This window comes from Coregonus clupeaformis, chromosome 20 (assembly GCF_020615455.1).
Source record: "Coregonus clupeaformis isolate EN_2021a chromosome 20, ASM2061545v1, whole genome shotgun sequence".
In the NCBI taxonomy this organism is placed as follows: Eukaryota; Metazoa; Chordata; class Actinopteri; order Salmoniformes; family Salmonidae; genus Coregonus; species Coregonus clupeaformis.
In genome coordinates, this window is record NC_059211.1 from 3,759,619 (window position 1) to 3,831,707 (window position 72,089).

General features: G+C 43.5%; 3 protein-coding genes across 4 annotated transcripts in view; all 3 read right to left on the reverse strand.

The window, feature by feature from the left end:
* Window positions 1-5,843, reverse strand: part of LOC121532605 (B-cell receptor CD22) — a 10,749-nt gene extending 4,906 nt beyond the window's left edge. Inside the window, exons 1-8 of the mRNA XM_045205739.1 lie at window positions 5,834-5,843; window positions 5,395-5,673; window positions 4,957-5,217; window positions 2,021-2,284; window positions 1,487-1,768; window positions 1,035-1,310; window positions 192-461; window positions 1-73 (exon numbers count right to left, since the gene is read on the reverse strand). The exon at window positions 1-73 is cut by the window's left edge and continues 191 nt beyond it. Of these exons, the coding sequence (XP_045061674.1) occupies window positions 1-73; window positions 192-461; window positions 1,035-1,310; window positions 1,487-1,768; window positions 2,021-2,284; window positions 4,957-5,217; window positions 5,395-5,673; window positions 5,834-5,843 (1,715 nt within the window). The remainder of the gene's footprint in view (window positions 74-191; window positions 462-1,034; window positions 1,311-1,486; window positions 1,769-2,020; window positions 2,285-4,956; window positions 5,218-5,394; window positions 5,674-5,833) is intronic.
* Window positions 5,844-8,021: 2,178 nt separating this feature from the next.
* On the reverse strand, window positions 8,022-12,774 carry LOC123481424. The gene is made up of 5 exons (XM_045205262.1): window positions 12,656-12,774; window positions 10,444-10,788; window positions 10,101-10,316; window positions 9,621-9,941; window positions 8,022-8,562 (listed from the first exon to the last, which is right to left on the reverse strand). Exons 1-5 carry the CDS (start codon window positions 12,708-12,710, stop codon window positions 8,312-8,314), a joined length of 1,188 nt encoding a protein of 395 aa, XP_045061197.1. The 5' UTR covers window positions 12,711-12,774; the 3' UTR covers window positions 8,022-8,311.
* An 11,471-nt stretch (window positions 12,775-24,245) lies between these two features.
* Window positions 24,246-33,323, reverse strand: LOC121533286 (B-cell receptor CD22). Of its 2 annotated transcripts, XM_041839100.2 has the most exons (11): window positions 33,247-33,323; window positions 28,705-28,782; window positions 28,111-28,455; window positions 27,702-27,926; window positions 27,230-27,499; window positions 26,735-26,995; window positions 26,338-26,601; window positions 26,068-26,158; window positions 25,909-25,963; window positions 25,590-25,825; window positions 24,246-24,372 (listed from the first exon to the last, which is right to left on the reverse strand). In XM_041839100.2, the coding sequence occupies exons 2-11, from the start codon at window positions 28,757-28,759 to the stop codon at window positions 24,291-24,293; spliced, it is 1,884 nt and encodes a 627-aa protein (XP_041695034.1). In that variant the 5' UTR covers window positions 28,760-28,782; window positions 33,247-33,323; the 3' UTR covers window positions 24,246-24,290. The 2 variants fall into 2 exon arrangements, with proteins under 2 accessions (XP_041695034.1, XP_045061196.1); XM_045205261.1 differs by lacking the exon at window positions 26,735-26,995.
* Between the last annotated feature and the right edge of the window lie 38,766 nt (window positions 33,324-72,089).

Sequence of the window (72,089 nt, forward strand, 5' to 3'; positions counted from 1 at the left end):
GTCAGAGTCACTGAACTGCCCTCCACTATTTCACCAGAGGGACTGACTGACACTGAGGTGTTCTTTGGTTTATCTGATAGAAAGATTAATGTCCCAAAGTGGTAATGTCACAAAACATTCATTTTGAGTTTATAAAATATATATGTCAAACAACATACGAGTACAAAATGGAGAGGATATTCAATACTTACACAAAACCTTAACAGGAACAAGCTTTGATCTTTTGCATCCAACTTCATTCACTGCCACACAGTAGTATTCTCCTCTGTCCTCAGAGCTGATGTTAGTGATGCTGTAACTCCATCCAGAATGTCTCATTGAGGTTTCAGCTCCAATCCTCTTGTACCAGATGTAAATCTGCACTTGTGGGTTGGCATCACTGCTGCAGGTCAGAGTCACTGAACTGCCCTCCACTATTTCACCAGAGGGACTGACTGACACTGAGGTGTTCTTTGGGCCATCTAGTAAAGGAATATTTTTAAGACATTAAGGGCTAGATTCTATGAGATCTGCAATAGCCGACACCCGCATAGCGGTCGTAGGGCGTCGTAGGTGGAACTGCATTAGAGCTGTCAAATCCACTTGTAAATCCTGGCACTATACCTAAAGAGGAAATTGCCATTGGCTGCATGGAGTCATTTTAAGGGAAATCCCATGCAGTCTTGTTTACAAGTTCGAACACTGGAATGTGAGATTAGGCTGATAGAATCATCATTATTTTATTTAATGATTTTCAATTTGAGCGTCATTATTTCTATATTGCCTTCACTTTCTCGTTCTGAACTTGTAATGTGAGTGGGATGGGTATGCTTGGTGTTAATGATCAAGAGCAGCTGCTCACCAATTTGACAGCTACAACACAGTTACACCTCCAACACTGCCAAAACATCAGCTATGTGAGTGTCGGCTGTTGATTGGATCTAGGCCTAACATTTGCCTTATGCTATTCTTTAGGACCAATGGCGTTCAAATGGTTGATACATTTTAGATGTTAGTTTCTCCAATATTCCAACACTGATCTGTACCTTACTCACATTTCACATTAATGTTGATTGATTCAGACCTCCCCATCTTAATCCCATTCCAGGCCTCACAGTAGTACTCTCCAGTGTCAGATGATTTGATTTGATTGAAGACCTGCTGTGGTCCTGTGTTCACATAGGAGAACTGATAGTGACCTCCATTCTTCTTGTACCAGGTATAACGTTTCACAGGTGGGTTGGCATCACTGCTGCAGGTCAGAGTCACTGAACTACCTTCCACAATTTCACCAGAGGGACTGACTGACACTGAGGTGTTATTTGGGCCATCTGGTGTAAAATAAACATTTGTTAAGTCAGATAACTATCCAAAAGATTATTCACTTACACAAAACAGTAAAATAAAGAGATTTGGGCTATGATACGGTTTAGGATTAATGCAGTTCAAATGATTGATTTCATTAAACTGATTCCAACATTCCAACACTGAGCTGTACTTTACTCACACTTCACATCCACGTTGATGGTCGTAGACCTGTCTGTCCCCATCTTATTCTGTGCCTCACAGTAGTACTCTCCAGTGTCAGATGACTTGATTTGATTGAAGACATGATGTGGTCCTGTGTTCTGATTGGAGATACTCTGATAGGGGTCTCCATTCTTCCTGTACCACCAGGTAAAACTCTGGACAGGTGGGTTGGCATCACTGCTGCAGGTCAGAGTCACTGAACTGCCCTCCACTATTCCACCAGAGGGACTGACTGACACCGAGGTGCTCTTTGGGCCATCTGGTAAGGGACCATTATCAAGACAAACATTTTGGTTATATTCTGATAGTATATATTATCTTGGCTTTCTGAAGACATTAGATTTAGTGAATAAAGTAAACCAGTAGATTGTACAGGTCAGTTTGAAATAATTACATTCACATTGTGAAAATACATATTCAGAGATGTGGATGTTGTATAGTAAAATGTTTCTTGATTGATCTTAATTTTAGCAATTAACAAGTATGAGGAAAAAGTTAAAGATGTATTTACACTGAACGTCCACAAACACAGAGGAAGAGTTGAGATGTCCATATTTATTCTCAGCCTCACAGTAGTATTCTCTTCTGTCCTCAGAGCTGATGTTGGTGATGCTGTAACTCTGTCCTGATGCTTTTGGTGAGGTTACGTTCTTCATGTACCAGGTGTATTTGTTCACAGGTGGGTTGGCATCACTGCTGCAGGTCAGAGTCACTGAACTGCCCTCCACTATTTCACCAGAGAGACTGACTGACACTGAGGTGCTTTTGGGGGCATCTGGAAAGGGATCATGTGTAGAGGGCGTTATCATGTGACAATAGTGCAATCAATACCTTGCACCAGTAATCTGAAGAATCAAAGACAGCATGACATTGACAGGTCAGAGCATTGTCATAAAAATAATATACTTCAAAACATTAACTACTCAACACATTAAAAGAAACACATTTGGAAATCGACAAATCATTTCTGTATGGACCTCGCTTTGTGCACGGGGGCATTGTCATGCTGAAACAGGAAAGGGCCTTCCCAAAACTGTTGCCACAAAGTTGGAAGCACAGAATCGTCTAGAATGTTGTTTTATGCTGTAGAGTTAAGATTCCCTTCACCGGAACTAAGGGGCCTAGCCCGAAACATGAAAAACAGCCCCAGACCATTATTCCTCCTCCACCAAACTTTACAGTTGGCACTATGCATTCGGGCAAGTAGTGTTCTCCTGGCATCCGCCAAACCCAGATTCATCCGTCGGACTGGCAGATGGTGAAGCATGATTCATCACTCCAGAGAACGCGTTTCCACTGCTCCAGAGTCCAATGGTGGCGAGCTTTACACCACTCCAGCCAACGCTTGGCTTGCGCATGGTGATCTTAGGCTTGTTTGCAGCAGCTGGAAACCAATTTCATGAAGCTCCCGACACAGTTCTTGTGCTGAAGTTGCTTCCAGAGGCAGTTTGGAAGGGTGTCCACATACTTTTGTATACATAGTGTATGTAGGGTTAAATTGACTAAGCAACAGGATAGAAAATAAACAGTAGCAGCAGCGTATGTGATTATTCAGAAGAGTGCAAAAAGGGTCAATGCTGATAGTCCGGGAAGCTATTTGGTTAACTACAGTATTTAGGAGTCTCATGGCTTGGGGGTAGAAACTATTCAGGGTCCTGTTGGTTTCAGACTTGGTGCATCGGTACCACTTGCCATGTGGTAGAAATGAGAACCTTCTATCACATGGGTGACTGGAGTCTTTGATAATTTTTAGGGCCTTTCTCAGTCACTGCCTGGTATAGAGGTCCTGGATGGCAGGGACCTTGCGGTTGGATGCCAAGCAGTTACCAAACCAAGCAGTGATGCTGCCAGTCAAGATGCTCTCAATGCTGCAGCTGTAGAACTTTTGGAGGATCTGAGGGTCCATGCCAAATCTTTTCAGTTGTTGTGCCTTCTTTATGACTGTGTTAGTGTGTGTGGAACATGTTAGAAACTTGAAGCTCTTGACCCGCTCAACAGCCCTGTTGATGTAGAAGGGGGTGTGCTCTGCCCTCCGTTTCCTGTAGTCCACGTTCAGATCATTTGTCGTGCTCACGTTGAGGGAGAGGATGCTGTAGCGATTGCGTCAGCTGTGGATCTGTTGGACTGGTAATCGAATTGGAGTGGGTCCAGTGCGTCTAGGATGATGGTGTTGATGTGAGCCATGACCAGCCTTTCAAAGCATTTTATGGCTACAGATGTGAGTGCTACAGGGCAATAATCATTTAGACAGGTTATCTTGGGGTTCTTGGGCACAGGGACTATGGTGGTCTGCTTGAAACAAGTAGGTATTACAGACTGGGTCAGGGAGACGTTGAAAATGTCAGTGAAGGCCCGGCAGCCTTGTGAATATTAACCTGTTTAAAAGTCTTACTCACATCAGCTACAGAGAGCGAGATCACATGGTCATCCGGAACAGCTGGTACTCTCATGTATGGTTCAGTATTGCTTGCATCGAAGCAAGCATAGAAGGCATTTAGCTCGTCTGGTAGGTTCACGTCACTAGGCAGCTCGCGGCTGGGTTTCCATTTGTAATCCTTGATAGTTTGCAAACCCTGCCACATCCGACGAGCGTCAGAGCCGGCGTAGTAGGATTCGATCTTTGTCCTCGACTGACACTTTGCCTGTTTGATGGCTCGTTCAGAGGTTGTAGCGGGATTCTTAGAAGCATCCGGATTAGTGTCCCGCTCCTTGAAAGTGGCAGCTCTAGCCTTTAGCTCAGTACGGATGTTGGTTGTAATCAATGGCTTCTGGTGGGGCTATGTACGTACGGTCGCTGTGGGGATGACGTCGCCAATGCACTTATTAATGAAGCCGGTGACTGATGTGGTAAACTCCTCAATGTTATCGGATGAATCCTGGAACATATTCCAGTCTGTGTTAGTGAAACAGTCCTGTAGCTTAGCATCCACTTCATCAGATCACTTTTGTATTGAGCGCCTTATTGGAACTTCCTGTTTGAGTTTTTGCTTGTAAGCAGGAATCAGGACTATAGAGTTATGGTCAGATTTGACAAAAGGAGGGTGAGGGAGAGCCTTGTATGCATTTCTGTGTGTGAAGTAAAAGTGATCTAGAGTTTTGTCGCCTCTATTTGGACATCACCAGCCATGAAAACTGCCACCTCTGGATTTGCTTTTTCTTGTTAGCTTATGGCCCTATACAGTTTGTTGAGTGTGGTCTTAGTGCCAGCATCGGTTTCTGGTGGTAAATAGACAGCTGCCAAAAATATAGATGAAAGCTCTCTTGGTAAATAGTATGGTCTGCAGCTTGGGGTATTCTAACTCAGGCGAGAAAGACCTCCTTAACATTAGAGATTGCAAACTAGCTGTTATTAACAAATGTACCCACCCCTCCCCCCCTTCGCCTTCACGAGGCCTGAGTCTGTTACTCCAACATTCAAACACTGAGCAACTCACATGTTTTACTCACATTTCACATCGATGTGTAAAGATGGAGACCTGCCTGTACTAATTCCATTCGAGACCCAACAGTAGTACTCTCCAGTGTCAGATGACTTGATTTGGCTGAAAACCTGCTGTGATTCTGTGTTCCCATAGAAGATTCCAATCTTGTACCAGGCATAACTCTGCACTGGTGGGTTGGCATCACTGCTGCAGGTCAGGGTCACTGAACTGCCCTCCACTACTTCACCAGAGGGACTGAATGACACTGAGTTGTTCTTTGGGCCATCTGGTGTAAAATAAACATGAGTTAAGTCAAAGAACTACCCAAAAGATTATTAACTTACACAAAACATTAAAAGGAACCGATTTGGGCTATGCTTTAAGACTAATGCAGTTCAAATGATTGATTTAAATACATTTAAGCTGATTGCAACATTCCAACACTGAGCTGTACTTTACTCACATTTCACATCGATGTCGATAGACTCAGACCTGTCTGTCCCCATCTCATTCCGAGCCTCGCAGTAGTACTCTCCAGTGTCAGATGACTGGATGTGACTGAAGACATGCTGTAGTTCTGTGTTCTCATAGGAGAAAGACTGATAGCGGCCTCCAATCTTCTTGTACCAGGTGTATTTGTCCACAGGTGGGTTGGCATCACTGCTGCAGGACAGAGTCACTGAACTGCCCTCCACTATTTCATCAGAGAGATGGATTGATGCCAGTGTGTTCTTTGGGCCATCTGAATGACAGAAAGAGTGTATCACATGCAGTAAGGACCTAAGTGATGATGTTATTTAGTAAATAATACTAATACTCACATTTGACAGTGAGTCTCTTCAGGAGAGTGGAGATCCTCAAAGCCTTCTACAGCTTCACTAGTTATAGGTACATAATTGTACCCCAGTTCATACCTCAGATTGTACCTTTCTCCACAGGTACAAAAGCATAACAAAGCCATTTGTTCCTTGTAAGTGGCAAAAATGGACCTCTACCATAGACCACTTAAACTAGTACAACACTTCCACTCACAATAATTATCTGAATGCCACGCCCCCACTACGCCATACGTCCAATATAATTATCCAGTTTTTGAGTAAATTGTAGAGTTACCACCCATGACTGTATTTGTGACAGAGACATGGTTGTTGAATTTGTTAATTTTCAGTCCTGAGTTCCTAGGCATCTATTTCCATTAAAATCAAACTCTTTATGACAACAGATTATATATCTCATAAGGCCTTATTTTGAGGCCTAGTTTTACCCTAATACAGTTGCCTGAAATTAGTGGTTTACAGGCCACATCAGGCCTGCAAGTAGGCTTGAAAATATCTAGTAACTTTCCTCAAATGTCCAGATTTTCAACAGATTCTGTTTGTAGGATTCCCTGCTTATTCTCTCCAGTTTCAGGAATCTTCCAACCGGGATTTGTGGAAAAGCTGGGAAAGTTACCAGAATTTTGCAACCCTACCTGCAAGTCACATTGTGCTAGTTTGCAATGTTATTTGTCATTCCTATTGTAATCCAGCCGGAGTTAGGAAATCCAAGAGTTTTAATTTGTATTCACCCGCAACCTGCATTCATAATGACTGTCATGTTAAGGAACATTGTAAGGAGACTACTTAAGCCATTTAAACTGGAACAACCATTTTAGTAACTAGAAAAATGTATGCTAGCATTATGACCATCCTGTGTCACTTTACATGGATTAAGAAAATACACTTTATGACATTGTCAAGAAGCATTATGACCATCATAATCATATAAGCCAGATAGGCCTATCACGAAATGCCCTTATATCAGTCATCTGTCAAACGAGGGTGTCTTGTCCTGCTCCTGAAATCTGCTCCTGCATTCATCCCCGTCATCAGCAAAAGAGCATTGGGGTAGGTGCATGTCTGACATCAATGTGTGCGCATTGTGTTCGCAAATGATTACCACCCCGTAGCACTCACGTCGGTAGCCATGAAGTGCTTTGAAAGGCTGGTCATGTCTCACATCAACACCATCATCCCGGAAACACTAGACCCACTCCAATTCATATACCGCCCCAAAAGCTCCACAGATGATGCATTCTCAATCGCACTCCACACTGCCCTTTCCCACCTGGACAAAAGGAACACCTATGTGAGAATGCTGTTCATTGACTACAGCTCAGCGTTCAACACCATAGTGCCCACAAAGTTCATCACTAAGCTAAGGACCCTGGGACTAAACACCTCCCTCTGCAACTGGATCCTGGACTTCCTGATGGGCCGCCCCAGGTGGTAAGGGTAGGCAACAACACATCTGCCACGCTGATCCTCAACATGGGGGCCCTTCAGGGGTGCGTGCTTAGTCCCATCCTGTACTCACTGTTCACCCACGACTGCATGGCCAAGCATGACTCCAACACCATCATTAAGTTTGCTGACGACACAACGGTGGTAGGCCTGATCATCGACAACGATGAGACAGCCTATAGGGAGGAGGTCAGCGACCTGGCAGTGTGGTGCCAGGACAACAACCTCTCCCTCAACGTGAGATGAGGAGATGATCGTGGACTACAGGAAAAGGAGGGCCGAACACGCCCCCATTCACATTCACAGGGCTGTAGATGAGCGGGTTGAGAGTTTCAAGTTCCTTTGTGTCCACATCACCAACAAACTATCATGGTCCAAACACACCAAGAAAGTCGTGAAGAATGAACGACAACACCTTTTCCCCCTCAAGAGACTGATAAGATTTGGCATGGGCCCCCAGATCCTCAAAAAGTTATACAGCTTCACCATCGAGAGCATCCTGACCGGTGCATCACTGCCTGGTATGGCAACTGCTCGGCATCCGACCGTAAGGTGCTACAGAGGGTATTGCGTACAGCCCAGTACATCACTGGGTCCAAGCTTCCTGCCATCTAACCTGTACCCCCGCACATTGACTCGGTACCGGTACCCCCTGTATATAGCCTCATTATTGTTATTTTATTGTGTTACTTTTTTTATTTTTTACTTTAGTTTATTTAACTCTATTTTCTTAAAACTGAATTGTTGGTTAAGGGCTTGTAAGTAAGCATTTCACGGTAAGGTCTACACCTGTTGTATTTGGTGCATGTGACAAATAACATTTTATTTGAATTACAATTATAATTTAATATGGTCAACAACATATATTTCAATTGAAAATATGGGGTACAAAATGTATCATTAAACTCTTCATCCACACATGTACCCTAAAATGTATCGACCAGTACCATGTGAGATCATTATGTGTACCTCTGAAGGTACATTATGTGCATTTGGATATTTTTGTACCTCAGGGAAAAATACTGTATCCTTAATTTCTAAGAGTGTATGACATTGTCATTTCTATGTAATTTGTCCCTTCTCATTGACCTTAAATGACTAATTGCATTCAAACTCACACACTGCAGGAGAGTGGAGATCCTCATGGCCTTTTACAGCACAGGAGTAACTGTCTGAATAATAACTATTGACAGAGTATTGCCGAGATGTGGGCTCATGTAGACGTTGTCCGTTCTTGTACCAGATGTAGGTGGGGTTGGGGTTGTCAGTCAGAGTACAGGTGGTGCTACAGGTCAGTGTCACACTATGTCCTTCTGATACTGTGTCAGGAGTCACCTTCACCTGCAGGTCTGAATGAAGAGAGAATAAAAACGTAAAAGTACAACCCTCAACATTTCCACCAACTACTACTAGAGATAAAGTAGTTACAGTATATCATAATGTTCTGTAAGTATAGTATTACCAGTATATCATAATGTTCTGTAAGTGTAGTATTACCTGTATATAATAATGTTCTGTAAGTGTAGTATTACCTGTATATAATAATGTTCTGTAAGTGTAGTATTACCAATATATCATATTGTTCTGTAAGTGTAGTATTACCAGTATATCATAATGTTCTGTAAGTGTAGTATTACCAATATATCATAATGTTCTGTAGGTGTAGTATTACCAATATATCATATTGTTCTGTAAGTGTAGTATTACCAGTATATCATATTGTTCTGTAAGTGTAGTATTACCAGTATATCATAATGTTCTGTAAGTATAGTATTACCAGTATATCATAATGTTCTGTAAGTGTAGTATTACCAATATATCATAATGTTCTGTAAGTGTAGTATTACCAATATATCATATTGTTCTGTAAGTGTAGTATTACCAGTATATCATAATGTTCTGTAAGTATAGTATTACCAGTACATCATAATGTTCTGTAAGTGTAGTATTACCAATATATCATAATGTTCTGTAAGTATAGTATTACCAGTATATCATAATGTTCTGTAGGTGTAGTATTACCTGTATATCATAATGTACTGTAAGTGTAGTATTACCAGTATATCATAATGTTCTGTAAGTGTAATATTACCAGTATATCGTAATTATCTGTAAGTGTAGTATTACCAGTATATCATAATGTTCTGTAAGTGTAGTATTACCAGTATAGTATAATGTTCTGTAAGTGTAGTATTACCAGTATATCATCATGATCTGTAAGTGTAGTATTACCAGTATATCATAATGTTCTGTAAGTGTAGTATTACCAGTATATCATCATGATCTGTAAGTGTAGTATTACCAGCATATCATAATGTTATGTAAGTGTAGTATTACCAGTATATAATAATGTTCGGTAAGTGAATTATTACCAGTATATCATAATGTTCTGTAAGTGTAGTATTACCTGTGACAGACAGATTTGTTCCAGGGAAGCTGTACCCCCATCCTGAGATCTGTGTGTTGAATCTGAATTTATACTCAGCTGAGTCGCTCTCTCTCAGATCTGTGATTCTCAGGGTGGAGGGAAGGCTCTCCAGGGCCCGACCTGCATACTCTGGGTCTCTGGCTAGGTCCTCAGGGGCCGACTTATCACTTCTAAACCAGAATGTTGTTTTGATCGGATGATAACTGGAATAATTACAGGATATGTCCACTGTTGACCCCTTCAAAGCACATATTCTCTTGTCGGTGTAAGTCACTCTGTTGCAGCTCTGATCCTGAACACCTGAAACATAATGACAATGATGGAATGATTTGTACAATATATTATGAGCTGCAGTAATCCTGTGTTACAGTTATGTTAGATAACTGTGAGGGCTGTTTAGCAGACAGAATAGTTCTACTTGAAAAGTTCTACTAAATACTGAGTTAAATCCACACTTACACACTGCAGGAGAGTGGAGATCCTCATGGCCTTTTACAGCACAAGAGTAACTGTCTGCAGCTTTAGAGTAGACTGAATAGGGGGAAGTGTTGTCAGTTACTATCTGTCCGTTCTTGTACCAGATGTAGGTGGGGTTACCAGTCAGAATACAGGTGGTGCAAGTCAGTGTCTTCCATGCTGATACAAATGAATAAGGAATCACCTTCACCTGCAGATCTGGAGTAGATCACAGCACATTACAACCATTAGTCATCTGATATCTTCTCTAGTCACATTACATTTATTTATTAAAGACAAAATACTACAATTCCAGAACTAAATTGACAGAAGAATATCACTGTACCTGTGACAGACAGAGTGACTCCAGGGTTGCCAGTATAACTCCCTCCGGTCTGATCTGTTATAAATCTGAACTTGTACGTAGCCGCGTCACTCTCTCTCAGGTCTGTGATTATCAGAGTGCAGTCATTCTTGTTATCTCTATGGTACATCACACGATCTTTGTATTCTGGGTCATCACTCAGACTAACAGGATTCCCCTCAGCATCATTTTTAGTGAACCAGAAGGTTGTTGTGACTGTACCACTGGGATATGTGTAAGAGCAGGACAGCTCCACTGTTGACCCCTTCAAGGTACAGATACTCTGAGGGGTGTAAGTCACACTCCAGCCATCCTGACCCAGTACAACTGAAACACACAGTCACACAACACAATGATATTACATGAAGCAAAGGTCTATTGGCTTACACTGACAGTAGGGTGTATCCACACTTTGTTGCCGTACTGTAGCTGCTGAGTTGAGTGTGAATGGCAACCACACATACAGTGGGGGAAAAAGTATTTAGTCAGCCACCAATTGTGCAAGTTCTCGCACTTAAAAAGATGAGAGAGGCCTGTAATTTTCATCATAGGTACACGTCAACTATGACAGACAAATTGAGAAAAAAAATCCAGAAAATCACATTGCAGGATTTTTAATAAATTTATTTGCAAATTATGGTGGAAAATAAGTATTTGGTCACCTACAAACAAGCAAGATTTCTGGCTCTCACAGACCTGTAACTTCTTCTTTAAGAGGCTCCTCTGTCCTCCACTCGTTACCTGTATTAATGGCACCTGTTTGAACTTGTTATCAGTATAAAAGACACCTGTCCACAACCTCAAACAGTCACACTCCAAACTCCACTATGGCCAAGACCAAAGAGCTGTCAAAGGACACCAGAAACAAAATTGTAGACCTGCACCAGTCTGGGAAGACTGAATCTGCAATAGGTAAGCAGCTTGGTTTGAAGAAATCAACTGTGGGAGCAATTATTAGGAAATGGAAGACATACAAGACCACTGATAATCTCCCTCGATCTGGGGCTCCACGCAAGATCTCACCCCGTGGGGTCAAAATGATCACAAGAACGGTGAGCAAAAATCCTAGAACCACACGGGGGGACCTAGTGAATGACCTGCAGAGAGCTGGGACCAAAGTAACAAAGCCTACCATCAGTAACACACTACGCCGCCAGGGACTCAAATCCTGCAGTGCCAGACGTGTCCCCCTGCTTAAGCCAGTACATGTCCAGGCCCGTCTGAAGTTTGCTAGAGTGCATTTGGATGATCCAGAAGAGGATTGGGAGAATGTCATATGGTCAGATGAAACCAAAATATAACTTTTTGGTAAAAACTCAACTTGTCGTGTTTGGAGGACAAAGAATGCTGAGTTGCATCCAAAGAACACCATAACTACTGTGAAGCATGGGGGTGGAAACATCATGCTTTGGGGCTGTTTTTCTGCAAAGGGACCAGGACGACTGATCCGTGTAAAGGAAAGAATGAATGGGGCCATGTATCGTGAGATTTTTAGTGAAAACCTCCTTCCATCAGCAAGGGCATTGAAGATGAAACGTGGCTGGGTCTTTCAGCATGACGATGATCCCAAACACACCGCCCGGGCAACGAAGGAGTGGCTTCGTAAGAAGCATTTCAAGGTCCTGGAGTGGCCTAGCCAGTCTCCAGATCTCAACCCCATAGAAAATCTTTGGAGGGAGTTGAAAGTCCGTGTTGCCCAGCGACAGCCCCAAAACATCACTGCTCTAGAGGAGATCTGCATGGAGGAATGGGCCAAAATATCATCAACAGTGTGTGAAAACCTTGTGAAGACTTACAGAAAACATTTGACCTGTGTCATTGCCAACAAAGGGTATATAACAAAGTATTGAGAAACTTTTGTTATTGACCAAATACTTATTTTCCACCATAATTTGCAAATAAATTCATTAAAAATCCTACAATGTGATTTTCTGGATTTTTTTTCCTCATTTTGTCTGTCATAGTTGACGTGTACCTATGATGAAAATTACAGTTCTCTCACCTCTCTCAAGTGGGAGAACTTGCACAATTGGTGGCTGACTAAATACTTTTTTTCCCCACTGTAAGCATCACTCAGTGAGGTGTGAAAGACAACTATTTCAGAAAACCTGAAGTGCCTAACATATGATGCCATTGAACATACTAGAATAACATTAAGATAACATTACTAAAACAGTAATGAATGAGGCCATACCTGTCACAGACCAGAGAAAGACCACCAACACACTTCCTGCTGTTCTCAAAGCCATTGTTGCATCTCCCACCCTACAGTCTTAGAAACACACAACAACTCACTCTATAGCTGGTGAATAACCAGCACAAAGTGCCTCAGAGTAGACTAGAAGTGCTGATCTAGGATCAGTTTCGCTTTTAGAAAATTACTATGGACTGGTAGGACTGGTCCTACTCTGAGACACTTTATGAATACAGGCCCTGATGTAACAACCAAAACACAGCTCAAAACAAAACAAAAAGTAAAATTAGTCAATAAGTCGTACCATGTGATTTATGGCTAAAACATAAAATAATAATAATAACAATAACATAAAAACGATATAATATAGCGTACTTACAGAGTGAAGGGGAGAGGTCTTGTACAGTGAGTCAACTTACTGGTGTAGCAGTGCATAGAAACAAGAAGTGTGAGTTCTGTGGTTGATTGGCACATTTTGAAAGTAACCTAGTCAGGGATTTAAGACAACAACATGAATCAACAGCATGTCAAAAAAAGGATGTAGTGTATCTAAATATAAAATGTGACTACCTAGCTAGTTGCATTTATTCATTTGGGCCCAAAAACATTTAAAGAGACAAAATGCAGCCCATTTTCAATGTAGTCTTTTCTTTAAATACAGATCCAAAACAACGTGTTGACTGGGCTGTACATGATTTCTTAACCGTCATTCTACCAACTGGGGTCATTCTGTCCCCAGAGGCATATTTTTGATCATAGCCCAAAGGTGGTTTATTAAATTTTTCCAATTTGTCATGTCTTTGTCTTAATAAATCTAAATCATTGTTTTGTGTCTGTATCAATATGGATCATCTGCAGAGATATAGCTCCCCATGTAGTCACCTAAGACTTTAATTGCCTATATACCTCATATCATGTGTAAAAAAGGCCAGCCCTTTCAATCTGATTGGCATTCAGGCCTGTCAATCACCCGCCCATGCTAACCAATCACCTCAAGTTAGTGCATGTTTACATGCCGTGCATAGAGAAGGATAGAGGGTTCTTGTCACACCCTGATCTGTTTCACCTGTCTTGTGCTTGTCTCCACCCCCCTCCAGGTGTCGCCTATTTTCCCCATTATCCCCTGTGCATATATACTTGTGTTTTCTGTTTGTCTGTTGCCAGTTCGTCTTGTCTCGTCAAGCCTACCAGAGTTTTTCCCATACTCCAGTTTTAGCTCTAGTCCCGGTTTTCTAGTTTTCCCAGTTTTGACCATTCTGCCTGCCCTGACCCTGAGCCTGGCTGCCGCTCTGTACCTTGTGACACTGCCCTGGATTACTGACCTCTGCCTGACCCTGACCCTGAGCCTGGCTGCCGTTCTGTACCTTGTGACACTGCCCTGGATTACTGACCTCTGCCTGCCCTTGACCTGTTGCTTGCCTGCCCCTGTTATTGTAATAAACGTTTGTTACTTTGAACTGTCTGCATCTGGGTCTTATCCTGAGGTCTGATACTTCTAGTGGCCAAAAGGCCCAATTAGCATGGGCAGCGCCATTTTAATGTAGTCAACTGGGTGGGACTTCCAGCTTTATTGGCCCATGTCCAACCGGGTCATCAGAAGGGATCAGCCAATCTTGAAAAATAAAATTGACTACTTCAAAATGGAGATTGCCTCATTGGCGCTGCCCATGCTGTCACAGATTCTATAATGGCACAGATACAAAGATGAGTCCTCTATCTATCTCTATGATGCCATTGCATTAAGAAGAAAGTGTTGTTCTGACGGACTGTTCAGAAATGGAGAAAAAGTTGGCAAAGCAACAGCTGTGCTGGAATGCGAACAATATGGGTGCTACTTCGAGAACACAAACTCTTGCATCTTTCACAGCAACGAGCGAGGGAGTCTGGGGGGTGATTGGAGGAGCAATGGCAGAAGCGGAAGTATCGTGTGATTCTCTTGTCGCGAGTGCAGTTGGTGAGAATGAGTGGACGATGGTGAAGAAGAGTGAAGTGAAAAGGGCTAAAGTTGGAAATGAACAGCAGGTTATGGTTGGAGTACGATTCACCAGCAAATATGTTTTTTTTTGCTGTCTGGAAGATGATGAAGGACAAATTGGGTGAAGTGGAATCTGTCAGAGTGACCAGGAGCGGTATGATGCTGATTTCATGTGTCAAAAGCACAAAATGAGAAAGCTCTGTGGCTCAAACAAGATGTCGACGTATGATGTGGAAAGCTATGATGTTCAGAATAGGGCACCGGTTAAAGATGTAATCTCTGGTGTCTCGTTGGACATAGAGGCAGTATGGTTTAGGGATATCATTCCAGGAGTGGTAGACGAACGTCACTTGAATCGAATGATAGACAGAAAGATGGAGCAAAGCCTATCAGGACAGGAAAAAAAGTGGAAAAAATTTTTAAAAAATAAAAATGAATGTCTTATGGAAAACTTGGGTATGTGAGATATGGAGTGAGACCATATGTACAGAAGTGTTACAATTGTAAAAAGTTTGGACACGTGGCAAGTATTTGTCTAAGGAATAAATATGTAGTAGTTGGAAAGTCTGATGAAGCATGTTGTTATCATTGTGATGGGAATCACGTTCCCGAGTTCCCGGAGTGCCCTGTACGGATGAAGGAGGTCACAGTAGCCATCCAGCAGGTCTCCTATGTGGAGGCAGTGCAAATAGCTGAAGGAGTGAGTAGAGAGGAGATGGTAGTGGATGTCTCACAGTCCATGCAGGATCCTGACACACTAATAGTGAAGAAGGTGGACTTTCTTGTGTTTAAAATGCAAGTGATAAATTGCACTAGTCAAACTAATAAAAAATCAAAGAAGCTAGACATCATTGTGAAGGCGACAATTAGATTTCTGGATCTCCAGGACTTTACAGTCGAAATGTTACAGGGAGTACTGAATGAAGAGGTTCCCCCTCCCAGGTTCCTGAGCCTGTGAAGGGATCTGAATAGTACAGTTTTTGTTTGAAATTCAGGATAGTAACGTGAATTTGGTTTGTGTTTTTTTGTTTTTGGTAATTAGTATGAATTTGTTCATCCAAACATATTTTGTTTTTGGGGTATTTTATAATACCCCGTACAGTAGGTGGCGGCAATACACTTAATGAGTGTAGTCTGCCAATAAACCTCAAAGAAAAAGAAGTCGGACTGTTCACATGCTGTTTCCTAACCCAAGTGTTGTGTGGGTCAATTGGCATGTAAGTGTGACACTCTGGCTCCGGGACTTTTGTATTTGAGCCAGGGTGTATTTTGTTTTGTTGGGTATTTGGGTGTATTTCTATGTTCTTAGTTCTGTCAGTGTTGCAGAGGACTTCACGTATCGGTCTTGGTTTGTTGTTTTGTTCCAGACTTTGAATCAATAAAGTCATGTTTCTTGGACACGCTGCGCCTTGGTCATATTTAGACGACATCGACCCCCGTGACAGAAAAACCCACCATCATAGGACCAAGCAGCGTGTCAAGCGGCAACGGGACCCTGCGCCTAAGGATTCATGGACGCCTATAAAGGATTCATGGACATGGGAGGAGATACTGGCTGGAAAGGGTCCTTGGGCACAACCGGGAGAGTATCGCCGCCCTCGTGAAGAGCTGGAGGCAGCTAAAGCCGAGAGGAGGCGGTATGAGGAGGCAGCACGGAGTCAAGGCTGGAAGCCCGTGGGTACTACCCAAAAATTTCTTGGGGGGGGGCTTAAAGGGAGTGTGGCGAAGTCAGGTAGGAGACCTGCGCCTACTCCCTGGACTTACCGTGGAGAGCGAGAGTAGGGGCAGACACCGTGTTACGCAGTAGAGCGCATGGTGTCTCCTGTACGCAGGCATAGCCCGGTTCGGTACATTCCAGCTCCACGTATCGGCCGGGTTAGAGTGAGCATTGAGCCAGATGTCATGAAGCCGGCCCAACGCATCCGGCTACCAGTGCGTCTTCTCGGGCCGGCGTACATGGCACCAGCCTTACGCATGGTGTTCCCGGTTCGCCCACATAGGCCGGTGCGGGTTATTCCACCTCCCCGTACTGGTCGGGCGACGGGGAGCATCAACCCGGGTAAGGTTGGGCAGGCTCAGTGCTCAAGGGGGCCAGTAAGCCTGCACGGTCCGGTATTTCCGGCGCCACCTCCCCGCTCCAGCTCAGTACCACCAGTGCCTACACCACGCACCAAGCCTCCTGTGTGTTCCCCGAGTCCTGTGCGTCCTGTTGCTGCTCTCCGCACTAGGCCTTATGTGCGTCCCCAGGGTCCAGCATGCCCTGTTCCTTCTCTCCGCACTAGGCCTTATGTGAGTCCCCAGGGTCCAGCATGCCCTGTTGCTTCTCCCCGCACTAGCCCTGAGATGCGTGTCCTCAGCCCGGTACCTCCAGTTCCGGCACCACGCACCAGGCCTACGGTGCGCCTCAGACGGCCAGAGTCTGCCGTCTGCCCAACGGGGCCTGAACTGCCCGTCTGCCCAAAGGCGCTTAAGCCGCCCGTCTGCCATGAGCCTTCAGAGCCGTCCGCCAGACCGGAGCCGCTAGAGCCTTCCGCCAGACAGGATCAGCCAGAGCCTTCCGCCAGACAGGATCAGCCAGAGCCTTCCGCCAGCCATGAGCAGCCAGATCCGTCAGCCAGCCACGAGCAGCCAGATCCGTCAGCCAGCCACGAGCAGCCAGATCCGTCGGCCAGCCATGAGCAGCCAGATCCGTCAGCCAGCCATGAGCAGCCAGATCCGTCAGCCAGCCATGAGCAGCCAGATCCTTCAGCCAGCCATGAGCAGCCAGATCCGTCGGCCAGCCATGAGCAGCCAGATCCGTCAGCCAGCCATGAGCAGCCAGATCCGTCAGCCAGCCATGAGCAGCCAGATCCTTCAGCCAGCCATGAGCCGTCCAGCCAGGATCCGCCAGAGCCGTCCAGCCAGGATCCGCCAGAGCCGTCCAGCCAGGATCCGCCAGAGCCAGCCAGCCAGGATCTGCCATTGAGTCCGGTGCTGTTCCTTAGCCCGGTGCTGCCACTTATCCTGGTGCTGCCCCTTAGTCCGGTACTGCCCCTTAGTCCGGTGCTGCCCCTTAGTCCGGTGCTGCCCTTTAATCCAGTGGGGTTTAGTTGGGGGGTGGTCATGTGGAGGAGGCTACGGAAGCGGATAGTGACTAAGGTGGGGTGGGGACCACGACCAGGGCCAGAACCGCCACCGTGGACAGACGCCCACCCAGACCCTCCCCTAGACTGTATGCTGGTGCGCCCGGGGTTCGCACCTTTAGGGGGGGGTACTGTGACACTCTGGCTCCGGGACTTTTGTATTTGAGCCAGGGTGTATTTTGTTTTGTTGGGTATTTGGGTGTATTTCTATGTTCTTAGTTCTGTCAGTGTTGCAGAGGACTTCACGTATCGGTCTTGGTTTGTTGTTTTGTTCCAGACTTTGAATCAATAAAGTCATGTTTCTTGGACACGCTGCGCCTTGGTCATATTTAGACGACATCGACCCCCGTGACAGTAAGTTTGTGCATTTTCTCTGGGGGATATTTGGTGTGATAACTAATGTTGTTTATACAGTACCTGCCCTGCACTAGGTGTTTGTAGATAAGTAAGATCAGTTGTAGTGTTGTTTGCTATCTCCAGCTAATGCTAGCATTATTTGTGCATAATAATAATATGCCATTTAGCAGACACTTTTATCCAAAGCGACTTACAGTCATGTGTGCATACATTTTTTACATATGGGTTGTCCCGGGGATCGAACCCACTACCCTGGCGTTACAAGCGCCATGCTCTACCAATTGAGCTACAGAGGACCATGTACCCTGTTCATGCTAATAAGTGTTACGGTCATTATTGTTGCTGAAAGTGTGTTTGAGTTATTTTTCTTTCTCTCTGGCGATGTACATACATGTATATAATCCTGCTGTGTGAATATCCAAGTGTTTACATGTTATACTATAGCAGCCATTGTTGGAGCAGCATGCATACAGTGCATTTGGGAAAGTATTCAGACCCCTTGACTTTTTCCACATTTTCTTTAATTACAGCCTTATTATAAAATTGATTAAATACACATTTTTCCTCATCAATCTACACACGATACCGCATAATGACAAAGCAAAAACAGGTTTTTAGACATTTTGCAAATGTCTATATATTTTTTAACAGAAATACCTTATTTACATTAGTATTCAGACCCTCCATCATTCTTAAATGGAAGAAGTTTGGAACCACCAAGCGCAATCGTGGGGCCAAACTGAGCAATCGGGTGAGAAGAGCCAGCAATCAGGGGAGAAGAGCCTTGGTCAGGGAGGTGACCAAGAACCCGAGACATTCTGACAGAGCTCAAGAGTTCCTCTGGGGAGATGGGAGAACCTTCCAGAAGGACAACCATCTCTGCAGCACTCCACCAATAAGGCTTTTATGGTAGAGTGGCCAGACGAAAGCCACTCCTCAGTAAAAGGCACATGACAGCCTTACTATATTTAATCTATTTTAGAATAAGGCTGTAACGTAACAAAATGTGAAAAAAGTCAAGGGGCATGAATACTTTTCGAAAGCACTGTAAGCATACAAATACTGTACATTTCCTGTTGCTGTAGGATTATTTCACTGCTATAGCAAACTGGTTCAAATTAAGATCCTACGTCTGTACATGTCTGTAGTAGTACAACGTGCCACTGTCATATTCTGTTACACTGAATGTGTCCCAAATGGCACCCTAATCCCTATATAGTGCACTACTTTTGACCAGAGCCCTATGGGCCTGGTATGACTGTATGTGTGTGTGTGTGTGTTTGTGTCACGCCCTGGCTCTGGGGACACTGTTATGTTGAGCCAGGGTGTGTAGATTTTTGTGTTGTAGGTCTAGTTGTTTCTTTTCTATGTTGCCAGTGTGGTTCTCAATCAGAGGCAACGAGTGTCAGCTGTGGCTGGTTGTCTCTGATTGGGAACCACATTTAAACAGGCTGTTTTCCCACAATAGTTGTGGGATCTTGTTCTAGTTGGTTTGTGTTAGACCGTTGACTGTCACGTTATCATTTTGTTGTTTTGATCGTGTATCACCTATAATAAATATGTTCGCATTCAACGCTGCGCCTTGGTCCTCCTCTCTTACCGACAATCGTGACAGTTTGTGTTTGTTCATGCGTGTGTGAGTGCATGTGTTTGTCTGTGTGTTTTCCTCATCAATCTACACACAATACCCCATAATTCTATTCCAGGAGATGACTGATATCATGAACTCCATCTACAATAAGTATGTGGACACCTGCTCATCGAACATCTCATTCCAAAATCATGGGCATTAATATGGAATTGGTACCACCTTCGCTGCTATAACAGCCTCCAATCTTCTGGGAAAGCTTTCCACTAGATGTTGGAACGTTGCTGCGGGGACTTGCTTCCATTCAGCCACAAGAGCATTAGTGAGGTTGGGCACTGATGTTGGGCGATTAGGCCTGGCTCGCATTTGGCGTTCCAATTCATCCCAAAGGTGTTCGATTGGGTTGAGGTCAGGGCTCTGTGCAAGCCAGTCAAATTCTTCGACACCGATCTCGACAAACCATTTCTGTATGGACCTCGCTTTGTGCACGGGGGCATTGTCATGCTGAAACAGGAAAGGGCCTTCCCTAAACTGTTGCTATGAAGTTGGAAGCACAGAATATTCTAGAATGTAATTGCATGCTGTAGTGTTAAGATTTCCCTTCATTGGAACTAAGGGGCCTAGCCCGAACCATGAAAAACAGCCCCAGATCATTATTCCTCCTCCACCAAACTTTACAATTGGCACAATGCATTTGGGCAGGTAGCCGCCAAGCCCAGATTCGTCTGTCAGACTGCCGGATGGTGAAGCGTGATTCATCACACCAGAGAAGTCGTTTCCACTGCTCCAGAGTCCAATGGCGGCGAGCTTTACACCGCTCCAGCCAAAAATTGGCATTGCGCATGGTGATCTTAGGCTTGTGTGAGGCTGCTGGGCCATGGAAACCCATTTCATGAAGCTCCCAACTAACAGTTCTTGTTCTGACGTTGCTTCCAGAGGCAGTTTGGAACTCGGTAGTGAGTGTTGCAACCGAGGACAGATGATTTTTATGCGCCACGCGCTTCTGTGAACTTGTGTGGCCTACCACTTAACAGCTGAGCCATTGCTGCTCCTAGACGTTTACACTTCACAATAACAGGACTTACAGTTGACCAGGCAGCTCTAGCATGGCAGAAATTTGATGAACTGACTTGTTGGAAAGGTGGCATGCTATCACAGTGCCACGTTGAAAGTCACTGAGCTCTTCAATACTGTCCATTCCACTTCCAATGTTTGTCCATGGAGGTTGCATGGCTGTGTGCTCAAATGTATACACCTGTCAGCAACGGGTGTGGCTGAAATAGCAGAATCCACTCATTTGAAGGTGTGTCCACATACTTTTGTCCGTGTAGTGTATAAATTCAACCCATCATAAATCTAGTCTCATGCTATAGTGTTTGGCTAGTTAGGCCTCGTTCCAAATGGCACCCTATTCCCTATAAAATGCTCTACTTTTGATCAGAGCACAGATCTCATATTACTGTATTTATTCACTTTTAAATATATCTTTATTAAAATATTGATGTCACAAATGTAACATTTGTACAGTTCTTTTTACTAACATCTAACATTTAATTATTTGTCACATTTGACTGTTTAAAACCTTGCAGTGCTACTTTTTGTCTCTGAGAGTGAGGGGGATATACAGTATCTCGTTTTGCAACATTTGATTGTCTCTCTGAAATGAAATAATCTAGTGATATGTTTCAAACAAATACATGTCTGTCAATGAAAACCCTCCAATCTCATTCATAAGTTATTTAAACAAAAAAAGCTAATTTACCAACGTTTCTTAAAATGGATGTATAGCGTTTTGGAATGAAAGTCTTTATTTAAGAGCCTGCTTCTGTTGTTGTACTGTTGAAACCTTTTCTCCAGCTGCTTCTAACCCGTTGTGCTTTTTGTCCCTTCCTGCCTAGGGTCCAGGATGAGAACATCATGCAGTCCATGCATCTGTTTGACAACGTCATTTTGTGACACTTCCTGTAGGTGTGGCCTAAGGGACTGTGTGCTCATATTTACCCCCACAGCCTCCACCCCTAGCTCCCCACGATCTCCAAACACAGACTCATTGGGGCTGTCATGGGGGGATAAGGTACCTCTCCATGGGATCTCCACCCTCCCATCCACCCCTAGGCCTAGCTCCTCTCTGTCACCCAAAAGAGACATCCTTACCTGGGAAGGTCAGACAACAGTTAGGGGGTAAAGAGCCATGCCATGTTGACCATAGCACTCCTTCTATATTTCATCACATTCTCACTAAACAATTATGTATTCTATTCTCTAACTACTAGATGGACAAAATGGTGGACTGTTATTTTTCAAAGGACAAAAGGCTCAAATCAAGCAATAATCTCACGACTTGGTCTGAACTCTTTAACTGTGAGTATAATTATAAATCGTTGAACATTCCGTAATGATCCATCTCTGTGTTGCGGAATAAAATCCCCTGGCTGACGGAAATACCCTCCCCACTCCAAACATCCATATTGTGTCCTATAGATACGGTAATGAGGTCAATAGAACTCGACCAAGAAAATCGAAATGCCATGGAAACACGTGGGGTAAAGATGGCGTGGGGGAAAGATCCCGAATCTCCTCATTGGCCCCCAGCAAAATTATCCTACATTTAGGCTATGTGTATTTCACTATATGTTGAGGTAGAAATTGGTGTATAATGCTATGGTGTGTGTTTTAAAAATGACAATACATAATATTTCATGTAACTGGATGTGTCTAGGTGCTGGACATTGCTCCTTCTGAAAGTGTCTGTGTATATTTTGTACAGACATGATGATGATGAAGGTGAATAAACCACTATTGCTCTACAAACCAATGGAAATGTATTATTTGTAGTTACTGTGTGTACTGTACAGTACAAGAGGTGTGATTTTGAAAGCTTTCCATTTTCTCTCCACTGAAGATACTGTTATAACAAGGTAAAAACAATGACAATTAAGTTTAATCTTAAAAGTTGCTGAAAAAATTTTTTTCACACTACACACTTCAGTTTTTTTTTTTTTTAATGTTTATAAAAGCGATAAGAAATGTTGCATCAAGTAGTTGCATCAGGACATTGAGGCAATTTTACCATAACTGTCATAAAACAAATAAAAAATGTAAATGAAAATATCAAGCAAACGTATATTGTGTGTATCATCTTACAGTACTTTATAACACAATAGAATAGAACAGAAACCGTATAGAAGAAATGTATTGTTCAAGAAGTCATTCAAAAAATATTTATAATGTTCTTAGCCTTCAAATAAAATCTCACAAGTTTGATTATTTAAAAAATATATATAACATAAATATATATATATATATATATATACAGTGCATATGGATAGTATTCAGACCCCTTGACTTTTTCCACATTTTGTTACGTTACAGCCTTACTCTAAAATTGATTAAATAAAACAATTTCCTCAGTAATCTACACACAATACCCCATAATGACAAAGCGAAAAGAGGTTTTAAGCAAATGTATTACAAAAAAATAACTGAAATACCGTATTTTACAACTTGATTGGAGTCCACCTGTGGTAAATTCAATTGATTGGACATTATTTGGAAAGGCATACACCTGTCTATATAAGGTCCCACAGTTGGCAGTGCATGTCCGAGCAAACCCCAAGCCATGAGGTCGAAGGAATTGTCCATAGAGCTCTGAGACAGGATTGTGTCGAGGCACAGATCTGGGGAAGGGTACCAAAACAAGTGCTCAGCATACGTGGGAACTTCTTCAAGACTGTTGGAAAAGCATTCCTCATGAAGCTGGTTGAGAGAATGCCAAGAGTGTGCAAACCTGTCATCAAGGCAAAGGGTGGCTACTTTGAAGAATCTAAAAGATAAAATATATTTTGATTTGTTTAACACTTTTTTGGTTACTGCATTATTCCAAATATGTTATTTCATAGTTTTGATGTCTTCACTATTTATGTAAAAATCTACATCTACGATGTAAAAATAAAGAAAAACCCTTGAATGAGTAGGTGTGTCCAAACTTTCGACTGGTACTGTATATAGTTAGTAAAATATAACTGGACATCAAAGCTACTTAAGAAATACAAAGCAACATTATTGTCAAAGTTCTTGTGTTCAGATTCTGGGTTTGCTGTAACATATATTTTTTGATATTACTTAAAAGATGTAACTTAGAAAATATTTACCTTAAAAATATTTACAAGGTACCCCCTCTTATTCAGCATTGTTTAAAAGACAAGACTGACCCTAGATCAACACTCCAACTAAGTTTGAATAGAGTAATCTGTTGGTAGAGCACGGTGCATGGGTTCGATTCCCAATGGGGCCACCGGCACGAAAAATGTATTCCCTCATAATTGTATGTCGCTTTTGATAAAAGCGTTTTCTAAATTGCATATCTTAATATATATTTTTATATCACTTAGTTGGACTACAGCTCCAGATATACAGGGGTTTTGTCAAACTTGTTGTGCTCAGGTCTTCTTGGTTCTGGGTTTGTTGTGTTCAGGTCTTCTTGGTTCTGGGTTGTTGTGTTCAGGTCTTCTTGGTTCTGGGTTTGTTGTGTTCAGGTCTTCATGGTTCTGGGTTTGTTGTGTTCATGTCTTCTTGGTTCTGGGTTTGTTGTGTTCAGGTCTTCTTGGTTCTGGGTTTGTTGACTGTACTGTAGATCACAGAGGAGTCCTCCTCAGCCACTTGTGCTGCTGCTCGTCTGAAGAGAGAGAAACAGAAATGAAACAGAATCTACGTTCCAAAAAACCCCATCTTATCCTCTTTATAGTGCACTAGGGCCTAAATGGCTCTGGTCCATAGTAGTGCGCTAAATAGGGAACAGGGTTCCATTTGGAATGCAGTTTGAACAGTTCCTCAAAACCATCACTCTCTCATTATAGACATCATAGTAATTGTGTTGAGATGTCCATTGTTGGGTTCGTAGTGTAAGGAAATCCCATGTGGTCCTCTGTAGCTCAGCTGGTAGAGCACGGCGCTTGTAACACCAGGGTAGTGGGTTCGATCCCCGGGACCACCCATACACAAAAATGTATGCACACATGACTGTAAGTCGCTTTGGATAAAAGCGTCTGCTAAATGGCATATTATATTATTATTATTATTATAAACAATGAGTGGTCACTAGGGCTCAACTGTTCTGCTTATTGATGACCCCATGGTCTTCTCCAATAAGCAGCAGGATATGAATTACCTGAATTACTACCAAATCTTTGTAGGTAATTGGCAATTTTTTTGCGATCTCCCTTATTTTTGAGAAACTATCCCCAACCAGCAATTCACTTCCTCATCCTTGTTGTGCAGTAAGTGGGCTCCAAAAACACCCCAAAACATCCTCTAAGAAACAAAACCTATAAGTAGTCTATAGTGATGCATGTCTTTAAATTTTTTACATATGAAATTGTGTCATTCAGAACTTTATCCTCACGTTATGTTCCATGTTGTTGCGACTCGAATGATGCCTCTGGTCCATTCTAGCAGCAGGCTACACGGAGAATGGAACAAGTTGGACAGGGGAAACTGCACGAGTCACGCAAAATTGAATTTAATGTTGTGGATAAACTTTGGAATGACACAATTTCATGTGTACAACTGCAAAATCTAAAGACATGCATCACTATACTGAGAGCATTTCAGTTTCTAAAAGGACGTATTTGGGTGTTTTTAGAGCATTTGTTCATGGTATTTCAGAGCCTCTGTACTGCACAACGAGGATGAGGAAGTTAATTGCTGGTTGGGTTAAGTTTCTCAAAAACAAGTGAAATCGAGAAAAAAAAGGTATCTATACCCTTCTATAACATGCCATTTACATCAGAAATAGACATTTGGTTATAAATAATATAACTTATCCTTTAATGCAGTGTATTCACAATGTTCTAGTGTTGGTTCTATGTTATTTTAATGAAAGAATATGCTCACCGGGTGGCAGCACTGGGGCTGTTGAATTTCACAGCATCGTACTGGACATCCTTGTCCTGTTTCTGGGGTTGAGGCAGCTGGTCGGTGGAGTACAGAGGCACTTCCTGGTTTTTGGAGCGAGAGAAGTGGACGCTGGTGTAGTGAACGTCATCCTGATAGTCTGTGTCAGCTGTCTGTGCTGCAGTAGGGGTCATGACAAAGCCTGAGATGTTGTCATACACTGGACTAGAGTCTCCCTGATGGGGTGAGAGGACAGACAACATGAGGAGTAGAAATGTTCCACAAAGCAACAGAAATAATCTGATTCTAACAGACTCACCTCTACATTCTCTGATGTGTCTCTTGTGTCAGAGGTGGATTTGGAGGCCTTCTTCCTGGTTTGCACATTAATGAATTAATTTATTATTGAATGAATGAATTAACTAATTAAGTTAGTAAAAAAGTGTTAGAGTGAAATAATATTTAAAAGATCACTCACCTGAACCACATGAAGCCAGAGAGACAGAGGATGAGAACCAGAACAACAACTATGATTCCTACAGATGCAGTCATAACTGAGGTTTGTTTCCCTAAATGAAAATATGGATGATACGAGTACTGGCATGTTATAAACTGAAAATATTTGTTAAGTGATCTAATCTCAACGTATACATAATTTAAAAAAACTAAGTAGGATATGCCAACGTATAATTACTAAAATGAGCTTGAAATGTAATTTTGTACTGAAATATTGAAGATGAAACTTCACCTGGTAAAGTTATCATCAGAGCTGTAGAGTTCCTAGACCCTCTTCCATTCCAGGCCTCACAGTGGTAATGTCCATTGTCCTTAGACTTGAAGTTACTTATGTTGTAGATCTTTCCAAATCCATTTTGAAAAGTCTTATTTTGAAAATACCAGGTGTATTTGTCCACAGGTGGGTTGGCATCACTGCTGCAGGTCAGAGTCACTGAACTGCCCTCCACTATTTCACCAGAGGGACTGACTGACACTGAGGTGTTCTTTGGGCCATCTGGTGAACAATATGTAACAACAGTATTTTAAATAGTGTTTTACATGAGGAGCATCGTGAAACTTAGACTTGTGATTGAAATATTAATTCAAATGTGATCCTCTGATCAAAAGATGAGGTTAGGTGTACTAACACTGAACGTCCACAGACACATAAGAAGAGTTGAGGCGTCCATATTTATTGTCAGCCTCACAGTAGTATTCTCCACTGTCCTCAGAGCTGATGGTTGTGAAATTGTATGTCTTTTCAGATCCTGTCAGTGAAGCTCCATTCTTGTACCAGGTGTATTTGTCCACAGGTGGGTTGGCATCACTGCTGCAGGTCAGAGTCACTGAACTGCCCTCCACTATTTCACCAGAGTGACTGACTGACATTGAGGTGATTTTTGGGCCATCTGGTAAAGGAGAATTTGTCAATGGGTAGGACAGTAGTATATTTACAATAGTAGTATAATGAAATGTCACGTCAAAAATTAAGTATCTGTTAAGTCAGAGAACTATCTAAAACTCTAACTTACACAAAACGTTAACAAATACACATTTGGAGATGCTGTGCTTTAGGACTACTTCATTTAATTACAATTGTTTTGCTACCTTATCATTCAAACACTGAGGTGTACTTTACTCACACTTCACATCCATGTTGATGGTCGTAGACCTGTCTGTCCCCATCTCATTCTGGGCCCTACAGTAGTACTCTCCAGTGTCAGATAACTGGATTTGATTGAAGACATGCTGTGGTCCTGTCATACTCTGATAGCCACCTCCATTCTTCTTGTACCACCAGGTGTAACTCTGCACAGGTGGGTTGGCATCACTGCTGCAGGTCAGAGTCACTGAACTGCCCTCCACTATTTCACCAGAGGGACTGACTGACACTGAGGTGCTCTTTGGTTTATCTGATAGAAAAGATGAATGTCCGGAAGTGATAATGTCACAATACTTTCATAATAATTATAATTATAATAATTTAAAGTAATATAGACAATGAGTAAAAAAAGCCTTTTTGTTCTGTAATGATTGATAAAGTAAGACATGTCTCTTTTGCCTGAGTTCATGATACTTGCTGAGTAGAATACTGTACTATTGTACTGGACTCACACACTGCAGGAGAGCTGAGACCCTCATGGCCTTTTACTGTACAGGAGTAACTGTCTGCATCACTAAAGTAGTCTGAGTACGAGCTGGAAGAGTCCTCCTTTACTTTGTGTCCATTCTTGTACCAGATGTAGGTGGGTTTGGGGTTGTCAGTCAGAGGACAGGTGTTGCTACAGGTCAGTGTCACCCAATTTTGCCAACTTGAAGGAGTCACCTTCACCTGCAGAGCTGGAGTAGATTACGACATTAAAACCCTGGATCACCTGTTCTCTAGTTTAATCACATGATTCAAGACATTCTCAAACACATTTAATTCTTAAATATATGTAATATATACAAATCTAATTTCTAGACCTAAATGTACAGTAGATATTAATTAAACAGACTAGCAGTATAAAGTATGTAACTGTACCTGTGACAGACAGAGTGACTCCAGGATCACCAGTATATCTCCCTCCGGTCTGATCTGTTATAAATCTGAACTTGTACGTAGCTGAGTCACTCTCTCTCAGGTCTGTGATTGTCAGGGTGTGGACATTCTTCTTATCACTACGGTACGTCACACGACCTTTATAGTCTGGGTCATCACTCAGACTCACATAATTCTCCACAGCATACATTTTAGTGAACCCGAAGGTTGTTGTGACTGTACCACTGGGATATCTGTAAGAGCAGGACAGCTGCACTGTTGACCCCTTCAAGGCACAGATACTCTGAGGGGTGTATGTCACACTCCAGCCATACTGACCCAGGACCACTATAACACAGTCACACAACACAATGGTATCAGAATTAAGCCAAGGCCTATTAGCTCACACTTAGAGTAGAGTTGAGTGTGAATGGAAACCACAGATAAGCATCACTCAGTAAGGTGTGAAAGATAACTATTTAAGTGAAGTGGAGACGCCTAACAGAACACACCAGAATAACATTATGATTCTTATCCTTTTAGAAATGTCTGTAGATTGTTAAACAGATCAACTAAAAGATAAGAATGAGACCATACCTGCTACAGACCAGAGAAAGACCACCAACACACTTCCTGCTGTTCTCAAGGCCATTGTTGCGTCTCCCACCCTGCAGTCTTAGAAACGTAAACAACAACTCACTCTATAGCTGGTGAATAACTACACCTGATACATTTAAGTATAAGCTGTAAATGGGGTACAGGGCCTCATTACTGAAAATGAACCAGGCTCATATTGTGTTGTGTTGTATTGTGCTATATGGTTGTCTATGTGAATACTGTCTGTCTATAATTATATTGCACTATGTATGTAATGTGTGTGACGTGTTGCATGTCTGTCTACATCTGTCTATTTAAGATTACATGCTCTATGATGCAAAAACAATTTCCCAATGGATGCAATAAAGACATCAACAACAACACCAACAACAACATTCACTTATTGAACAGATCTGTAGTACTGTAAACACATATTTCTACATTGATTGTTCTGAAGTTGTTTTATTCTCAGAACCCCAAATAAAGGAGGATAAATGTTCAAACCTCTACGGTCCGTCAAGCTGTACAGCAGCCTAAAGACTGACCACCAGGTTCAATGATAGCTCCTATCCCCAAGCTGTGAGGCTAAACAGCAAGTGATTCACAAGCACATGCACAAACACACAAACACACACACACACACACACACACACACACACATATAGCATATGTAGTGAAGGTCCATGGAGTCTGTTTCAAAGTCTAGAGTGCTGGTAGTTATGGATGTAGAAAAGTTAAAACACACATCCTACACATTACGACTCTTCAACGAGTCGGACGCGAAGGATATTCTACAGACACCCGACAAGGCCAAAATCCTCATCATTCGCATGAGAAAGAGACGGAGATATCGTGGACGTAGGTCGGGGTGCCTTGTAAGGATCCGACGGCGGGCGAGAAAACTACCTCTTCCATCAATCCTATTAGCCAATGTTCAATCATTTGAAAATAAATTGGACGACCTAAGATCAACATTATCCTACCAATGGGACATTAAAACGCTAATATCTTATGTTTCACAGAGTCGTGGCTGAACGACGACATGGATAACATACAGCTGGCGGGATATACGCTACATCGGCAGGATAGAACGGCTGACTCCGGTAAGACAAGTCTGTGTATATTTGTAAAAAATAGCTGGTGCACAAAATCAAATACTAAGGATGTCTCAAGGGTTTGCTCGCCTGAGGTAGAGTATCACATGATAAGCCGTAGACCACACTATTTACCTATACTTTTCGTAGCTGTCTATTTACCACCACAAACCGATGCTGGCGCTAAGATTGCACTCAATTGAGCTGTATAAGGCCATAAGTAAACAGGAAAACGCTCATCCAGAGGCAGCGCCCCTAGTGGCAGGGGACTTTAATGCAGGGAAACTTAAATCTGTTTTACCTAATTTCTACCAGCATGTTAAATGTGCAACCAGAGGAAAAAAAAACTCTAGACCACTTTTACTCCACACACAGCGATGCGTACAAAGCTCTCCCTCCATTTGGCAAATCTGACCATAACTCTATCCTCCTGATTCCTGCTTATAAGCAAAAACTAAAGCAGGAAGCACTAGTGACTCGGTTAATAAGGAAGTGGTCAGATGACGCAGATGCTAAGCTACAGGACTGTTTTGCTAGCACAGACTGGAATATGTTCCGGGATTCTTCCGATAGCATTGAGGAGTACACCACATCAGTCACTGGCTTCATCAATAAGTGCATCGATGACGTCATCCCCACAGTGACCGTAAGTACATATCCCAACCAGAAGCCATGGATTATAGGCAACATCCGCACTGAGCTAAAGGGTAGAGCTGCCGCTTTCAAGGAGCAGGACTCTAACCCGGACGTTTATAAGAAATCCCGCTATGCCCTCCGACAAACCATCAAACAGGCAAAGAGTCAATACAGGACTAAGAATGAATCGTACTACAACGCCTCCGACGCTCGTTGGATGTGGCAGGGCTTGAAAACTATTACAGACTACAAAGGGAAGCACATTCGCGAGCTGCACAGTGACACAAGCCTACCAGACAAGCTAAATCACTTCTATGCTCGCTTCGAGGCAAGCAACACTGAAGCATGCATGAGAGCATCAGCTGTTCCAGATTACTATGTGATCACACTCTCCGTAGATTATGTGAGTTTAAGCAGGTCAACATTCACAAGGCCTCAGGGCCAGATGGATTTCCAGGACGTGTACTCCGAGCATGCGCTGACCAACTGGCAAGTGTCTTCACTGACATTTTCAACATGTCCCTGACTGAGCCTGTAATACCAACATGTTTCAAGCAGACCACCATAGTCCCTGTGCCCAAGAACACTAAGATAACCTGCCTAAATGACTACTGACCCATAGTACTCACATCTGTAGCCATGAAGTGCTTTGAAAGGCTGGTCATGGCTCACATCAACACCATTATCCCAGAAACCCTAGACCCACTCCAATTTGCATACTGCCTCAACAGATCCACAGTGATGCAATCTCTATTGCGCTCCACACTGCCCTTTCCCACCTGGACAATAGGAACATCTACGTGAGAATGCTATTCATTGATTACAGCTCAGCGTTCAACACCATAGTGCCCTCAAAGCTCATCACTAAGCTAAGGACCCTGGGACTAAACACCTCCCTCTGCAACTGGATCCTGGACTTCCTGACGGGCCGCCCCAAGGTGGTAAGGGTAGGTAACAACACATTTGCCATGCTGATCCTCAACACAGGGGCCCCTCAGGTGTGCATGCTCAGTCCCCTACTGTACTCCCTGTTCACCCATTACTGCATGGCCAGGCACGACTCCAACACCATCATAAAGTTTGCAGACGACACAACAGTGGTAGGCCTGATCACCGACAACGATGAGATAGCCTATAGGGAGGAGGTCAGAGACCTGGCCGTGTGGTGCCAAGACAACAACCTCTCCCTCAACGTGATCAAGACAAAGGAGATGATTGTGGACTACAGGAAAAAAAAGAGGACTGAACACGCCCCCATTCTCATTGACGGGGCTGTAGTGGAACAGGTTGAGAGCTTCAAGTTCCTTGGTGTCCACATCACCAACAAACTATCATTGTCCAAACACACCAAGACAGTCGTGAAGATGGCACGACAAAGCCTATTCCTCCTCAGGAGACTGAAAAGATTTGGCATGGGTCCTCAGATCCTCAAAAAGTTATACAGCTGCACCATCGAGAGCATCCTGACTGGTTGCATCACCACCTGGTATGGCAACTGCTCGGCCTCCGATCGCAAGGCACTACAGAGGGTAATGCATACGGCCCAGTACATCACTGGGGCCAAGCTTCCTGCCATCCAGGACCTCTATACCAGGGGTTGTCAGAGGAAGGCCCTAAAAATGGTCAAAGCCTCCAGCCACCCTAGTCATAGACTGTTCTCTCTGCTACCGCACGGCAAGCAGTACCGGAGCGCCAAGTCTAGGTCCAAGAGGCTTCTAAACAGCTTCTACTCCCAAGCCTTAAGACTCCTGAACAGCTAATCATGGCTACCCGGACTATTTGCATATTTATTTGGTATAGATGTCAACCCTACTCCCTATCAGTCTGGTCCTAAAGGGCCCTCAGCTAAATCCACTGTGTCACACACATTTTAAATACTTTATTTGAATCCAACAATCAAATTGAACATTTCAAAGGTCCCTGTATGCATGGCTCTCAAGGGTACAGAAATAACCTACTTCTCTAAACAGCTAGGCTGCCCACGACAGCTGAAACAGAGCAGTACCTAGCCAATTGCTTTGCCCTAGTTTTCGTCAGGCCCGCAATCTGGAGGCCACACACTGCAAGCCTGTGTGAGTGGCCAAGACTGACAAATATCAGCGCCACCAGCTAGCACCTCCACCCGAGGCAGCTTCTCTGCAAAGGCCTGCTCCATGTAGCCGTCAAATGAGCAGCCCACTTCGAAAATAAGCACCTCCCCCTAGCCTCCCCCCACAACAACAATATCTGCCATATTTGGCACACAGGAAAACACATCATCTTCAACATCAAACCAGCTTCCCCTTACACAAGAATGTTTATGCATATGTGCTGTTGCTGAGACTACTTGTCTCAACTCGCTGGATATCAGGTCAACAAGGCGGTCATGTCTAGTAATGTACAAATCCCCCGCACACACACACACACACACACGGGTGGGCGCACACACACACCCACAAACACACACACTGCAGTGTTAAAATTTTTGTTCCTACACAGTATAGATGTTAACCCTACTCCCTATCAGTCTGGTCCTAAAGGGCCCTCAGCTAATTCAACTGTGTCATTCACACACACACACACACAGCAGTTACACTGAGCAGGGATTCAAAAGTTTGTTTTTATGTCTTTTTTACCCTGGTTAATCATCTCATCCCTATGTAGATCCACACTCCTACACTGAGACACTTTATGAATACTGGCCCTGATGTAACAACCAAAACACAGCTCAAAACATAACAAGAAGTAAAATGATACATTACCCTCAAGAATATGACTTATGACTAAAAATAAATAACTAAAAACTCTATTTCAAGATATTGTCAATACTTACAAAGTGAAATGAAGGAGAGAGGTCCTGTACAGTGAGTCAACTTACTGGTAGTGTGGAGACTGCTAGTAACTGTCAGTTTCGTGGTTGACACATATTTAAAGTAGTCAAGACACAAGTAGCTGATGCAGAACTGTCCTTTCCTTCCTCTATAAGACATGAACATACATGAGGACCAGAACAGCATGTCAGAAAATGGAGGTTACTGTATTAGAGTGAGCCCTACATTTCTAAAATGGACAAAATGTCCCCCATTTCCACTTTTCTTTAATACAGAACCATGTTAACAGAAATTAAATTAGCATAATAGAAAGATCCCCATACAAATCTGTCAGTTGAAGCTAGAGATATCTGGTTTTTGCATTTAATGCGTCTCAATCCACCGCGTCCGCCTACGTCGCACTTCTGCATCTGCGGTGAAAGGTGACAGAGCTAGAGCGGTGTTTGTCAGACCATGAGACATCCCGAAAATCTGTCTTCCCATAAGATTTTTCTCTACGACCCCCACAAGCGTTTTGGGACTCGTCTGAAGTCGGTACAGTCGATCTGCCAACTTCTGTCTGTAGCATCCGAACAGTTTGGGCTAATATATGGAAAGGTGAGACTCACAAACACGTACGTGTCGGTTGTTTTGCTCTAGGAAGCCCACAGGCCTCACAAGACTCGTCTGAAGGTCCCGGTACCAGTTGAAAAAAAATATGGAAGTATATACAGTATGCAGACTGTTCAGTGCCAAAAATACTGGTTGAAATACATGTAAAAATCTAATTACAAAATCCTGATCTTTCTTATATCTCTCAGAGATAAGGTTTCTTAAAATTCAAAATCAAATAGCTAAATTATCCTTGGTATGACCTTCTTAAAATAAATCCATATAGGAGGCACTCTTCCATCTGGTCTAAAAAATTATATCCTCTAGAAGAAACACTCATCACCTTTGATGGGAGCCATCCTCCTGGGCCTGGGAGGGAGAGAGAGACACACACACACAAACAGTATGAAAACACAAGCACCTGCCTGTGCTCCTTCTGTAATTTGTCTGTCATTTTGTACATTTCAAAAGTTATTATGAAGTTGATTGGTAACACTTTAGAATAACTCATAATTATCCCATTATAAATGCTTATATATGTTTATAAATGATAATTGATGTTTTGACAGACAGACGGATGTTCTTACCCTGAGGAGGCGTACTGGGAGGCTGAGGAGGTGTTGAGGCATCGAGGGTTGGTCCTCTGAGGAGAGGGAGGGGTTCTCTGCATACAGCGGTCTGGGTACCTGATCATCAGCATGGTGCTCTTCAGCTCCACCCCCTGGACAGGAGGACAAACAGCCTGCACAGTCCAAATACATCAAATGGAACCAATAGCATAGTCCCAAAAGTACAATGTAACTAATAGCATTGTCCCAAAAGTACAATGGAACTAATAACAACGTTTTTTCCTTTGCCGCCAGAAAGGAGTTGAATCGTTGTACTTTTCTCTCTGTGTTGGACAATGGTGATACTATTTATGAGTAAGCCTCAAGCTCTACACTGAAGGCTCTTGACTCTGTATCATGCAGAGACATCTAACTGTATTCTCTACAGTGCTGTCAGGTGGACATCATTAGCAACATGCAGGCTCAAACACTGGTACAGTGGGGAAAAAAAGTATTTAGTCAGCCACCAATTGTGCAAGTCCTGTAATTTTCATCATAGGTACATGTCAACTATGACAGACAAAATGAGAAAAAAAAATCCAGAAAATCACATTGTAGGATTTTTTATGAATTTATTTGCAAATTATGGTGGAAAATAAGTATTTGGTCAATAACAAAAGTTTCTCAATACTTTGTTATATACCCTTTGTTGGCAATGACACAGGTCAAACGTTTTCTGTAAGTCTTCACAAGGTTTTCACACACTGTTGCTGGTATTTTGGCCCATTCCTCCATGCAGATCTCCTCTAGAGCAGTGATGTTTTGGGGCTGTCGCTGGGCAACACAGACTTTCAACTCCCTCCAAAGATTTTCTATGGGGTTGAGATCTGGAGACTGGCTAGGCCACTCCAGGACCTTGAAATGCTTCTTACGAAGCCACTCCTTCGTTGCCCGGGCGGTGTGTTTGGGATCATTGTCATGCTGAAAGACCCAGCCACGTTTCATCTTCAATGCCCTTGCTGATGGAAGGAGGTTTTCACTCAAAATCTCACGATACATGGCCCCATTCATTCTTTCCTTTACACGGATCAGTCGTCCTGGTCCCTTTGCAGAAAAACAGCCCCAAAGCATGATGTTTCCACCCCCATGCTTCACAGTAGGTATGGTGTTCTTTGGATGCAACTCAGCATTCTTTGTCCTCCAAACACGACGAGTTGAGTTTTTACCAAAAAGTTTTTTTTGGTTTCATCTGACCATATGACCTTCTCCCAATCCTCTTCTGAATCATCCAAATGCACTCTAGCAAACTTCAGACGGGCCTGGACATGTACTGGCTTAAGCAGGGGGACACGTCTGGCACTGCAGGATTTGAGTCCCTGGCGGCGTAGTGTGTTACTGATGGTAGGCTTTGTTATTTTGGTCCCAGCTCTCTGCAGGTCATTCACTAGGTCCCCCCTTGTGGTTCTGGGATTTTTGCCCCAGATCGAGGGAGATTATCAGTGGTCTTGTATGTCTTCCATTTCCTAATAATTGCTCCCACAGTTGATTTCTTCAAACCAAGCTGCTTACCTATTGCAGATTCAGTCTTCCCAGCCTGGTGCAGGTCTACAATTTTGTTTCTGGTGTCCTTTGACAGCTCTTTGGTCTTGGCCATAATGGAGTTTGGAGTGTGACTGTTTGAGGTTGTGGACAGGTGTCTTTTATACTGATAACAAGTTCAAACAGGTGCCATTAATACAGGTAACGAGTGGAGGACAGAGGAGCCTCTTAAAGAAGAAGTTACAGGTCTGTGAGAGCCAGAAATCTTGCTCGTTTGTAGGTGACCAAATACTTATTTTCCACCATAATTTGCAAATAAATTCATTAAAAATCCTACAATGTGATTTTCTGGAAAAAAAAATCTCAATTTGTCTGTCATAGTTGACGTGTACCTATGATGAAAATTACAGGCCTCTCTCATCTTTTTAAGTGGGAGAAGTTGCACAATTGGTGGCTGACTAAACACTTTTTTTCCCCACTATACATTCTTATTCAGAAGGCCATTTAAGGAAAACTGCCATTTTATCTATCCTCTATTCTAGCACGAAATGAGAACACATACAAGATCAGACCTCAATCTTGTTTTATGCTAACAGTCCCGAAAATTAGAACCAAGCATGGAAAAAGGTCCTTACATTACTCAGCCCCCTGATCTTGGAATTCCCTCCAAGCCAACCTAAAACTCCACGACCTGGTGTCCCTGGAGGAGTTCAAAGGACAAATAGATGAACAGGTTGTTGAGACATGTATCTGTTTCTAGTTGTCACCCCATGTCACTAGTTTGCATTGCCTTATGTAAGGAAGCCTGTTGTTTAACACCACACACATGCCTACACATAACACACACACACACACACACACACACACACACACACACACACACACATACACACACACACACACACACACTGTTTGTCTGCTGTTGTATTTGTGCTGTTGCCAGTGTCTTCTGTCTGTCTACCTTTAGTCATACTTATTTTTGCCCCCGTCCCCACAGGAGGCCTTTAGCCTCGCTGTCATTGTTAATAACAATTTGTTCCTAATTGACTTGCCTGGTTAAATAAAGGTTCATTCTAATCTGACATATGGAATTATTTTAAGATGGTCATACTATAGATCATTTAGCTGTTTGATTTTGCGTCAATCGACTCAAGCGGGGTAAATAAATGTGTTCCTAAAAGTACAATGTAACCAAAATGATAGTCCCAAAAGTACAATGGAACCAAAAGCATATCCGAAAAATACAATGGACGCAAAAGCATAGTCCCAAAAGTACCATCGAACCAATAGCATAGTCCCAAAAGTACAATGGAACCAATAGCATAGTCAGAAAAGTACAATGGAACCAAAATTATAGTCCCAAAAGTACAATGGAACCAATAGCATAGTCCCAAAAGTACAATGGAACCAATAGCATAGTCACAAAAATATAATGGAATCAAAATTGTAGTCACAAAAGTACAAGCAATTTTTGGGATGTCTCATGGTCTCACAAACACAACTCTAGCTCTGCCACCTTTCACTGCAGATGCGGAAGTGCGACATCGGCTGATGAGTTGACTTGAGATGCATCCAATGCCAGAAAATCTCTATCTTAAACTGACGTATTTTGATGGCGATTATTTTTTTCTTTTCTCCAAGGCGAGAGCGGCCATGTTGGCATTCTTGAAGTTGATGAAGGCACAAAATCTCTCATGTAGAACTCTGATACTGTCTATCTCCCCACACCTACAGTACAGAATATAGAATTAGAATGTAGAACTCTGATACTCTCTATCTCCCCACACCTGCAGTACAGAACATAGAATTAGAATGTAGAACTCTGATACTCTCTATTTCCCCACATTTACAGTACAGAACATAGAATTAGAATGTAAAAGAATGATGATTCCCTTTTCCATAAATGTCAAAGGATTAGAATGGTGGACCGACGGCCATTTTGAGTGAACCATTTCACGTGTTAATGTTATGTTACTTGATGATTATCACACCACACCATGTAAGAAACAAAAAAAGTCACAGCAAGAGAAGCCTAAGCAGTGGACATGGAGATATATATAGATATAGAGGTATGAAGAGGTCCCACGTGTGTTTCTCAGTGAGGTCCACGGTGACGTTCCCCACCCAGAGAGAGGGACAGGGGGACCTGAGGACGAGAGGAAAGGAGGGAGGAAACTATGGTCAGAACACATCCATTAAGATGTTAAAATGACACCAATTGCACTGCTGTTATCCAGACCTGGGTTCAAATAGTATTTTAAATCATTCAAATATTTTGAGCGTTTGCTTGAGCCTGCCTGGAGTGCCGGATGTATGTTTTTTGCACTTTTGGGACTGTTCCGTTAGTTCAATTGTGCCAAACAAGTTCAATCATCAAGTACAGCTAGCTTGAGTATATAAAATACACTATTTACACCGAGGTGTGGTTCCAACACCTCTGCCATTGTAGCCTTTTACAAGGCAAATAAATGCCTAAATTGCTAATGCTACCTGGGTAATGCTCTGAGGCTTACCCAGTGTTCCCAGACTGTTGTGTAAATAGCGTGTCAAGGGGGTTGGGTGCTATGACAGTAATAATACTCATTTCCATTGTACTGATAAATAAAGAGCTATTCGAAGGGACTTTTATTTGGAAAATTCCTTAGGAATGATGTTGAATACATGTGCTATGACAGTTGTGGTGAATGATACTGCAACACTAATGAAGGGGTTATGACTGGTTTCATAAAGGTGTAATGTCTACCCCCTTCATATGATGTGGTCCTGAGGGAATATGTGACATTATTCTATCATGTTATCATCATGGCTGACCAAGGGCCTGTTGATGAGAAGCATTATTCTGAATGTTTGATTGTTGCATGCTATTTAGACATGTCATTTATGTCAATCACCAGTAATACATAAAATATGGCTATGGTACACATTTCAGACTGATTAACTGAATAAGGAAAATGAAACGTGTTTGACAGTTTGATGTCTCAATGTGTTACTCAACGGTGTTGGTTTTAAAGAAGTCAGCAAGAACAACCACAGGAAGAGAGGTTTCTTGTGTTGCAATCTTATCTTTGCCTCCTGTGCCTTCACCAAACTCTGTCAAAACTGTTGTAACTGCAGACTTACTCAGAATGTATGAAAATAGATCCATTTTGATCCACTAATGATCAACTAATGATCAAATGTTAACTGTCATTTTCTTGTTAAAAACTCTGGATAAAACAGGACCTTCCTTCAGACTCAGTCAAAATGTTGTAGCCATGTGTCTCATGCTGCGTACATAATGGTACATAAAAACATTGATTTGGGTATGTTATTACATGAACGGTTGAAGTTATATGTTATTCTTCAAAAAAGTTGTTACTCACCTGATAACATAATAACCACCGGAAAGCATAATAACTTATTACATTAAGCAGAAAAAGTTATTACTTTAACCATTCAACATTTTATTACGTTATCCGGCAAGTTATTACATTAACCCCCTAGAGTTGATTGACACACCGGTGTGTCAATCTACAGTGGGGAAAAAAAGTATTTAGTCAGCCACCAATTGTGCAAGTTCTCCCACTTAAAAAGATGAGCGAGGCCTGTAATTTTCATCATAGGTACACGTCAACTATGACAGACAAATTGAGAATTTTTTTTCCAGAAAATCACATTGTAGGATTTTTAATGAATTTATTTGCAAATTATGGTGGAAAATAAGTATTTGGTCACCTACAAACAAGCAAGATTTCTGGCTCTCACAGACCTGTAACTTCTTCTTTAAGAGGCTCCTCTGTCCTCCACTCGTTACCTGTCTTAATGGCACCTGTTTGAACTTGTTATCAGTATAAAAGACACCTGTCCTCAACCTCAAACAGTCACACTCCAAACTCCACTATGGCCAAGACCAAAGAGCTGTCAAAGGACACCAGAAACAAAATTGTAGACCTGCACCAGGCTGGGAAGACTGAATCTGCAATAGGTAAGCAGCTTGGTTTGAAGAAATCAACTGTGGGAGCAATTATTAGGAAATGGAAGACATACAAGACCACTGATAATCTCCCTCGATCTGGGGCCCCACGCAAGATCTCACCCCGTGGGGTCAAAATGATCACAAGAACGGTGAGCAAAAATCCCAGAACCACACAGGGGGACCTAGTGAATGACCTGCAGAGAGCTGGGACCAAAGTAACAAAGCCTACCATCAGTAACACACTACGCCGCCAGGGACTCAAATCCTGCAGTGCAAGACGTGTCCCCCTGCTTAAGCCAGTACATGTCCAGGCCCGTCTGAAGTTTGCTAGAGTGCATTTGGATGATCCAGAAGAGGATTGGGAGAATGTCATATGGTCAGATGAAACCAAAATATAACTTTTTGGTAAAAACTCAACTCGTCGTGTTTGGAGGACAAAGAATGCTGAGTTGCATCCAAAGAACACCATACCTACTGTGAAGCATGGGGGGTGGAAACATCATGCTTTGGGGCTGTTTTTCTGCAAAGGGACCAGGACGACTGATCCGTGTAAAGGAAAGAATGAATGGGCCATGTATCGTGAGATTTTGAGTGAAAACCTCCTTCCATCAGCAAGGGCATTGAAGATGAAACGTGGCTGGGTCTTTCAGCATGACAATGATCCCAAACACACCGCCCGGGCAACAAAGGAGTGGCTTCGTAAGAAGCATTTCAAGGTCCTGGAGTGGCCTAGCCAGTCTCCAGATCTCAACCCCATAGAAAATCTTTGGAGGGAGTTGAAAGTCTGTGTTGCCCAGCGACAGCCCCAAAACATCACTGCTCTAGAGGAGATCTGCATGGAGGAATGGGCCAAAATACCAGCAACAGTGTGTGAAAACCTTGTGAAGACTTACAGAAAACGTTTGACCTGTGTCATTGCCAACAAAGGGTATATAACAAAGTATTGAGAAACTTTTGTTATTGACCAAATACTTATTTTCCACCATAATTTGCAAATAAATTCATAAAAAATCCTACAATGTGATTTTCTGGAGAAAAAAAATCTCATTTTGTCTGTCATAGTTGACGTGTACCTGTGATGAAAATTACAGGCCTCTCTCATCTTTTTAAGTGGGAGAACTTGCACAATTGGTGGCTGACTAAATACTTTTTTCCCCCACTGTACGTGGACACAAGCACTTGCATTATTTTTAATTACTTCTGGGTTAAGAGTCCCTTCCACTGGCCATGGTTGTTCAATATCTGGCCAGTAAACCCAACGTTTATGCCATTTTCCAGATTACCTTGCAATACCATTAACTAGAGGGTTACTCTTTTGTACTACATCAACAGGTGTAATTACTTTCGTAGTTTTGATGTCCTTTTTCCGCATTGTAACAACTCTTTTATATTCCTTTATTGTGAATTATTTTATTATTATTATTATTTTAAACTAATTAATTTGTAAACCAAAAAATACTTTAAGCTATGTAGCTTATCTTTCCCTCCTATTATTTTTTTTCTTTCTACCAAATTATTGATTAGTGGCAATCTTACCACATCCGATAAAGAAAAGTAAAGGAAACTAGTCAACTTCAGAGCAATCAAAAAAGAAAGACTTGTAATCCAGCAACACTACAGCGCCCACAAACCAATTGCTTAATAAGCACCCAATCACCTTAATTTTACAGAATAATCTCAGTGCTGGATTTCCAACACAACTCTAATCAAAACAACCCATGCACAAAGAAAACTCCAATGTGTAATTCTCAATTACATCAATTGATCAGTCTGTTGCCAAGTCCCCTGCCAAATGGTCACAACATGAAATATTTTAGGCATACACAAACAGATAAATGCCCTTCATCGAGAAATGTGTCTATAATATCCTGTAAGGGAAAGTAAGTTTGTGGATAGAACAGTACTGGCCTTAATTGGACTGGATCCGGGGAAGCACACGCTGTCGCGTGACGCACTGGTCAGCACCTCCTCTCTCTCTGTCTCCTCCTTCTCGTCTCTCACACCACAGGAGAACAAAAGAAACCGACAACAATTTAGTATTTTATGCACTCACTGGGTTATTTCAACCATACAATACAGATATTAAACTATTGGAGTAATCACCATACAGTGAGGGAAAAAAGTATTTGATCCCCTGCTGATTTTGTATGTTTGCCTATTGACAAAGACATGATCAGTCTATAATTTTAATGGTAGGTTTATTTGAACAGTGAGAGACAGAATAACAACAACAAAATCCAGAAAAACGCATGTCAAAAATGTTATAAATTGATTTGCATTTTAATGAGGGAAATAAATATTTGACCCCTCTGCAAAACATGACTTAGTACTTGGTGGCAAAACCCTTGTTGGCAATCACAGAGGTCAGACGTTTCTTGTAGTTGACCACCAGGTTTGCACACATCTCAGGAGGGATTTTGTCCCACACCTCTTTGCAGCTCTTCTCCAAGTCATTAAGGTTTTGAGGCTGACGTTTGGCAACTCAAACCTTCAGCTCCCTCCACAGATGTTCTATGGGATTAAGGTCTGGAGACTGGCTAGGCCACTCCAGGACCTTAATGTGCTTCTTCTTGAGCCACTCCTTTGTTGCCTTGGCCGTGTGTTTTGGGTCATTGTCATGCTGGAACACCCATCCACGACCCATTTTCAATGCCCTGGCTGAGGGAAGGAGGTTCTCACCCAAGATTTGACGGTACATGACCCCGTCCATCGTCCCTTTGATGCGGTGAAGTTGTCCTGTCCCCTTAGCAGAAAAACACCCCCAAAGCATAATGTTTCCACCTCCATGTTTGACGGTGGGGATGGTGTTCTTGGGGTCATAGGCAACATTCCTCCTCCTCCAAACACGGCGAGTTGAGTTGATGCCAAAGAGCTCGATTTTGGTCTCATCTGACCACAACACTTTTACCGAGTTCTCCTCTGAATCATTCAGATGTTCAATGGCAAACTTCAGACGGGTCTGTATATGTGCTTTCTTGAGCAGGGGGACCTTGCGGGCGCTGCAGGATTTCAGACCTTCACGGCGCAGTGTGTTATTAATTGTTTTCTTGGTGACTATGGTCCCAGCTGCAAAGAGATCATTGACAAGATCCTCCCGTGTAGTTCTGGGCTGATTCCTCACCGTTCTCATGATCATTGCAACTCCACGAGGTGAGATCTTGCATGGAGCCCCAGGCCGAGGGAGATTGACAGTTATTTTGTGTTTCTTCCATTTGCGAATAATCGACCCAACTGTTGTCACCTTCTCACCAAGCTGCTTGGCGATGGTCTTGTAGCCCATTCCAGCCTTGTGTAGGTCTACAATCTTGTCCCTGACATCCTTGGAGAGCTCTTTGGTCTTGGCCATGGTGGAGAGTTTGGAATCTGATTGATTGATTGCTTCTGTGGACAGGTGTCTTTTATACAGGTAACAAGCTGAGATTAGGAGCACTCCCTTTAAGAGTGTGCTCCTAATCTCATTACGTGTATAAAAGACACCTGAGAGCCAGAAATCTTTCTGATTGAGAGGGGGTCAAATACTTATTTCCCTCATTAAAATGCAAATCAATTTATAACATTTTTGACATGCGTTTTTCTGTATATTTTTTTTGTTATTCTGTCTCTCACTGTTCAAATAAACCTACCATTAAAATTATAGACTGATCATATCTTTGTCAGTCGGCAAACGTACAAAATCAGCAGGGGATCAAATATTTTTTCCCTCACTGTATCTGTTTTCTTATCCTTTTAGACATACCTATGTTCACATTCGCGCTAAGAAATAAGCAAGCAGCTTAACTCAGGAGTATTTTAATTAGCGCAATAACATTTTTTTTTTAATCCGTCAACATAGCTCTCATTTATAAATTCAATGGATCTCAATCAAATGGTTTCATAGTCAAGCAACAGCCGCTTAACAAACAGAATACTTTATTTGTGTGTACTCAAGTCTCCCCCTCCTTATTTTTTCAGCTATAAGTCTGCGTGCCACAGCAGCTCAGTGCAGGCAGGGGAGTGGCATATTCGTTCTGTGTAACTGTAAACTCCTAGAATTCCACACATGCGCAGTTCATTTATTAGTGTGACTTCAGGGTGAGATGAGTGCTCCTGCAAGTAATTTTTCTCTAAGTCGAACAGCAGACAGATCAGCTGTCCCTCCATTTTTTCCAACACAGACAAACAGTAACTGAACAAAACGCACAAACCAACACAAAACATAGAACACAAATCCTACTTCGAAGTTTCTTACTTTACTATAGTCTATTTTCTCTCTCTTCTCTCTTCACTTATTCTACTCTAATCTTTATACTTATTTTCTTATCCATTACAAATCCTCTCTATACAATCATAACGTCCTCCCGGGGGCTCATAGATTTTAACAAATTTGAAAACGTTCTCTCAAATGGAGACTCATAAGGTTTTAACCGTAATTAATAGATTTCCTTACAAAAAACTAAAACCCCTGTTCTCAACCAAAACATATATATATATGGATATATATCTAACATAGAATCTTATCATAGCATGAGTCGAGCATATAAATCTCTGCACAATCCACACAGCTGAAACACAGCAGAGACATCTTTCTTTGCACCCACACGCACACACACTGTCTCTCATACACACATGAAAACTATCCAATCAACAAGAATGCATACATTCATACAATTCCTAAAGCATGCTTCCGCCGCTCCTATTCCTTTATTCCTTTTTTTCCCTTCCTACATTTTTGTTGCCTTGAGTTGCAGATATTCAATGAGAGGCTACTTCGGACATATAGCTTGTCAACTATATATCGAAAGGTAACATACAATTGAATTTCTATTCTACAATCTCACAGTTCCTTGGAACTGACCCGAAAATTCACCTAGTGACTTTCCAGGATTTGCGGCCCATCTAATGATCGCCTCATTTGAGGGCTTCCGTAGATCAGCGGCGTCCTAATCCTTATTCCTGTTTTCCTTAGTTCCTTGTCCCTTATTTTATGCCTTTATTTTATTCCTTTTCCCTTTAATTTTATTCAAGCAAAATTTCCCTGAGCCCAGTGTTATCAATTCCTTTTTTTCCTTTGATCCTTTATTATATTCACACTCCCCCCTGTTTGCGTTGTTTTCAATTTAGAAATTTAGAACGGAATCTCATCACACAGCAATCACAGCATGGCACACACAGGTTCTTCACGGTGCATCCCCTCAACGCACACACAGCCACACGAACTGACCAGTGCCCAAAGTTGTGAGAAAGCTCACCTTATCTGCCGGCCTCTGGAGCGGGAGTCAGCTCGGAGCCCATGATGGAACGTTGAAACAGACGCAACTCGCCCCAAAATCCTCGTCGCCAATTTCTGTGGTGGCCGAACAACGATGCTGCGATGATGTGTTGACAAGGAATCCGCTGACACTGTACTTGATTATAAAGGTTTATTATATCAAAGATTTCAGTATCAATTTACAGACTCTGCAGAATCTGGAGAGCAACGAAACCAATCCCAAATATAATCACTCTCCCATTCCTTTGTTAAAACATGGTATATATATCCTATGCTTTATGTAACATAAGGTGGCGTGATTTGAATAGACCAATCCCTGGCCTCCACATAGCAGAATCTCCTCTGTTTTAAGGGGCCCCTATAGTAACACTTTCCAGATGTTTCAGCAAAGTAGAGTATCTAGAGTGTCTATACTATTTAGAATGTTAACAATTTATTAGAATGTGTTGCTTTGCCCTTCTGAGTTCTGTATATACAGGTCAAAGTTCCATGATGTCATTCAATTAGAACCTAATCCATTTATACACCCACGTCCATCACTCCTCATCAGCTGCATCAAGGTGCTACTGAAGGTTCCAGTGTTCTAGACTAGAGCTCCCACTACTGGCATCTCAACATTACTGCAGCCTCCTGATAATAATGTCCTCTATAATGTTGGTCTCATAACAACATAACAAACTGGAAATGAATCACATAGAATGGTGGAACACAACACTGGCTACTTGACAAAGTCATATTTAATCACATAAACACTGATGTCTATAGTAGTACAACATGCCACTATCATATTATGTTACAGAGTTGACCCTTGTGTACAGTCCTGGTAGTAGCATTAGCTAGCAGAGGCATCAGTATCATCATCACCATAGCCTGCTGTGTTGACTGCTGCTGTCTATATACTGTATAGTCGTGGCTGGGTTTCCCTTTGTAATCCGTGATAGTTTGTAACCCCTGTCACATCCATTGAGCATCAGAGCAGGCGTAGTAGGATTTGATCTTAGTCCTGTATTCACGCGTTGCCTGTTTGATGGTTTGTCGGAGCGGATTAGTGAGCGGATTAGTGCACCGCCCCTTTGCCCTCAGAACAGCTTCAATTCGTCGGGGCATGGACTCTACAAGGTGTCAAGTGTTCCACAGGGATGCTGGCCCAATGCTTCCAACAGTTGTGTCAAGTTGGCTGGATGTCCTTTGGGTGGTGGACCATTCTTGATACACACGGGAAAGTGTTGAGCGTGAAAAACACAGCAGCATTGCAGTTCTTGACACAAACCGGTGTGCCTGGCACCTACTACCATACAGTGAGGGAAAAAAGTATTTGATCCCCTGCTGATTTTGTACGTTTGCCCACTGACAAAGAAATGATCAGTCTATAAATTTAATGGTAGGTTTATTTGAACAGTGAGAGACAGAATAACAACAAAAAAATACAGAAAAACGCATGTCAAAAATGTTATGAATTGATTTGCATTTTAATGAGGGAAACAAGTATTTGACCCCCTCTCAATCAGAAAGATTTCTGGCTCCCAGGTGTCTTTTATACATGCCATGTACCGTCAAATCTTGGGTGAGAACCTCCTTCCCTCAGCCAGGGTATTGAAAATGGGTCGTGGATGGGTATTCCAGCATGACAATGACCCAAAACACACGGCCAAGGCAACAAAGGAGTGGCTCAAGAAGAAGCATATGAAGGTCCTTGAGTGGCCTAGCCAGTCTCCAGACCTTAATCCCATAGAAAATCTGTGGAGGGAGCTGAAGGTTCGAGTTGCCAAACGTCAGCCTCAAAACCTTGATGACTTGGAGAAGATCTGCAAAGAGGAGTGGAACAAAATCCCTTCTGAGATGTGTGCAAACCTGGTGGCCAACTACAAGAAACGTCTGACCTCTGTGATTACCAACAAGGGCTTTGCCACCAAGTACTAAGTCATGTTTTGCAGAGGGGTCAAATACTTATTTCCCTCATTAAAATGCAAATAAATTAATAACATTTTTGAAATGCGTTTCTCTGGATTTTGTTGTTATTCTGTCTGTCTGTCGGGTTAGGGCTGAGTAGGGCCTGTTTCTTCATCAATATCTAGGGGACTAGGGCGGCAGGTAGCTTAGTGGTTAAGAGCGTTGTGCCAGTAACCGAAAGGTCGCTGGTTCTAATCCCCGAGCTGACTAGGTGAAAAATCTGTCGATGTGCCCTTGAGCAAGGCACTTAACCCTAATTGCTCCTGTAAGTCGCTCTGGATAAGAGCGTCTGCTAAATGACTAAAATGTAAAAATGTAATTGCCAACAAGGGTTTTGCCACCAAGTACTAAGTCATGTTTTGCAGAGGGGTCAAATACTTATTTCCCTCATTAAAATGCAAATAAATTAATACAATTTTTGAAATGCGTTTCTCTGGATTTTTTTGTTATTCTGTCTCTCACTGTTCAAATAAACCTACCATTAAAATTATAGACTGATCATATCTTTGTCAGTGGGAAAACGTACAAAATCAGCAGGGGATCAAATACTTTTTTCCCTCACTGTATATCATTCAAAGGCACTTAAATATTTTGTCTTGCCCATTCATCCTCTGAATGGAACACATACACAATCCATGTCTCACTGATTGAAGTGGATTTAACAAGCGACATCAATAAGAGCTCATAGCTTTGACCTGGATTCACCTGGTCAGTCTATGTCATGGAAAGAGCAGTGGTTCATAACATTGTTTACACTCAGTGTATAAAGTGCACGTAATGTCTGTATAAAGAACCATATATTTACATATTAGAATCTAAAGAACTCTGCTATGGTCTGTAATAGGTCTATCTAAGACAAGGTAGGACAGGAAAGGGATGCTGAGGTTGTGTATCTGAACCAACAAACCCACAATAGTTAATACTACACACTTAAAAAAAAAAAAGGTGCTATCTACAACCTAAAACGGTTCTTCGGCTGTCCCCATAGGAGAACCTATTGAATAACCCTTTTGGTTCCATGTAGAACCCTTTTGGCTACCTCAATTACCTTGTACCCCTGCACATCGACTCAGTACTGGTATATAGACATGTTATTGTTATCTTTATTCACTGTGTATTTATTCCTTGTGTCACTATTTATATTTTTTATTTATATTTTAACCCTGCATTGTTGGAAAAGGACCCGTTAGTCAGCATTTCAACCCACCGTCACTGTGTCTCATGTTAATACTACTCCTAAACACAACCCACCATCACTGTGTCTCATGTTAATACTACTCCTAAACACAACCCACCATCACTGTATCTCATGTTAATACTACTCCTAAACACAACCCACCATCACTGTGTCTCATGTTAATACTACTCCTAAACACAACCCACCATCACTGTATCTCATGTTAATACTACTCCTAAACACAACCCACCATCACTGTGTCTCATGTTAATACTACTCCTAAACCCAACTTCACTGTGCCTCATGTTAATACTACTCCTAAACCCAACTCTGTCTCAGGGTTAATATTACTCCCAAAGCTCTTACGAAGCATCCACCCAATCACTATTACTCTTACTCTCACTCTTACTTTAGGCCATTTTCTAAAAAGTCTCCACAACAATCTATTGCTTCAGAGCTCTTAAAAAAGCATGCAAAAGTATTATATGTGAAACGACATGTACAATACTGTATCAGATTAATATGCAAAAGTACATCTACAGAGTATACTGTACTTAACAGAAAAACAAAACATACATTCCAATAGCATCACCATGCCCATAACAGGATACAGGAGTTCATAGTTACAAACAAATGATAAAAGATACATATTTTAAGATATCATCAAGCATACTTACAGAGTGAAGGGGAGACGTGTTGCAAGTTAACTTACTGTCAGCCTAAGTAAATAGACACTGAGCGTGAGGTTTGAGAACTGTGGTTAACACAACTTTGAAATAGTCAGTGACCATAGAGTTTAATAGAGGGCGCACTTGCTCCAAAACTTGTTTTAGCAGCCATTGAATACACCCTTTCAGTTGGTTTACCGATTGTCATTAAACTCATTGAAGTTGAAAAAGAAGACATTAACTACTTTAAAATGGAGATAGCCCTCAATGGTGCTGCTCATTCTGTCACAGAAGCCAATATGACAAAGATGCAAAGATGTACCCTCTATCCAACTCTATGTCAGGGACCAAGAAGCTGATGCAGAGAGGGCTTCCTTCCTCAGTCACACAGACAGTGTTCGAAAGCATCTAAACTGTGATGTATCATGGGTAAATTGTAACTGACTGACTGATCTATAAATAATATTGAGTAGTTATTTATCATGCAAGGTGATTTTTAGATCTCGACTCACCTATAAAGTCGGCTGCAATGTCGAACACACCCACATTTAAATAACATTATAGCATTTGTAGCAAAAATCCCATTCAAGTCATGGGACTGATATTAATATTTCACGTATTAACATTCACACATCATGTTCAAATCATCTATATATGACTGTTGATCATCACAATGCATTTTTTACTTTTGGATGATTTCGACATGATGCACAAAAAAGGCTAATATGGGTCGCATGACTTGAATGGGATTTGTGCCACAAATGCTAAAACGTTAGCAAGTGGAAACAGTGCCAGGGGAAACTAAACCAAAGCATGGATTGCTGTCATACCATGTCCATAGACTGCTAACAGGGTAAGAAAACCAATGTGTCATTTTGTAATTTGGGGGAACCTTCTAGATATGATAGCAATATGTTAGCAAGAGAATAGAGGTGTAAGGCCTAGCTTTGGTTTGGTGACATAGCTCTTCAGTCCATGTTCTGTGGTGGTTCTCTTCAGTCCATGTGCTGTGATGGTTCTCTTTAGTCCATGTTCTGTGGTGGTTCTCTTCAGTCCAGGTTCTGTGGTGGTTCTCTTCTGTCCAGGTTCTGTGGTGGTTCTATTCTTTACAGGTTCTGCGGTGGTTCACTTCAGTCCAGGTTCTGTGGTGGTTCTCTTCAATCTAGGTTCTGTGGTGGTTCTCTTCAGTCCAGATTCTGTGGTGGTTCTCTTCAGTCCAGTTTCTGTGGTGGTTCTCTTCAGTCCAGGCTCTGTGGTGGTTTTCTCCCCTGGATGGTCTGATAAATGGAGGGCTGAACGTCTCTCTGAAGAGCTGTGAATGTGTCACTGGGCGAGTCCCTCACAATTTGAGAGAGTCAGAGACATGGGAAACACAGTATGAGCACTTTACACACCGCCCTATAACATTCTCTTTCACTCCTACTTTCTGTGTCCATCTCTCTCTCTCTCTCTCTCTCTCTCTCTCTCTCTCTCTCTCTCTCTCTCTCTCTCTCTCTCTCTCTCTCTCTCTCTCTCTCTCTCTCTCTCTCTCTCTCTCTCTCTCTCTCTCTCTCTCTCTCTCTCTCTCTCTCTCTCTCTCTCTCTCTCTCACACACTCTCTCTCACTATCTCTCTCTCTCTCTCTCTCTCTCTCTCTCTCTCTCTCTCTCTCTCTCTCTCTCTCTCTCTCTCTCTCTCTCTCCTCCTCCTCCTTACTCTTTCTCTCCCTCTCTCCTCCTCCTCCTCTCTCTCTCTCTCACTCTCTCTCTCACTCTCTCTCTCTCTCTCTCTCCCTCATACACAAAACACTCTCTCACTATCTCTCTGTTACACACACCCAAATACAAAATAAACACATAAATTAATACATGAATACATACTTACTGCCAGTGTATCATAGTCAGGGCCCTAGGTTCTCATTTTCAGAGCTGTGTACGAGTCACTGTTAGGGTCAGGATGGACACCGTAGAGAGAGAGAGACCATCAAAAGGAGAGAGAGACCATCAAAAGGAGAGAGAGACCATCAAAAGGAGAGAGAGACCATCAAAAGGAACATACAATTTGACATACCAATTAGGATCTGGCTAAAAATACTTGAATCAGTTATAGAACCCTTTGCCCTTTATGGTTCTGAGGTCTGGGGTCCGCTCACCAACCAAGAATTCACAAAATGGGACAAACACCAAATTGAGACTCTGCATGCAGAATTCTGCAAAAACATCCTCCGTGTACAACGTAAAACACCAAATAATGCATGCAGAGCAGAATTAGGCCAATACCCGCTAATTATCAAAATCCAGAAAAGAGCCGTTAAATTCTATAACCACTTAAAAGGAAGCGATTCCCAAACCTTCCATAACAAAGCCATCACCTACAGAGAGATGAACTTGGAGAAGAGTCCCCTAAGTAAGCTTGTCCTGGGCCTCTGTTCACAAACACAAACAGACCCCACACAGCCCCAGGACAACAACAACAACAACAACAACAACAACACAATTAGACCCAACCAAATCATGAGAAAACAAAAAGAGAATTACTTGACACATTGGAAAGAACAAACAAAAAAACAGAGCAAACTAGAATGCTATTTGGCCCTAAACAGAGAGTACACAGTGGCAGAATACCTGACCACTGTGACTGACCCAAACTTAAGGAAAGCTTTGACTATGTACAGACTCAGTGAGCATAGCCTTGCTATTGAGAAAGGCCGCCGTAGGCAGACCTGGCTCTCAAGAGAAGACAGGCTATGTGCACACTGCCCACAAAATGAGGTGGAAACTGAGCTGCACTTCCTAACCTCCTGCCAAATGTATGACCATATTAGAGACACATATTTCCCTCAGATTACAGCGATCCACAAAGAATTCGAAAACAAACCCAATTTTGATAAACTCCCTTATCTACTGGGTGAAAAACCACAGTGTGCCATCACAGCTGCAAGATTTGTGACCTGTTGCCACAAGAAAAGGGCAACCAGTGAAGAACAAACACCATTGTAAATACAACCCATATTTATGTTTATTTATTTTCCCATTTGTACTTTAACTATTTGCACATTGTTACAACACTGTATATATACATAATATGACATTTGAAATGTCTTTATTCTTTTGAAACTTCTGAGTGTAATGTTTACAGTTAATATTTATTGTTTATTTCACTTTTGTTTACTATCTACTTCACTTGCTTTGGCAATGTTAACACACGTTTCCCATGCCAATAAAAGCCCTTAAATTGAAATTGAATTAGAGAGAGAGAGAGAGAGAGAGAGAGAGAGAGAGAGAGAGAGAGCTCAAAGACACTGCTCCTGCATTTTTAACAAAAAATATAGATTTAGAGTTAGATAAAGTAGGATTTTTTAGCAGGGACATATACAGGATGCTACCCTCCACAACATAACCTTCATTCCAAACCAAAACTCCAAACCTACAACCTGATTTTGGACGGAATTACCTGGAAAGCTTTCTACTACCAAGGATTACTATTCTCAAACTATACAGCAAATGCTCTGGAAAACAAACAGAAACCTGAAAACACCATCCAACCTGGAACAGAGTGAGTAATGTTTAGTATGAAGCTATTTTTCACTTTCAAAAACCAAGAAGAAAAATTCATTACAATGATATATTTTATATTATAAGGACTGAATTCTAAGGCTACCAAGCTTAAGCTTGCTACAAAGAGATACAATTTCAATTAGCACTGACGTGTGAAGTGAGAGGTGTCAAAGCCCTTGAGCCCAACAATGGCAGGAGAGTCGTACAGTCTACCCCAACTAAATGGAGAGGCCTTAGAAGCACCCCCCCCCCACTGTTCAGAGGTCATTAAAATACAGTACCCTCTGAATGTAAAAAACGACAAGACACGAAAAGAGTACAAATTGAAACTTCTTTTGGGGAAGCACGAGACACTTTTTGCTGATTTGTATAAAAATGGGAACATAAGCAACCTTATCTTCCACACAGACCATCCCCTGGCATGGCACAGTGCTATACTAGCACACTACCCCTCTGTTAAGAGGGGGGGTGTTAGCGACGGGTGGAAACTCAGGATACTGGACAACGAGGACTCTGAGTCGTCTAATATTAATCTCTATAAATCTGGAACCGTTTTGGTTCAAGGCAACACCAAACAGTTCCAGCTGGACTTTCACCTAATTAAAGAAATAGCTCAGCAGGAGAAGCTCTCCCTTGAAAAAGATACCCCTACCCCGAGCGGGTCAGACCAGACCTCTTCATTAAATAACCCCACAGAGCAACCCCAAGCAGAAACTCAACTTCCCAGCACAGAGTACTACTGTTAGGCCTACTGCTGCTAGGTAGCTCTCTCTCTGCTCTCCCCCTCCCCTCTGTCTGTCCTTGATTGCAGGAGTGAAGTCTGGTGTGCGGGAGTCAGGGTTCCAGCTGCAGCTCATTCACCATAATCACCTCAGCCTTTAAGACCCGGTCAAACTTTCCACTCATCGTCAGATCATAGTCAAGACGACCATGTTAGTCTCGCTGCCGACTCAACCTGTTTGTTTTCGCTCTTTGTGTTTTTGGCCTGTTCTATTTACTTTTCTCCTGTGCCACAGATTATGGGAACCTGACTTCTGCCTCCGCTTCACTCCTGCCACCACCATCCTGCTCCCCACTACCGGACCTCCCTTTTGGACTCACCACGGACACTAGGACATTACGGTACCACACCTGCCCTGACCTGGATCTGTTACCCTCCCTGTAACCTGGACTTGCTCTTCCCCTATTATTGGAAACCTGGACTTTTTTGAACATTGTAAATAAACCTGTTAAACCTTCTCTGGCTTGGTGTACTTGTCTGCATTTGGGTTCTAATCCAGTTAAATCATGACAGTATGATCTGACCAACATGAACCCAGCAGACAGTAGCTCGGATACCACCCCAGAGTGCACTCAAATTCGGACTGCTATAGCCAATCAGGACATTTTACTTGGCCAACATGATACCCTGTTTAAGACTATTGCTGAGAACAGTCAGGTGCTGTTTAATCAGGTTCAATTACTCACCAATCAGGTGTCTGTCCTTACTACCCAAGTTAATAATGCAACCCTCGGGCATGGCATACAAACTGCCCCTTCTCCTAGTCCACCTGTTTTTCCTGGCCCTCCAGCTCAGATCAGAGAGCCTTTTGTTCCTGCTCCAGAGCGCTATGATGGGAACATGGGAACCTGTGGTGAATTTTTGACTCAATGCTCGTTAGTGTTTGAACAACAGCCCCTCACCTACGCCTCAGAAAGAGCCCGTATTGCCTACCTTATCAACTCTACTAGCGGTTCCGCTCGTGCCTGGGGATCCACGGTCTGGGAGAGTCAGTCGGACATTTGCAACGCTTACGTGGCCTTCTCCACTGAGATGAGGAAGGTTTTTGACCACCCCATACGGGGAAAGGAGGCTGCGAAACGGTTGTTGTCTCTTCGGCAGGGGGTTCGCAGTGTGGCGGAGATGGCAGTGGAGTTTCGGACGTTAGCGGCAGTGAGCGGTTGGAATGACGAGGCATTACAAGGAGTGTTCATCAATGCTTTGTCTGAGACTTTAAAAGATGAGTTGGTGTCATATGATGTATCCCCTACGCTGGATAATCTTATTTCACTCACAATCAGGTTGGATAATCGGATTCGGGAGCGCCGCCGGGAGAGGAGTGTTAGTTCCAAGCAACTGGTCTGTCGTCAACAAACTCCTTCCCGCATCTTCCCTACGGAGAAAGCCGAGTCTTCCCGAGTCGATACGAGGAGCACTGAACCCGAAGCCATGGAGGTGGGTCGTACGGTTGTCCTCAGAGGAGGCGTGCACGTCGTATTCAGGCTCGGGTCTGCCTGTATTGTGGAGAAGCTGGTCATTTCGTTCCTTCCTGCCAAGTTCGTCCGGGAAAAGGGCCGGCTCATCATTATTGGGAGAAGTTTTGGTGAGCCGAGCAGCGGATTCTTCCTCTTCTCCCCGCATTCTGCTCCAGGCATCCCTCCAGTGGCAGTCCCAGAATTTCTCTGTTAGTGCGCTGGTTGATTCTGGTGCCGATGAAAGCTTTTTGGATCGAGAGTTGGCTCAACAAATGGAGTTAGAGACTGTTCCTATGGACTGTCCGCTGCAGGCTAAGGGTCTAAATGGACAATTGTTGACCCGTATTACTCATCAGACTGTTCCTGTTTGTCTCAGAGTGTCGGGTAATCATCAGGAGAACATTCAATTCCATATAATTGACTGCCCACAGACCCCCTGGTCCTTGGTATCCCCTGGCTCATAAGACACAATCCACACATTGATTGGGTGACCGGTAGAATTGTTTCATGGAGCACATTTTGTCATGTGAATTGTTTGTGTTCTGCTCAGACCCCTGCCAGCACTGTGCCTCAACCTCCACTGGAGTCCATGGATCTTTCTGCTGTCCCTGACGTGTATCATGACCTGGCATCCGTTTTCTGCAAACACAGAGCTACTTCTCTTCCTCCTCACCGGCCTTACGACTGCGCCATTGACCTCCAGCCAGGAGCCCCTCTCCCCAGCAGTCGCCTGTACAATCTCTCCCGCCCGGAGACGGAGGCTATGGAGAACTACATTCGGGACTCCTTGGCGGCAGGTATTATTCGTCCTTCCTCGTCACCTGTAGGAGCGGGATTCTTTTTTGTTGCTAAGAAGGATAAGACCCTCAGACCCTGTATTGATTTCCGTGGACTTAACAACATCACCATTAAGAACAAATATTCTCTGCCTTTAATTAACTCTGCTTTTTCCCCTCCTTCATGGTGCAACTATCTTCACTAAACTGGATCTACGAAATGCGTATCACCTGGTGCGCATTCGTAAAGGTGATGAATGGAAGACTGCCTTCAACACACCTTTGGGACATTTTGAGTACCTGGTTATGCCTTTTGGGTTGTCCAATGCCCCTGCCGTTTTTCAGGCACTAGTCAATGATGTCCTTCGGGACATGTTGAATCGGTTTGTTTTTGTCTATCTGGATGATATCCTGATTTTTTCAGAGTCCTCCCAGGAACACGAACTGCATGTGCGCCAGGTGTTGCAAAGGTTGTTGGAGAACAAACTGTTTGTGAAGATGGAGAAATGTGAATTTCATGTGTCTGAGACCTCTTTTTTGGGTTACATAATAGCTCAGGGGAGTTGCGGATGGACCCAGCTAAGATCTCTGCTGTCACGGACTGGCCAGCCCCCTCCACCCGCAAACAACTTCAACGATTCCTGGGGTTTGCGAACTTCTACAGGAGGTTCATCAAGGACTACAGCCGCATTGCGGCGCCACTCACCGCTCTCACCTCCATCGCACGACCGTTCGCTTGGAATGAAGGGGCCGAAGCAGCGTTTGAAGAACTGAAACATCGCTTCGCCTCGGCTCCCAATCTGATGCAGCCGGACCCCGACCGCCAGTTTGTCGTGGAGGTGGATGCATCCGACACTGGGGTAGGTGCGGTGTTGTCACAACGTTCACCGGAAGATAACAAACTGCATCCCTGTGCTTTCCTTTCACGGAAACTTTCTCAGGCAGAGAGGAATTATGATGTTGGCAATCGTGAACTGCTCGCCGTGAAGCTGGCTCTCGAAGAGTGGCGGCATTGGCTGGAGGGGGCGGAACAACCCTTCATCGTTTGGACGGATCATAAGAATCTGGCATACATCCAGTCAGCGAAGCAGCTCAACCCCCGTCAAGCCAGGTGGGCACTATTTTTTGGTAGATTCAATTTTTCTCTGTCTTACCGTCCTGGGTCACGCAACGTCAAGCCTGACGCCCTGTCTCGTGTTTTTTCTGCTGTTGATACTGGTAGTAACCCTGAACCCATCTTGCCTCCTACCTGCAGTATTGCGGCTATTACATGTGACATCGAAGGGATTGTTAGACAGGCTCAACATCATCAAGCTGACCCTGGGAGCGGTCCTCCTAACCGGTTGTTTGTCCCTGAGTCTGTTCGCTCCCAGGTACTTCAGTGGGCTCACTCGTCTCCCCTTACCTGTCACCCTGGAGTTACTCGGACCCTTGACTTTGTGCGACGGAAGTTCTGGTGGCCCAGGATGGAGGCGGACACTCGAGCCTTCATTGCTGCTTGTACAGTATGTGCACGTAGTAAGAACTCCACCCAGGCCAGCGCTGGTCATCTAAGACCTCTGCCTATACCCAGCCGGCCCTGGTCCCACATTGCCTTGGATTTTGTCACTGGACTTCCCCCCTCGTCTGGAAAGACGGTCATTCGGCGTACATGCAGAGGCAAGCCAACCGTCACCGGTCCCAGGCTCCCGGTTACTCTCCTGGTCAAGAGGTATGGCTTAAATCACGTGACCTTCCATTGAAAGTGGAGTCTAAGAAGATGGCGCCTCGTTTTATAGGACCGTTCAAGATACTGTCTATTGTTAACCCCTGCGCGGTTAAGCTACAGCTTCCTGCCTCCCTACGGGTTCATTCCACCTTTCATGTTTCCCAGATTAAGCCTGTGTCGGTTAGCCCTCTGTGCCCGCCCTCTCGTCCCCCTCCTCCGCCCAGGATTGTGGGTGGGGGTCCGGTCTACACTGTCCGGCGACTTCTGGATGTTCGCCGCCGGGGTCGTGGTTTCCAGTACCTGGTGGATTGGGAGGGTTATGGTCCTGAGGAACGTTCCTGGGTGCCCAGGAGCTTCATTGTGGATCCTGCTCTGGTCCGTGAGTTTCATAGGTTACATCCTGATAAACCCTGTCGGTCGCCAGGTGGCGTCCGTAGAGGGGGGTACTGTTAGGCCTACTGCTGCTAGGTAGCTCTCTCTCTGCTCTCCCCCTCCCCTCTGTCTGTCCTTGATTGCAGGAGTGAAGTCTGGTGTGCGGGAGTCAGGGTTCCAGCTGCAGCTCATTCACCATAATCACCTCAGCCTTTAAGACCCGGTCAAACTTTCCACTCATCGTCAGATCATAGTCAAGACGACCATGTTAGTCTCGCTGCCGACTCAACCTGTTTGTTTTCGCTCTTTGTGTTTTTGGCCTGTTCTATTTACTTTTCTCCTGTGCCACAGATTATGGGAACCTGACTTCTGCCTCCGCTTCTCTCCTGCCACCACCATCCTGCTCCCCACTACCGGACCTCCCTTTTGGACTCACCACGGACACTAGGACATTATGGTACCACACCTGCCCTGACCTGGATCTGTTACCCTCCCTGTAACCTGGACTTGCTCTTCCCCTATTATTGGAAACCTGGACTTTTTGAACATTGTAAATAAACCTGTTAAACCTTCTCTGGCTTGGTGTACTTGTCTGCATTTGGGTTCTAATCCAGTTAAATCATGACAACTACTCCCTCATTGAAATGAAGGATACATTCACCCAGCTGGAGGTAAGGCAGGTGGAGCTGGAACAGCAGGTGAACACACTCCAGTCAGCACAGACCCAGACAACAGTCCAGCACAACAACACCCCCTTAACTAGACCTGGAGAGCTGCAGGTGGAGAGAGACATGTCTGCACTCTGGACTGTGGTGAGACAACATCAACAGGAGAAAGAGCAGGAGCAGGAGAAGAACAGAGCACTAGAGGAGAGGATCAGAGTGCTGGAGGAGAAGGTGAGAACGATGACGGGTGACATTGAACAACCCATTAGAGAACAGCCCACCTCAGATCCTGGCCAAAGTCTCGACACCGCAGCAGAACAGTACACCCTAGACCCTGACCATAGCCTCGACATCACACCCAGACAAACAAATGAAGAACCCCAAGCCCTGGGGACCCCAACCCCTCTGAGCAACCCCCCAGTCAGACACCCTGATAGCCCTCATGACGACCCCCCCCACACCCACTGAGGACATACACAAGCCACAGATTGTACTCCTTATGGACTCAAACGGGAAATACATACAAGAAAATAAACTTTTTCCAAAACACACAGTGTCTAAACTCTGGTGTCCAAATACCCAGCGCGCCCTAGACCTTCTGTCTAAGGACCGACTAGGATCACCCAGCCACATAATAATACACACAGGCACAAACGACCTGAGAACACAGCAGGAAAGGGTGGCCACATCACTCAAGGGCGTGATAGAAAAAGCTTCTTCTACTTTCCCCAACGCACAAGTGGTTATCTCAACCCTGTTACCACGAAAAGACTTCCACCCTGCTACCATACAGCGGGTAAACGCAAGTATTTCCTGTGACTGTGCATCAAAACCAAATGTCTTCCTGGCCCACCACTCCACCCTGGACGTGAACAGCCTTTACGACCAGGTCCACCTATACAAGGCAGCAGTGCCCACCTTCGCCCGGACCCTAAAGGATATCGCCCTCAACCGCAGACCCAACACCTCACACAGGAGCAACAGATCAACAGACACCCCGCCCAGACCAGCGAGACACTCTCCCAGACCTGCGGGACCCCCCAGGACCTACACATAGAGGACCCCCGCAGAGAGGACCTACATCCAGACCACAGCACCATCAACCACATCTACACCCCCCACCCCAACAAATTAACTCCCCCCAAGTCAACCATGCCCACACCCCATTTAGGCCCCCCTCAGATCAGACCTATGCCCCTCCTACCCACCCCAAGCCCCCCACTCCCACAAAGAGGGCCTCAACATGAAAGTCACACATACGCCCAGGCCGTGAGCAGGCAAACAGGCCCAACACCCACTCTTACACTAGCCCAAGCCAATGGCATGTACCAGATGCTCAGCAGGCTCTGCTCACAATTACTGGCCTGAGGCCAAACCACACAACCAACAACATTAGACACTTTATGGAACACAAAGCCTTCACTATTTCATCCTGGAATATCCAAGGCCTGAGGTCATCTGCCTTTGGCCTAAAGAGCAGGAATCTGGACTTCACCAAAGAAATCGGAAATACAGACATTGTCATCCTACAAGAAACATGGTATAGAGGAGACGGACCCACTGGTTGCCCTCTAGGTTACAGAGAGCTGGTAGTCCCATCCACCAAACTACCAGGTGTGAAACAGGGAAGGGACTCAGGGGGTATGCTAATTTGGTATAGAGCAGACCTAACTCACTCTATTAAATTAATCAAAACAGGAACATTTTACATTAGGTTAGAAAATCAAAAGGAAATTATCTCAACTGAGAAAAATGTCCTCCTGTGTGCTACCTATATCCCCCCACTAGAATCCCCATACTTTAATGAAGACAGTTTCTCCATCCTGGAGGGGGAAATCAATCATTTCCAGACCCAGGGACATGTACTAGTCTGTGGCGACCTAAATGCCAGAACTGGACAAGAACCTGACACCCTCAGCACACAGGGGGACAAACACCTACCTGGAGGTGACAGCATTCCCTCCCCCATATGCCCCCTAGGCACAACTACGACAACATAACCAACAAAAATGGGTCACGACTCCTGCAGCTCTGTCGCACACTGGGTATGTACATAGTCAATGGTAGGCTTCGAGGGGACTCCTATGGTAGGTACACCTATAGCTCATCTCTTGGCAGTAGTACTGTAGACTACTTTATCACTGACCTCAACCCAGAGTCTCTCAGAGCGTTCACAGTCAGCCCACTGACACCCCTATCAGACCACAGCAAAATCACAGTCTACTTGAACAGAGCAATACTCAATCATGAGGCATCAAAGCCAAAATAACTGAATAATATTAAGAAATGCTATAGATGGAAGGAAAGTAGTGTTGAAACCTACCAAAAAACTATTAGGAAACAACAAATTCAATCCATTCTAGACAACTTCCTGGACAAAACGTTCTACTGTAATAGTGAAGGTGTAAACTTGGCAGTAGAAAACCTAAACAGTATATTTGACCTCTCAGCTTCCCTATCAAATCTAAAAATCTCTAACAGAAAACCAAAGAAAAGTAATAACAGTGATAAATGGTTTGATGAAGAATGCAAAAACCAAAGAAAGAAATTGAGAAACCTATCCAACCAAAAACATACATTTACATTTACATTTTAGTCATTTAGCAGACGCTCTTATCCAGAGCGACTTACAGGAGCAATTAGGGTTAAGTGCCTTGCTCAAGGGCACATTAACGTCATTTAGCAGACGCTCTTAGCCAGAGCGACTCACAAATTGGTGCGTTCACCCTATAGCCAGTGGGATAACCACTTTACAATTTGGGGGGGTTAGAAGGAATACTTTATCCTATCCCAGGTATTCCTTAAAGAGGTGGGGTTTCAAATGTCTCCGGAAGGTGGTGAGTGACTCCGCTGTCCTGGCGTCGTGAGGGAGCTTGTTCCACCATTGGGGTGCCAGAGCAGCGAACAGTTTTGACTGGGCTGAGCGGGAGCTATGCTTCCGCAGAGGAAGGGAGCCAGCAGGCCAGAGGTGGATGAACGCAATGCCCTCGTTTGGGTGTAGGGACTGATCAGAGCCTGAAGGTACAGAGGTGCCGTTCCCCTCACTGCTCCATAGGCAAGCACCATGGTCTTGTAGCGGATGCGAGCTTCAACTGGAAGCCAGTGGAGTGTGCGGAGGAGGGGGGTGACGTGAGAGAACTTGGGAAGGTTGAACACCAGACGGCATTCTGGATGAGTTGTAGGGGTTTAATGGCACAGGCAGGGAGGCCAGCCAACAGCGAGTTGCAGTAGTCCAGACGGGAGATGACAAGTGCCTGGATTAGGACCTGTGCCGCTTCCTGTGTAAGGCAGGGTCGTACTCTCCGAATGTTGTAGAGCATGAACCTGCAGGAGCGGGTCACCGCCTTGATGTTGGCGGAGAACGACAGGGGTGTTGTCCAGGGTCACGCCTAGGCTCTTCGCACTCTGGGAGGAGGACACAGCGGAGTTGTCAACCGTGATGGCGAGATCATGGAACGGGCAGTCCTTCCCCGGGAGGAAGAGCAGCTCCGTCTTGCCAGGGTTCAGCTTGAGGTGGTGATCCGTCATCCATACTGATATGTCTGCCAGACATGCAGAGATGCGATTCGCCACCTGGTTATCAGAAGGGGGAAAGGAGAAGATTAGTTGTGTATCGTCAGCGTAGCAATGATAGGAAAGGCCATGTGAGGATATGACAGAGCCAAGTGACTTGGTGTATAGGGAGAAAAGGAGAGGGCCTAGAACTGAGCCCTGGGGGACACCAGTGGTGAGAGCACGTGGTGCGGAGACAGCTTCTCGCCACGCCACTTGGTAGGAGCGACCGGTCAGGTAGGACGCAATCCAGGAGTGAGCCGCGCCGGAGATGCCCAGCTCGGAGAGGGTGGAGAGGAGGATCTGATGGTTCACAGTATCAAAGGCAGCAGACAGGTCTAGAAGGACAAGAGCAGAGGAGAGAGAGTTAGCTTTAGCAGTGCGGAGAGTCTCCGTGACACAGAGAAGAGCAGTCTCAGTTGAATGACCAGTCCTGAAACCTGATTGGTTTGGATCAAGAAGGTCATTCTGAGAGAGATAGCAAGAGAGTTGGCTAAAGACGGCACGCTCAATAGTTTTGGAAAGAAAATAAAGAAGGGATACTGGTCTGTAGTTGTTGACATCAGTGGGGTCGAGTGTTGGTTTTTTGAGAAGGGGAGCAACTCTCGCTCTCTTGAAGACGGATGGGACATGGCCAGCGGTCAGGGATGAGTTGATCAGCGAGGTGAGGTAGGGGGAGAAGGTCACCGGAGATGGTCTGGAGAAGGGAGGAGGGGATGGGGTCAAGCGGGCAGGTTGTTGGGCGGCCTGCAGTCACAAGTCGCAGGATTTTATCTGGAGAGAGAGGGGAGAAAGAAGTCAAAGCATAGGGTAGGGCAGTGTGAGCAGGACCAGCAGTGTCATTAGACTTAACAAACGAGGATCGGATGTCGTCAACCTTCTTTTCAAAGTGGTTGACGAAGTCATCCACGAGAGAGAGGAGGAGGGGGATTCAGGAGGGAGGAAAATGTGGCAAAGAGCTTCCTAGGGTTAGAGGCAGATGCTTGGAATTTAGAGTGGTAGAAGGTGGCCTTAGCAGCAGAAACAGATGAAGAAAATGTAGAGAGGAGGGAGTGAAAAGATGCCAGGTCGGCAGGGAGTTTAGTTTTCTTCCATTTCCGCTCCGCTGCCCGGAGCTCTGTTCTGTGAGCTCGCAATGAGTCATCAAGCAACGGAGCTGGAGGGGGAGGACCGAGCCGGCCGGGAGGATAGGGGACACAGAGAGTCAAAGGATGCAGAAAGGGAGGAGAGGAGGGTTGAGGAGGCAGAATCAGGAGATTGGAGGGAGAAGGAATGAGCAGAGGGAAGAGATGATAGGATGGAAGAGGAGAGAGTAGTGGGAGAGAGAGAGCGAAGGTTGCGGCGGCGCATTACCATCTGTGTAGGGGCAGAGTGAGTAGTGTGGGAGGAGAGCGAGAGAGAAAAGGAAACAAAGTAGTGGTCGGAGACATGGAGGGGAGTTGCAGTGAGATTAGTAGAGGAGCAGCATCTAGTGAAGATGAGGTCAAGCGTATTGCCTGCCTTGTGAGTAGGGGGGGACGGTGAGAGGGTGAGGTCAAAAGAGGAGAGGAGTGGAAAGAAGGAGGCAGAGAGAAATGAGTCAAATGTGGACATAGGGAGGTTGAAATCCCCCAAAACTGTGAGGGGTGAGCCATCCTCAGGGAAGGAACTTATCAAGGCGTCAAGCTCATTGATGAACTCTCCAAGGGAACCTGGAGGGCGATAGATGACAAGGATATTAAGCTTAAATGGGCTAGTGACTGTGACAGCATGGAATTCAAATGAGGAGATAGACAGATGGGTTAGGGGAAAAATTGAGAATGTCCACTTGGGAGAGATGAGGATTCCTGTACCACCACCCCTCTGACCAGATGCTCTCGGGGTATGCGAGAACACATGGTCAGACGAGGAGAGAGCAGTAGGAGTAGCAGTGTTTTCAGTGGTGATCCATGTTTCCGTCAGCGCCAGGAAGTCGAGGGACTGGAGGTTGGCATAGGCTGGGATGAAGTCAGCTTTGTTGGCAGCAGAACGGCAGTTCCAGAGGCTGCCTGCGACCTGGAACTCCACGTGGGTGGTGCGTGCAGGGACCACCAGGTTAGAGAGGCAGCAGCCACGCGGTGTGGTGCGTTTGTGTAGCCTGTGCAGAGAGGAGAGAACAGGGATAGGCAGAGGCATAGTTGACAGGCTGTAGCAAATGGCTACAAAAATGCAGAGGAGATCGGAATGAAATGAGTTAAGCATCTGGGAGAGGAGAGAGCAGGGCCTCCCTCACCAAAAACTTCTACCTCAGAAACTAAAATTGTTTCACTGAACCACCCGAACAAAAACTCTCCCAACTTCCACCTTTAGAAATCAGAATTGTTGTGAACCACAGCGGTTCAATGTTTAAAGGAATAGACTCAACCCACTTTATTCAGCTAGCTAACTATGACACCATAGCTAACTAGCAAGCAATCATCCAATAACAATAACACACCGTTTAGCACCAACACTTGGTCACAACAAACCACCAATAGTGTGATAACACACTAAACAGATCATTCGTGTCTGTGTCAAGTTCCTTTCATGACGCAGCAATGATTAGACGTTGGCTAGCTAGGACAAGTATATTGTATTTAGTTACTACCGTACAGTTAGCTGGTCGTGTTGGGTAGCTAGCAATGGCCACTGTGTTGACTTTGTTTGAAGAACGGCTAGCTAGAAAACCTGAGCCTACGCCTTCACTATGGTGAATCACTAAAACAATACAGAAATACACTACGGAAAAAGAAGGAACAGCATGTCAGAAATCAGCTCAATGTAATTGAAGAATCCATAGACTCTAACCACTTCTGGGAAAATTGGAAAACAAACAACAACACGAAGAGCTATCTATCCAAAATGGAGATGTATGGGTAAACCACTTCTCCAATCTTTTTGGCCCTATAACAGAGAACAAACAGCAAAAAAATATACATGATCAAATGCAAATCTTAGAATCAACTATTAAAGACTACCAGAACCCACTGGATTCTCCAATTACATTGAATGAACTACAGGACAAAATACAAACCCTCCAACCCAAAAAGTCCTGTGGTGTTGATGGTATCCTCAATGAAATGATAAAATATACAGACCACAAATTTCAATTAGCTATACTTAAACTCTTTAACATCATCCTTAGCTCTGGCATCTTCCCCAATATCTGGAACCAAGGACTGATCACCCCAATCCACAAAAGTGGAGACAAATTTGACCCCAATAACTACCGTGGGATATGCGTCAACAGCAACCTTGGGAAAATCCTCTGCATTATCATTAACAGCAGACTAGTTCATTTCCTCAGTGAAAACAATGTACTGAGCAAATGTCAAATTGGCTTTTTACCAAATTACCGTACGACAGACCACGTATTCACCCTGCACACCCTAATTGACAAACAAACAAACCAAAACAAAGGCAAAGTCTTCTCATGCTTTGTTGATTTCAAAAAAGCTTTTGACTCAATTTGGCATGAGGGTCTGCTATACAAATTGATGGAAAGTGGGGTTGGGGGGAAAAAACATACGACATTATAAAATCCATGTACACAAACAACAAGTGTGCGGTTAAAATTGGCAAAAAACACACACATTTCTTTCCACAGGGCCGTGGGGTGAGACAGGGATGCAGTTTAAGCCCCACCCTCTTCAACATATATATCAACGAATTGGCGAGGGCACTAGAACAGTCTGCAGCACCCGGCCTCACCCTACTAGAATCTGAAGTCAAATGTCTTCTGTTTGCTGACGATCTTGTGCTTCTGTCACCAACCAAGGAGGGCCTACAGCAGCACCTAGATCTTCTGCACAGATTCTGTCAGACCTGGGCCCTGACAGTAAATCTCAGTAAGACAAAAATAATGGTGTTCCAAAAAAGGTCCAGTTGCCAGGACCACAAATACAAATTCCATCTAGACACCGTTGCCCTAGAGCACACAAAAAACTATACATACCTCGGCCTAAACATCAGCGCCACAGGTAACTTCCACAAAGCTGTGAACGATCTGAGAGACAAGGCAAGAAGGGCCTTCTATGCCATCAAAAGGAACATAAAATTTGACATACCAATTAGGATCTGGCTAAAAATACTTGAATCAGTTATAGAACCCATTGCCCTTTATGGTTCTGAGGTCTGGGGTCCGCTCACCAATCAAGAATTCACAAAATGGGACAAACACCAAATTGAAACTCTGCATGCAGAATTCTGCAAAAACATCCTCCGTGTACAACGTAAAACACCAAATAATGCATGCAGAGCAGAATTAGGCCAATACCCGCTAATTATCAAAATCCAGAAAAGAGCCCCTAAGTAAGCTTGTCCCGGGGCTCTGTTCACAAACACAAACAGACCCCACACAGCCCCAGGACAACAACAACAACAACACAACTAGACCCAACCAAATCATGAGAAAACAAAAAGAGAATTACTTGACACATTGGAAAGAACAAACAAAAAAACAGAGCAAACTAGAATGCTATTTGGCCCTAAACAGAGAGTACACAGTGGCAGAATACCTGACCACTGTGACTGACCCAAACTTAAGGAAAGCTTTGACTATGTACAGACTCAGTGAGCATAGACTTGCTATTGAGAAAGGACGCCGTAGGCAGACCTGGCTCTCAAGAGAAGACAGGCTATGTGCACACTGCCCACAAAATGAGGTGGAAACTGAGCTGCACTTCCTAACCTCCTGCCAAATGTATGACCATATTAGAGACACATATTTCCCTCAGATTACAGCGATCCACAAAGAATTCGAAAACAAAACCCAATTTTGATAAACTCCCTTATCTACTGGGTGAAAAACCACAGTGTGCCATCACAGCTGCAAGATTTGTGACCTGTTGCCACAAGAAAAGGGCAACCAGTGAAGAACAAACACCATTGTAAATACAACCCATATTTATGTTTATTTATTTTCCCATTTGTACTTTAACTATTTGCACATTGTTACAACACTGTATATATACATAATATGACATTTGAAATGTCTTTATTCTTTTGAAACTTCTGAGTGTAATGTTTACTGTTAATATTTATTGTTTATTTCACTTTTGTTTACTATCTACTTCACTTGCTTTGGCAATGTTAACACACGTTTCCCATGCCAATAAAGCCCTTAAATTGAAAATTGAAATTGAATTGAAATTGAAATTTAATTGAAATTGAATTGAGAGAGAGAGAGAGAGAGAGAGAGAGAGAGAGAGAGAGAGAGAGAGAGAGAGAGAGAGAGAGAGAGAGAGAGAGAGAGAGAGAGAGAGAGAGAAAGATCTGTGTCAAGGTGACAGTAAAAATTGTAGAAAATAGACTATTGTGGCACAGTAAATTAATGTCACCAGGTATAGAGGTGGAATTTTCAATTATATAATCACCTGTGTGTCTGCTGTGTATTCACTTCCTCCTGTTACTCTCTGTAAAGAGGGACAGAGTGAGTTCTGCTCTCTAGTGACCACTAGTGGAAGTTGATATATTTCACATGTAAACCTGGCTAGGAAATGCTGACCTCCTTCAGTGTGCAGTAGATGGTGACTAGAAGAGCTCCATCAGTCAGGACAGCCCCCACCCCCACCACCGGAACCCAGGGAAACCCTGGAGTCTGGAGAGCTGGACACAGGCCAGTGTGTGTTGAATACAGAGATGGAGATATGACATAGTGGAAACCAGGGAAGAAGAAAATGAAAACAAAATGAAATATTTCTTTAATTCTATGTCACATGGTATGATACGTGTGTAACATTGTTAATGTTTCTATATTGTTGTTGACCTGTGTGACTATCAATGAATAGATGAAGATTAGGTGAACTTACACTGAACATCAACAAAACCAGAAGAAGAGTTGAGACCATATTTATTCTCAGCCTCACAGTAGTATTCTCCACTGTCCTCAGAGCTGATGTTAGTGATGTTGTAACTCTGTCCTGATGCTTTTGGTGAGGTTACGTTCTTCTTGTACCAGGTATATTTGTCCACAGGTGGGTTGGCTGCAGGTCAGAGTCACTGAACTGCCCTCCACTATTCCACCAGAGGGACTGACACTGAGGTGTTCTTTGGGCCATCTGCTAAAGAGGATGATAGAACAGGTCAGAGTACACATAGTACAAGGCAACAGGATATGATGTAAATTAGAGTCATATAGTTCTAGAATTATATCACACATACTGACATCTGACAGTGAGAGTCTCTTCAGGAGAGCGGCGATCCTCATGGTTTTCTACAGCACAGGAGTATCTGCCTGCATCCTCACTGCTGACTGGGTCTAGGACCAGGTATTCATGTCGGTTGGTTAAATGTTGTCCGTTCTTGTACCAGATTTAGGTGGGGTTGTCCTGCAGAAAGCATATAGGGGGGGTTCTAAGTTAACACATGGATTTTTTTAAAGATGGTCATACCAAGTATTATTTAGCTATTTGATTTTTAATTTTAAGACGCCTTGAGGTATCAAAAAAATATATCAAAAAAATATTGGACGAAACATTGAATTGGCATTACTGCAATTTACCCCAAAACAATCTAAAGTTTGTTCTGAAGTGTCTGTCCTATATCTGAGAGACATAAGACAGATCAGGAAACTATAAAATAAAAAAATGGACATGTATTTCTCCCCTTATTTTAAGCACTAAACTACAGTATCTCCATATATACTGTCCTTCCATTAATTTTTTTAACTGGCACCAGAAGCCTTAAGACGAGTATTTTGGGCGTCTTAGAGAAAAACAACATTGTGTTCGTGAGAGTCTCAGCTTTCCACAGAGGGGTCATATTAGTGTAGCGTTAAGATTTCCCTTCACTGGAAGTAAGGGGCCTGAACTATGAAAAACAGCCCCAGACCATTATTCCTCCTCAACCAAACTTTACAGTTGGCAATATGCATTGGGACAGGTGGCGTTCTCCTGGCATCCGCCAAATTCAGATTTGTCCGTCGGACTGCCAGATTGTGAAGCGTGATTCATCACTCCAGAGAATGTGGTTCCACTGCTCCAGAGTCCAATGGCGGCAAGCTTTACACCACTCCAGCCAACGCCTGGCATTGTGCATGGTGATCTTAGGCTTGCGTGCGGCTGCTCGGCCATGGAAACGCATTTCATGAAACTCCCAACTAACAGTTATTGTGGTGACGTTGCTTCCAGAGGCAGTTTGGAACTTGGTAGTGAGTGTTGCAATGCACTTCAGCACTCGGCGGTCCTGTTCTGAGAGCTTGTGTGGCCTACCACTTCGCGGCTGAGCCGTTGTTGCTCCTAGATGTTTCCACTTCACAATAACAGCGCAGTTGACCGGGGAAGCTCTGGCAGTGCAGAAATTTGACGAACTGACTTGTTGGAAAGGTGGCATCCTATGACGGTGCCACGCTGAAAGTCACTGAGCTCTTCAATAAGGCCATTCTACTGCCAATGTTTATCTATGGAGATTGCATGGCTGTGTGCTCGATTGTATACACCTGTCAGCAACAGGTGTGGCTGAAACAGCCAAATCCACTAATTTGAAGGGGTGTCCACATACTTTTAATATATATAGTGTATGATAGCAAGGAAATAAAGTTGGAACCGTAGCTCTTCAGTCCAGGTTCTGTGGTGGTTCTCTTCAGTGGGAGAGTCCACTGAAGACATACTGAATTATCAATTTACACTCCCTCTAACATTTTTATGCACACACACACAAACACTTACTGCCAGGGTGTAATACTCTGGTGACCTGGTCTTCATGTTCAGAGCTGTGTACGTGTCACTGTTAGGGTCAGGATGGACACTCTGTGGAGAGACAGAGAGAGAGAGAGAGAGAGAGAGAGAGAGAGAGAGAGAGAGAGAGAGAGAGAGAGAGAGAGAGAGAGAGAGAGAGAGAGAGAGAGAGAGAGAGCGAGAGAGAGAGAGAGAGAGAGAAAGAGAGAGAGAGAGAGAGAGAGAGAGAGAGAGAGAGAGAGAGAGAGAGAGAGAGAGAGAGAGAGAGAGAGAGAGAGAGAGAGAGAGAGAGAGAGAGAGAGAGAGAGAGAGAGAGAGAGAGAGAGAGAGAGAGAGAGAGAGTTAACAGTGAAAACAGTATGAAAGAGACTTAATAAGTTAATGTCACTAGGTGTGAAGGTGGAGGTGTAACTGATGGAATCACCTGTGTGTCTGCTGTGGCATCACTTCCTCCTGTGGATCTCCTGTAAAGAGGGACAGAGTGAGTTCTGCTCTCTAGTGACCACTAGTGGACGTTGATATATTGCACATGCAGTTTTGCACATGAATGAATGAAGTTAATAACAAATCAGAGTGCTAAGGTGACTGTGAGGTGCTCTTTGGGCCGTCTGGTGGACAATATGTACCAATACAGTGTTTTAAAACAGTGTTTTACATGAGGAGCATCATGGAACTTAGACTTATTATTGAAATGAGTAAATGACTTAAATAAATATGTGATTATCTGATCAAAAGAGGAGAAGGTTAAATGTACTTACACTGAACATCCACAAACACAGAAGAAGAGTTGAGATGTCCATATGTATTCTCAGCCTGACAGAAATACTCTCCACTGTCCTAAGAGCTGAACTGCCCTGCACTATTTCACCAGAGGGACTGACGGACACTGAGCTACTTTTTGGGGCATCTGGTAAGGGATAACATTTAAAACCAGAGAACTATCAACAACAACAAAAATATACTTAAACTAAACATGAACAGGTATACATGAGAACATGCTATCCTTTAGGACTAATAGAAGTTGTAGATTTTGTTACAGTTGCTACCTTCACATTCCAACACTGAGCTGTCCTCACATTTCCCATCCAAGTTGATAGATTTAGACTTGTCTGTCCCAATCTCATTCCCTACAGTAGTACTCTCCAGTGTCAGATGACTGGAGTTGACTGAAGACATGTTGTCCTGTGGTCACATAGGTGATCAGATAATAGCCATTCTTCTTGTACCAGGTGTATTTGTCCACAGGTGGGTTGGCATCACTGCTGCAGGTCAGAGTCACTGAACTGCCCTCCACAATGTCACCAGAGGGACTGGCTGACACTGTGGTCTTTGGCTTATCTGATGTAAAAGAGTGGATTTAGTCAACATAATGTTAACAATGACGGATTGTTTTTAATATTTACATACAATTAATTCTTTTTTTGGATAGTCCATCTGTAGATGCTCTACAGACTGTCAGTAACATTTTAATTATCTACTAGCCCTAACCTTAAACATTATCCTAACACTTTTTTTAAACCTAAGCCTAACCCTTACCCTAAGCAAGCAGTTGCTTATCAACAGATAGTTTGTTGGTAGCATGACCATCTGTAGAGCATCTACAGATGGACTATCCAGACTTTCCAAATAAAGTGTGACCAAAAAACGATATCACTGTAAATCCCTTTATCACTGACTTATCACTCTAATACAAAGATGGAAGGAATCCTATGTTATAAAGACATAATTACAAACAAAGACAATTCTCCTGAACTAAATGGAAATCAACAGTTTAGCTATATTGAATGTTACTGTACCTGTGACAGACAGAGGTACTCCAGGATCACCAGCATATCTCCCTCCGGTCTGATCTGTTATAAATCTGAACTTGTACGTAGCTGAGTCACTCTCTCTCAGGTCTGTGATTGTCAGGGTGTGGACATTCTTCTTATCACTACGGTACGTCACACGACCTTTATAGTCTGGGTCATCACTCAGACTCACAGGACCCTCAGCATTATTTTTTGTGAACCAGAAGGTTGTTGTGACTGTACCACTGGGATATGTATAAGAGCAGGACAGCTCCACTGTTGACCCCTTCAAGGCACAGATACTCTGAGGGGTGTAAGTCACACTCCAGCCATCCTGACCCAGTAACACAGCAACACAATTACACATTATAGTGATTATACATTACAGACCCATTTGCTCATACTAACAGCGTTTGTCCACACTTTGTTGCCCTACTGTAGTTGCTGAGTAGAAGTAAAATGATACAGTACGTACCCACAAGTATATGATTTATGACAAAAACGTATAATATACAGTATATATTTAATGATCTCATCAACCATACTTACAGAGTGAAGGGGAGAGGTATTGTACAGTGAGTCAACATACTGGTGTAGCAGTGCATAGAAACAAGAAGTGTGTGTTCTGTGGTTGATTGACACATTTTGAAAGTGGCCTAGTCAGGGATTTAAGACAACCACATGCATCAACAGCATGTCAGAAAAGGGATGTACTGGATGTACTGCTAAAGACCGCATAGCTATTTGCATTTCTTCATTTGAGGAGTGGGCCTACATTTTTTAAAAGGGGGCTAAATGCAGCCCATTTTCAATGTAGTCTTTTCTTTAAATACAGATCCATAACAAAGTGTTGACTGTTCTA

Excerpts from the sequence above, each read along its gene's own strand:
- LOC123481424 (XM_045205262.1), bottom strand. The coding sequence starts at position 12,710 with ATGGCTTTGAGAACAGCAGGAAGTGTGTTGGTGGTCTTTCTCTGGTCT. Across the intron at positions 10,317-10,443 it reads AGTCACTCTGTCTGTCACAG|ATCTGCAGGTGAAGGTGATT; the intron begins GTACAGTGATAT and ends GATCTACTCCAG. Across the intron at positions 9,942-10,100 it reads TCTCCACTCTCCTGCAGTGT|GTGTTCAGGATCAGAGCTGC; the intron begins GTAAGTGTGGAT and ends ATTATGTTTCAG.
- LOC121533286 (XM_041839100.2), bottom strand. The coding sequence starts at position 28,759 with ATGGCCTTGAGAACAGCAGGAAGTGTGTTGGTGGTCTTTCTCTGGTCT. Across the intron at positions 27,927-28,110 it reads AGTCACTCTGTCTGTCACAG|CTCTGCAGGTGAAGGTGACT; the intron begins GTACAGTTACAT and ends AATCTACTCCAG. Across the intron at positions 26,159-26,337 it reads TCTGATGATAACTTTACCAG|GGAAACAAACCTCAGTTATG; the intron begins GTGAAGTTTCAT and ends ATTTTCATTTAG.